Source organism: Bufo bufo, chromosome 1 (assembly GCF_905171765.1).
Source record: "Bufo bufo chromosome 1, aBufBuf1.1, whole genome shotgun sequence".
Classification (NCBI taxonomy): Eukaryota; Metazoa; Chordata; class Amphibia; order Anura; family Bufonidae; genus Bufo; species Bufo bufo.
Genome location: NC_053389.1, coordinates 594,901,568 through 594,973,656, shown reverse-complemented (window position 1 = coordinate 594,973,656; position 72,089 = coordinate 594,901,568). Strand labels below are relative to the sequence as shown.

General features: G+C 43.8%; 1 protein-coding gene across 1 annotated transcript; it reads right to left on the bottom strand.

Moving 5' to 3' along the window:
- Nucleotides 1–16,433: 16,433 nt before the first annotated feature.
- On the bottom strand, nucleotides 16,434–24,586 carry LOC120987135 (leptin). Its single transcript, XM_040415753.1, has 3 exons — nucleotides 24,564–24,586; nucleotides 18,067–18,233; nucleotides 16,434–16,903 (listed from the first exon to the last, which is right to left on the bottom strand). Exons 2-3 carry the CDS (start codon nucleotides 18,214–18,216, stop codon nucleotides 16,544–16,546), a joined length of 510 nt encoding a protein of 169 aa, XP_040271687.1. The 5' UTR covers nucleotides 18,217–18,233; nucleotides 24,564–24,586; the 3' UTR covers nucleotides 16,434–16,543.
- Between the last annotated feature and the right edge of the window lie 47,503 nt (nucleotides 24,587–72,089).

The following is a 72,089-nucleotide window of genomic DNA, read 5'->3' as shown; positions in this document are numbered from 1 at the left end:
GGCGTATCTATTATGTAAGCTTCACATAGTGACTTCAGACTTGAACTGGTCCTTAAAAAGTTGGTTTTTGAAAATTTCTGAGAAATTTCAAGATTTACTTCTAAACTTCTAAGCCTTGTAACGTCCCCCAAAAATAAAATGTCATTCCCAAAATGATCCTAACATGAAGTAGACATATGGGAAATGTAAAGTACTAACTATTTTTGTAGGTATTAATATGTATTATAGAAGTAGAGAAATTGAAACTTGGAAATTTGCAAATTAGGTATTTTTTTATAAATAAAAATGAATTTTTTTTTACTCCATTTTACCAGTGTCATGAAGTACAACATGTGATGAAAAACAATCACAGAATGGCCTGGATAGGTCAAAGCGTTTTAAAGTTATCACATAAAGTGACACTGGTCAGATTTGCAAACAATGGCCTGGTCCTGAAGGTGAAAATGAGCCCGGTCCTTAAGGGGTTAAGTAGCACTTTTTCCTATTAAAAAGATAAAAAGAAATTGCAAAGCAGGCTGTTAACGGCTTCCAAAGTCGAAACCACTATTGTTCTGTCTTCATACACATTCACACAGTGTGCAGTCTGACATTCAGAATAAATCATTCCTGTGTTCCAAATTAGAGGACTGTTCTTTGTAGTCTAACTTGTTTATTGGTTAAAACAGGATTGTTTGATTGGTAAAACGATAAGAATACAAATAGCAAGTATAAGTATAAAGTATAGATAGCATGTACTATAACATTTGCATTAACACAGAAAGCACATGGTAAAATGGATGCCTATACATAGGATTACATGTCTAGCTAACAGTAGTAACAACTTCCCTGAGTAACAATTACAATTAGCTGAACAGCTCTGCATAACACAATACCCCTGAAACAAAGGTAGATCTTTAACCAGATAAGCTTATACAAGGATGGTGGAGTTTGATTAGGAGACATGCATAGGACAGCTCTGCTGATGTGACCTGTAGACTGGGGTCTTCTCTTTCCCAGGATGCTTTGCACTCCTACAATGCAGTAGTCTTTGCAACACAAAAAACAAAGTGTAATACAACTAAACACAGCTAGATGGTGCTATAACCACACTAACCACTTGAGAAATACCAAGACTCTGGCAGAATGAACTGGAATCTAAAGAAACTATCAATAGATAATGAGAAGGATTGTATAGGTGTCTACATGCACCCGTTTTGAGGCAGTCTGGCGAACGAAAAGAGGCACATTACATGTTTTATCGTCTGACCAGCCCTGAAGGAACATGTGATGTATTTGTTATTCATTCTAAAGCCTGCCTTATTTGTTTATATGCATCATTTTAAGCAATTTATGATTTTTGATGGGTTTTTCTCTATTTATTTTATTTTTTTTTATAAATATTTTTATTTTGAAAAAGACATACAATTAGTACAAAGACCGATTCAGAACAGATCATTGTAAATAATATAATAGTCATAAACATAAATATCCTTTTATCCCTCCCCCCCCACCCCCATTGGCTGTCGTTTCCCTCAATTCATTCAAATACTACAGATAATACAAACATTAAAGATATCTACGTGGCTCTGCGTGCTACTCTCCGCTTCCTTTCAATGTCCTCATAGATTTTGATTTGTTCGCTACCATCAGACCTCTCATCCAAATCCGTCTAATCTGGGGGGGGACTTCCGTTTCTGAACCATAGTCACCGAAGATCACTATCAATATCCCTGGGTTATAGTTCATTAGGGATTCCTGTTGTAAAGCAAAGAAAACCTCATCCCAATATTTTCTTATTTTAGTGCAGCTCCAAAGCAGATGGACATAGTCCGCATCAACATAGCCGCATTTAGGGCAGCAACAGTCCCGGCCCCTATTTTGGGGGAATTTCCCCTGGATTTTGGGCGTATAATACAACCTATGGAGGATTTTAAATTGAATTAGTCTATGTGCACTGGAAACTGTCGCCTTTCTCACGCTCCTATAGATAGTAGACCACTGCAAAGGAGGGCAATTCAACTCTTGTTCCCATTTGCTTGGGCTTTTAAAAGGCGTTACAGTTGCCAGTGCCATTCAGAGTTTAGTATATAGTCTAGATATTTTCACCTTGTCATCCTTCTGGGCATCACAGTAATCAAAGAAAATGTTCTCTCGTGGAAAAATACGGCCCCTATTCCTAGAGGCTTCAAATACATGTTTCAAACGTGCGTACATAAATATATCAAGTAGTGAATATTGATTAAAACCGAATTCCAAAAGTGATTTAAAGCGTCCTAAATAAAAAAGGTGAGACACCATATAGATGCCCTTTCGTGACCAATAACCATAATCTGTAATTTTGAAGAACTCCTCCAGCCCCCCGTTCCCCCACAGAGGGGTGAATCCAAACGGACCGAAGACTTTAAGGATCTCCTTCAGCCTGTTCCACACCCTCTGAAGTGAGCAAGGGATCAGCAAGGACCTCCTCATTCCCATAGTCCCAGTTTCCAAACACGCAAAAATATTCTCTATTGGCCTATCAATCACTTTATTCAGATATTGTGCGAGTAAACTCTCTTTCCAATAAAAACACCGCTGAATCTGTGCACAAAAAAAGTAACCTTAAAAAAAAGGTAGCGACAGCCCACCATCTGCCTCCGACAACCATAGATATCTCTGCTTTATACGCACTCTCTTTCTGCCCCAGATTAGATCGTTAATCAAGGTCTCCAGTCTATGAAAAAAGATATCGTCAATCCAGATAGGAGAGGCACACATCGGGAACAGAACTATAGGCAAAATAATCATCCTGATCAGTGCAATTCGATCTGTCTGTGCCAATGTTAATTTCCGCCAAGCGCCAACTTTGGCCCCAACTTTATTCAAAGCTGGGGCCAAATTCAAGTCATAATACCTACTTATTGGAACCCCGATTTCGACCCCCAGGTAGTTCAAAGAATCGTTCGGGGCCAAGACACGGACTCGGCTCCCCACATCTACAGCAGGTTTTTCTCTAGTTAATACCGGCCCCTTGAGGAACCCAACCGGGGGAAACGCATTGGGGTGTTATAATTATCATATAAAACAATCTAGGGCTTCTTAGGATTTTATAGGACAGGTACGAGGACAGGGAAATCCCACCATCTGGGTTTGTCCCTGTGCTGAGGTCTAAGTAGGGCCTCACTAGGGTAAGTGTTCCCCGCCCTCCACATCAGCCATCCCAGCCCTGCCCTTTCTGTTAATTTCCCATTTATTGTGATTATCTGTGTGCATATGGGATACTACATGCATTATGCTAGTTTGGCTATTTTTTTGCCCATGTACATTGTTTACCCTCTGTTGTGATTACAGGGCAATTTTATTGCATTTTTAGTAAAAGTTATGTTTTAAAGGGTCCATTTTTTCCAATTTATTTCCTATAATTTGAGGACACCTATACTATCCCTCTCATTAGGTATTGATAGTTTCTTTAGAAAATGATTCCAGTTCATTCTGTCAGAGTCTTGGTATTTCTCAAGTGGTTAGTGTGGTCATAGCACCATCTAGCTGTGTTAAGTTGTATTACACTTTATTTTTCCTGTTGCAAAGACTACTTTGTAGGAGTGCAAAGCATCCTGGGAAAGAGAAGACCCGAGTCTACAGGACACATCAGCAGAGTTGTCCTATGCATGTCTCCTTCTCAAACTCCACCATCCTTGTATAAGCATATCTGGTGAGAGATCTACCTTTGTTTCAGGGATATTGTGTTATGCAGAGCTATTCAGCTAGTTGTAATTATTACTCAGGGAAGTTGCTACTACTGTTTGCTAGACATGTAATCCTATGTATAGGCATCCATTTTACCATGTGCTTTCTGTGTTAATGCAAATGTTATAGTACATGCTATCTATACTTTATACTTATACTTGCTATTTGTATTCTTATAGTTTTACCAATCAAACAATCCTGTTTTTACCAATAAACAAGTTAGACTACAAAGAACAGTCCTCTAATTTGGAAGACAGGAATGATTTATGCTGAATGTCAGACTGCACACTGTGTGAATGTGTATGAAGACAGAACAATAGTGTTTTCGGCTTTGGAAGCCGTTAACAGCCTGCTTTGCAATTTCTTTTTACTTTTTTAATAGCAAAAAGTGCTACTTAAATACAGTACTTTTTGATACAGGGGATATTTAGGGTTATAGTTGTCAATCAGAGATTCTAGAGAGAGAGAGAGAGAGAGAGAGAGAGAGACTTAAGCAAGATAGCATATCAAGAGTGTCAATATTTGCCACTTTGCCAGCACCATACCTCGCAATCTGGAAAAAGGATTTGCCCTCTGTACAGATTATTGTTGGATGTACTACAACTCCTATTTTGCACTCAAGTAAAAACATGTTTAATCTTATACCTCTGGCCTGGTTTCCTGACTCCTACCACACAATTTACTGGCCATTGCATAATTACACCTCCTGCCAAGCACCCATACAACCAACTTCAAGGGCACCACAAAGTGCCATCAGACAGGAGCCTTAACTACAGGGAGTGCCCCAAGGAAGAAAGAGTGCACCCTCTACTCACTGCACCTGAGCTAGAAAGCAACAGTCTGAGGGAAACCACTGTGATACATCCTATAGTCAGGGCCGCTACCAACCCCATCCTGAAGGGCTCACTGCAAAAGGCAGAAATGGTCCATCTTTGCCTTCCCAATGGGGAGCCAGCTGTCACTGACTATGGACTCCTGGCTCTAGCAGCTGCCATTTCTCCAAGAACATTCAGAAATGTCCCTGCAGATATAAACACACAGACCACCTGGACATGTATAGATATGAGTGGTCTGGAAGAGTTTAAAACTTTAACCACTTAAATCAGAGGCAAGCACTGACAACCAATGGCTCCTGTGCACAAATGTTTCGGGGCTTCCTCCCTTTAAAGGGAACCAAGCTACATCACTCATATCATATACAATCAGCTACACACCAGCAACTTACTGCACACAGAGCTGACATTAGACACCTGCTACACATACTTATTGTGCAACTCTAACAGCTGCTATACACACATTATTCACATGAGACACATGCTACTGAAATGTTTTTTGCACATCAGACACATGCACACACATGTCAGCCATACGTTAAAGGGGTTGTCCGGATTCAGAGCTGAACCTGGACGCAACCCCATCTGCACTTATTCACCATGAAGGACTGGAGCATATGAGCTTTTCACGCTCCAATACTCCCCCTTGCCCTGTGCTGAATCACTCAGGGCAAGGGCATTTTCTTGAGATCCAGTGATGTACCAGTCTCTCCATGGGCATCCTAGATGGAGGCTTCCACCTAACAGTGAGCCCGGTGATGTCACCATCACTAATGGGCTGGATTTAGCTCTGCCCTAGTCTGTTTTTACTTTCAGTGACATCAGTACACATCTGGAGTCTGGACCAATGATAACTGTTACTAAACTGTCCCTAAATCGGATTTAGTATCAGTGGGAAAATGTTCCCATCAAAAATCTCTCCGTAGGGACAACATGGATGTTAGTAATCCCATGGGTCTCCCTCCTGAAGGTCCAGGGTCCTTCGTGGGATCACATTATATAAACACAACACAGTTCTTGATGGAAAATACATAGTCACGGTCCTTTATTCTGGGGGTCGTTTAGCAGAATCCACTAATTGCCAGACCCACAGAGGGAAGCATACATAACTTCTTCATGCCGCTGGGTACCTGCTTTTTCACTCTCCCTCCTCCCCTGCAGAATTCAGGTCCTATGATGTCAGCATCTACTTTGACCTGCCCCCCTTACATCACTTGATCACGAGGTGGGGTCTGCCGAAAGACCCTCAGAAAATAAACAACTTTAAAGGTATTTTAAAACAACATAATCTTTAAACTATGACTTCATTAAAACCAATTCTGGCTTAGCCATAAACTCAAGCTCAAAAACATTTAACAAATGTCCACTCATTTACTGAGTGACTAAACCCACCAAGTTACAAATTCCTAAGCAAATTTCAGCCCAACCCTACCTAAAGCAAACTCTATTATAACCCCTGGGAGTTTGAAATTAAAAATATTCAATCCAACACTTGACAGATGCACAACCAGTACAGCCCAGGCACTCCACTTACAAGATCAGTGTGACAAGAAAAACTACCTAAAGATGGCATGAACCTAAAAAGATATCTATTAACCCTTTTAGTGATTTCCTCACAAAAAATTGTCCATCACTCTCAGCCACCAATGTCTGGGAATAGCTTCTGAAGAGATTAGTTTTTCATCCAGGACAACGTGACAGATGCGTAACAGGACCTTTTTCATTTAAAACACTGAATCGATGGTACTCATCTTGCCTATGTCTTAGCCTCCAAAATGGATGATGATAACTTTAGGATCCTGTAAACGATCACTCATCCAGAGAATTCTAACCTTCTCATTTTTGGCCGTGCACGTCCATCCACAGAACTTGCACTTTGTCAATTGCCACTCTCCGTTCAGCCCAGTAGACAAATGAATGTCCCATAATTTATTTAGTGAAACCTGTGAAAAGTCTAAAAGAAATGTGACCAAAACATATTTTCTCACATAAGGCTTGAAGCATTTAGAATCTCACCTGCCCAAAGACTTTTTCACTGAAGCCTAGCCTAGCAGTCTCAGCTCCTTTCCTAAAATAATAAGTAGAAAAATATTTAGCCTCCACCATACACTGCGTGCAGAATTATTAGACAAATGAGTATTTTGACCACATCATCCTCTTTATGCATGTTGTCTTACTCCAAGCTGTATAGGCTCGAAAGCCTACTACCAATTAAGCATATTAGGTGATGTGCATCTCTGTAATGAGAAGGGGTGTGGTCTAATGACATCAACACCCTATATTAGGTGTGCATAATTATTAGGCAACTTCCTTTCCTTTGGCAAAATGGGTCAAAAAAAGGACTTGACAGGCTCAGAAAAGTCAAAAATAGTGAGATATCTTGCAGAGGGATGCAGCACTCTTAAAATTGCAAAGCTTCTGAAGCGTGATCATCGAACAATCAAGCGTTTCATTTAAAATAGTCAACAGGGTCGCAAGAAGCGTGTGGAAAAACCAAGGCGCAAAATAACTGCCCATGAACTGAGAAAAGTCAAGCGTGCAGCTGCCAAGATGCCACTTGCCACCAGTTTGGCCATATTTCAGAGCTGCAACATCACTGGAGTGCCCAAAAGCACAAGGTGTGCAATACTCAGAGACATGGCCAAAGTAAGAAAGGCTGAAAGACGACCACCACTGAACAAGACACACAAGCTGAAATGTCAAGACTGGGCCAAGAAATATCTCAAGACTGATTTTTCTAAGGTTTTATGGACTGATGAAATGAGAGTGAGTCTTGATGGGCCAGATGGATGGGCCCGTGGCTGGATTGGTAAAGGGCAGAGAGCTCCAGTCCGACTCAGACGCCAGCAAGGTGGAGGTGGAGTACTGGTTTGGGCTGGTATCATCAAAGATGAGCTTGTGGGGCCTTTTCGGGTTGAGGATGGAGTCAAGCTCAACTCCCAGTCCTACTGCCAGTTTCTGGAAGACACCTTCTTCAAGCAGTGGTACAGGAAGAAGTCTGCATCCTTCAAGAAAAACATGATTTTCATGCAGGACAATGCTCCATCACACGCGTCCAAGTACTCCACAGCGTGGCTGGCAAGAAAGGGTATAAAAGAAGAAAATCTAATGACATGGCCTCCTTGTTCACCTGATCTGAACCCCATTGAGAACCTGTGGTCCATCATCAAATGTGAGATTTACAAGGAGGGAAAACAGTACACCTCTCTGAACAGTGTCTTGGAGGCTGTGGTTGCTGCTGCACGCAATGTTGATGGTGAACAGATCAAAACACTGACAGAATCCATGGATGGCAGGCTTTTGAGTGTCCTTGCAAAGAAAGGTGGCTATATTGGTCACTGATTTGTTTTTGTTTTGTTTTTGAATGTCAGAAATGTATATTTGTGAATGTTGAGATGTTATATTGGTTTCACTGGTAAACATAAATAATTGAAATGGGTATATATTTGTTTTTTGTTAATAATTATGCACAGTAATAGTCACCTGCACACACAGATATCCCCCTAAAATAGCTAAAACTAAAAACAAACTAAAAACTACTTCCAAAAATATTCAGCTTTGATAATAATGAGTTTTTTGGGTTCATTGAGAACATGGTTGTTGTTCAATAATAAAATTAATCCTCAAAAATACAACTTGCCTAATAATTCTGCACTCCCTGTAAAGTAAACATTCACATAAGACTGCATGAAATTAAGGGTCCATTTACAAGTCCGTATGTGTTTTGCAGATCGGCAAAACACGGACACCGGTCATGTGCGTTCCGCATTTTGCGGACTGCACATCGCAGGCACTCTCATAGAAAATGCCTTTTCTTGTCCGCAATTGTAGACAAAAATAAGACATGTTCTATTTTTTTGCGGAACGGAAGTGCAGATCCCGAACTGCGGATCCGCAAATTCGGACAGCACATTCCGGGCCCCATTGAAAATGAATGGGTCCGCACCTGTTCCGCAAAATTGTGGAACGGAGGGGGACCCATTTTGTGGACGTGTGAATGGACCCTAAAATTGAGTAAAGGGGCCATATGACAGATTTTAAAATGGGTGAACATTATTGGTTCCTCACATCTTAATGTAACCTGGTAGTCCTATCTTTTATCTTTAAGAATAGAGAACCTAGGTGACCATTGCATTCATTCTTTCCATTATCTGCAAGTATCATTTGAAAAAATCTTCCTTGTGTGATGATGTTCCTATTTGCCTCTGGTGGTATTGGTCTGGGGCCATTATTGTCCTAATTATTATTTTTACATATGGTACCGGTTGGCAAATGGAATGTAGGTCGCGATGTATTAGCACTCTATCTCCTCTACATCGCACCTTCCGCCCGGCGGCCATTGATCTCGTCGCTGCGTGTCAGGATGCGCTCCACCTTCAACTTCTGGTGTCAGCATCGAGCCCTATGCGGCTCACGATGCGTGCCACGGCACCGGAAGTGACATGAGCAGGAAGTCCTATGCGTTCCAGAGTGCGGTCCGGAGGCCGGAATTGCTTCACCGGCGTCCGGATGTAGCAAGCGCAGACTTTAAATAACCGGTACCTTTACCGCCATAGCTAGCTGGGCCCGCACCAGGCTTTTTGTGGGAAATCTGCCATACTCGAAATTTGTAAGTACGCTCTGAAAATTCTAAGCAGTGCCCAAGTGTGTATTGGTATAAGTGCGTAGCTCATGTAGCATGCAGGCACCTTACTGATATGTTTCCCATTCATGTATTCTTTAGGTATTATTGATGGGCTCTGTATCTCTCCATTTTGGTAACCCAAAAACCTGCGTCTTCTTACATCTGGCCTGTATAGCTAAGTATCCTTTTTCTTGTATCATGTTTTTTTTTACTATATATGTTCGGATTTATCCTAACAATATATCCACCTCCTGATGAGCCTGACGAGTCTCAGGTGAAACGCGTCGAGGTTCGTGTATTAGTCTAGAGAGGGCTGGTGGTGTCCATTTATTCTGGACCACCATCCACTCTCGATGTATCTTTCGTAAAAAAAAATTTAATATCTTTTCCCTGATTAGGGTTTGTGTAGAGACTGAATAGCAATAGGTTCGGGGACAGGGAGCCTCCACCATCAGGGGGTCACCCTGGGCTAAGCAGATATAGGGCAATTAGGGTAAGCTTCTGTCTGCCCTGCCCTCTACTAGACGCTGATCCTTTCTCGAACCTATAGGCTTATATATCCCTTCATCCTTGAATGTTTTTTTCTTTTTTGGGGTTTGCTACTCCCCTTTCAAAGAATTTTTTGTTTATTTGTAGTACACAATGTTGGTATATACATACCTATACCCGCTTTATCATGATTAAAGGTAATTTTAAAAGTCACTAATTCTATTTCAATTTACTCTAAAAACCATTGTGACAAGACATCTGGAATAATCTAAATACTTGGTAATAATTACCATATGACAGATTAATTAAGAAATGGGCCAAACTTGATGGTCTTAACACAAAATACGCTTACAAATAGGTGAGCCAGGTAACCTATTCAAACACACCCAATAACCCATACCTTACATAACTGGTCAGCTTTGGAAATAAACAAAATTAAGAGTCAACATTTACAGTACCAAAAACAAACCATCACAAAATCCCTTATTTCGTGATAACTCCCCAACCCTTAGAGCCCCAGAAAACATGTTCAGAAAAGCAACAAACAGCAGCAGCAGTACACAGTTGGCCCAAAATAGCAGGTGAAATGGGACACTTGCCATCACGGATACAATTATATTTTCTGTAATCTTCTAAAAGTTGCATAATACTATATAAAATAGCTATTGACAGGTGATTCACCAAGTAAGCAAAGCCCTCTCTCTATTAAATAGAAATAAGCAAAACCTCAAAGCGGCTTGCTCACGACTCTGGAACACATTCAAGGCATTAACTGCAGCAAATACCAACTATTGCTGCCAAACAGATACCAAGCCTGCCCAGGTTTCTACAGCCACTGACTGCTTTAATTGATCTATAATCTTGACCATATTATACCCAATAAATACTCCGGGAATCCTTTTCCAACTGGCCTGAAACCTGATAACCTGAATCCAAGAGCAGGAGTCAGCCATAAAATTACAGAATCAATTCCCAGAACATGCACAGCTTTTCATCAAATGTTGAGCTTCAAGCCTAATAAACCTAAGTCTTAAAAGCTTTATTACTAGTCAACAATTAACCACGTACAGAACCCCCTTCTAATCACTGTTTAATGGTATCCTAACCAGCTCCAGCCCCCTTTTATAGACAATCTCTATTTCTAATATTCAAGGGTGCTATAATGGCAGGTTCTGTTCAACAGGACTAGTAGAAGCCAAACTTGGCATCAATATTTAAGTAGGAGTCAAAAAGAGAGCCTGAAACTATAGGCTGATAAATTTGAGGATTTGTGGGTGGATTATATTAATGATAGCACCTTATATAACACAGCATCAATGTGGGTTTATGAGGGATCAGTCCTGCCAAACGAATCTGGTCAGCTTCTATGAGAAGGTAAAAGGGGGTGTATGATGTACTGGCACTGATGAAACGGAAACATTGAGTTATTGTCCTTGGTATGGTGATGACATAACTCTGTTTATTTTCCAAAGGTTGGTATCTGATTGGTTTCCATGGTCAACTTCTCTACATTTCCTTTGCACCAGTTCTGAGAGATCGCTCTTTTTCAATGAGATCAAGGAACTGTCTGCCAGAGGATGTGATATTGTTAAATGGGTCCTGGGTGTCTATCTTGAATGTTATATTTTACTAATTTTATGTATCAGATTACTGAAAGGGTTATTTATGTAGGGATTTATTCTATTCTTATTTGAGGCCAAATTTGAACAAATTCACAACCAATATCATAGACAATCATGCTTATACCAGAAGAAGATATATGTAAACCAATGTAACTTTTAATAGATCAAATAACTACTTGTTACTGCCTATGCGTTAGAGGGAGTTTCCAGTCCAATTTTCCTATAATTAGCCATTCCTTAGGATATGCCATCGATATCTGATTCGTGGGGGTCATGAGGACTCTTGGTCTAGATTTTTCATAGTGTCAAAATAGTTCTCTATGTCCTCCCCCAACCTTTTTTAGGAAAGTGTTATTTGGACATAATTAGAGAAGTTCAACCGTTAAGATAAACACACCTGACACATAATTAAGATCCCTTGGTGATTTGTCCATGGTGCACCTTTTCTCATATATATACACCTGGTGTCCTCATGCTAAATACATGCCATGGTTAAGATCTTTCTGATTGAAACACGTCGGCCTCAAATGTACACTGGATTTGTGGAGATGGAATTTTAGTCATTTTTCCAATAAAGCATCAAGATTTTATTTTCCTGTGCTGGACATTTACCTTTGTTTCTTGAAATAAACCACACTAGCTGGAGTGAGTCCGTGCACGAAGAGCAATACAGATGGTGCTGGCGTAAGTATTGTTCTTTACTTCCTTGTATTATGTTACCTTGGCTTGGTTCCATCCATGTTCTCTAGATGAATTGTTTCCTGAGAATTAACTTCCTGACATTAAAGTCCTGGAGCTAGCAGAGTTCCAAGATATAAATGAAAGTCATGGGGAAGAGGGTATCAGGAGTAGTGTGAACATGAACCTTTATTCTGCCAGACACTACTACTGCAAGTGCCCAGGAAGTGGTGCTACACTGTGAAGTTCTCTCTGATCTCTGCACTGAGCTGTTTCACAGACCCTCCCTTCTGCTCTGAGTGACACTTGTAATACCCAATCACTATTCCGGACAGGGGTGTGCAGAGGTAGCAGTTGCTTCCAAGGCCAGGATCTCATCTGTCACATTATAAAACACCAGTATTATAGAAAGCACATGGTATATGGGGGATCTGTTACAGATCTTGCACTAGGGACCAGGAACTTCAAGTTACGCCTCTGATCCTTCAAAAGGTATGTTTGTTGTGCTCTCTTTGGCAGCTAACTAGCACATTCAGCAGTTTAGTGAAAACTGCTGACAGACTCCCTTTAAGCGTGGGCAGTTGTAAATGACCTGGTTCAGAGAGGAGGGGCTGTTAAGCACCACAATGCAGAGAGCACATGACAGTGAAGCACTGCTTCCAGTGCATTTGTCGGAGCAGAACCTGGCAGAATAAAACTTCATATTCATATTACTTCTGATAATAAAAGCCCTGCAAAAAGTGTGTTTTTCCCGCACTCCCCAACACGTGTCGAGTGTCTGTCAGGAGTTTTGCATGGTTAAAAATGCTGACAGATTGCCTTTAAAGAGCAACTGTCAGCAAGATCATCCCTATTAAACCAGGCATATTAAAGGGGTTGTCCCATGATTAATGAAAAAAATGAAGATCAGACATCATATAGTACATGGCAATCTCTTTCTAACAAATCTTGAACCAACTTTGTACCTCACATGGATCATTATTCATTGCCCAATTGTCTTTCTTTTGTAGCTCTCTCCTTATCACAGCTCAGGAGGCAATTGAAGGATGAAACTGAGCGTGTGCGTCCTTCTCAGTGAGCTGGACAGAGAAATAACAAAAAAAAAACAAGCAGCAGGTGGCGCTATACAGATAGATTTTATTGAATAACTCAGTAGCTATGCAAAATTTTTAATAACATACAAATACAAAAGTATTCAGATCCAGGTACTGGTTTGAAAACTGGAGAATATTTTCAATGGGACAGAGACATTAATAAAAAAGGTTATATTTCTCAGAAACAGGGCATTGGGTAAACAAATCATTTTACTCAGCAGGATCCACCCTACCAGGCATTAAGCCCAGTTTAAGAAGGCTGATCCTGCAGGCAAATGCTCTTTAAGGTGGGTTTTATAATATATGTATTAACCACTTAGTGACCAGCAATACGCCTTTTTATGGTCACTAAGGAGTCTTAGGCTGGGCCGCCGCCTTGTTACGTCAGCCCAGTCTAAGCCTGCACAGGTCTCCTGTGAAATCCAGCTCCTGCTCTAACGTCATGAACCACCAGAATCACAGAGCGGGGCTATTTAACCCCTACATGCCACAGGCAATAGCGCTCACGACATGTATGCAGTTACAGAGGGAGCGGATTCTCTCTGTCTCCCATTGGCACCCTGGAAATGAGATTGTGGGGAGTCAATGTCAGTACAGGCAGGCCGGGGCCTAGTGACTCCGGCCTCTACATAACTTAGGCGCTCCCTTACTGGCAGAGATTTAGACCATTTTCTATGCCTAAAACAAGAAATAAATGATAAATTAGACAGACTGGCCCATCCCCTTCCCTGCCCACACCATGCCCCCTTTTTTAGACCTGGTGTGAGCGGGGAAAAGTCGCAGATTAAGGCACAAATAACCTTTATGCTGCAATCTGCGACAGATATACACCAAAAAGTGCCTTATATCTGTTTGTAAATTACCCCCTATATCTATTTGGTATCGCTGTAATCATACTGACCCAGAAAATAAAGTTATCATGTTATTTATGCTGAAAAATCAGTGCTGTAAAATTTATAACATAAAAACACACGGCTACATAGCCTAAAACATTTAAAATGTTATAGTTTTTGGAAGGCGACAATGAAAATAAAAAAATAAAAAAATCGCTTGGTCAGTGAGACCCAAAACAGGCTGGTCATTAAGGAGTTAAACTAGATTACTGAGGAAAATTAGCATAATGTTTTTGGATGAATAATTATAAGGGCAGCAAAATTTTGCAAATATCCGTGCGGTATTGTGTGTTATGTTGTGTGCAATATATAAAGCATGTGACCCGGTGTAGTAGGCCCTTGGATTGATTAATTAATCATATGATAGAATGGATGGGTATAATCCAGTTTCAGAGCTGAAAATCAGTATTCCGTTACTTAACTTTACAGCTGTATCTAATCCCATTTTGGGTGATGCAACACGATGAATGAACCAGGAGACATCTTAGTTTATGTATAAAATTATTTTAATTTAGGAAAAAGTGTTTTGACATAAATAAATAAATATACAGCATTGCAGATTGCATGGCAAATATATAAAATTGTAAACTTTGAGTTTTAAATAACAAACAATATAAAATATATTAAAGGAAATCTATCTTAATATCTAATGTAAGGCAGTTAATAAATACACGATTTATAAATTAATACGTTAACACTATAAAACATGTAAGAAATGTAGTAGTAGACTCAGCTACGTGATATTTACTGGAGAATTCTCTCACTACTATGAAATACATCAATAAAGCCTTATTGTAGGTGCACAAGGGGCCAGCCCCAATGGTAAAAGAAAGGAGTATTATTTTGGAAATGTGTTGCAGAATTACTAAATTACTTACCCAAGCCATTATTGACTTTGTGACTAATACAAATGACGTCACTTTAGGTATAAATCAAATAAATGTGCCTTATTGCTACACATTTGCTCTATTGGACTGGTGAAGAAGTCGTTTTGATCAGTAGGTGGATATGGGCACACATTCAGATGCCGTTTTGGAAGCCAAACTCAGGAGAGGATCATAGAAGGAGTGAAAGTATTAAAAACAGATGCTACCTCTTTTTGTAATCCCCTCCTGGTTTTGGTTTCCAAAACTGCAGCAGAAAACCTGAACATGTGTCCGTACCCTCAGGCTCCTTGCACGCGGCAGAGCTTCTAAGGAGCCATAGGCGTTCCACATGCTACTGTATGCATGAGAGATATTTTGTTCTAGGCAATTTGGTTTTTTTCTGTCAAATTCCATATGACTCATACAAGAAAATAACCCTCTGTTTCCCTCGGTATAAAAATTGGAAGCATACAAAGGTACAGCATGTGCCAATAGCATGCAATGCTATCAAGTTCAGAGGCTGAACATAGCCAACATATGGCTGTGTGCACGAGCACCATGTTCATAAATTTGGCAATGCAAATAAATACAGTATATAGATATTGTAAGGGATCGCTCTCTCTCAGGGGGTCGCAATTACTTCTCCCCTGACAACGGGGTTCATGTCCAAAAGGTGCATTATTGTGGCACTTCAGCACCATCACACATAAACATTGAAAATAAACACCTGCCCATCTGGGCTCTACCGAATACACGTGTTGTCTCTACCTCACCTATAGAGCTCCATTCTCACACGGGATTAGATCCAGCTTCCTCAGCCATATACGGTCCAGCAGCCTCCAGGCTATGACCACATCAGCACCCTTGGGGGGAGATGGTCCAGAGTCCTGCCGACTCTGACCGTGCGACTCTCTTTCCGTAGGCATTGCTGGGCCCCCCCAAACTTCAGGCTTTACAAAGCCTTGTGGCCCCTCAGCCCTCCTGGCTGAGACCACACAGAGCCTCTTAGGCTTCCTCAGCCTTTCTCTCTCCCAAGTCATACAGAGTGTTGTTTTATCACTCCGTGATTACAAAAGCAGGTCTCACCTGCGATCACCTCCGGCAAAAGACAATACATGTAGTGGAAGGGTGTGGACTGGCAGATCCCACTACCAAACCTATCCCCCAGTCCACATAAAATCCAGCCCAGAACAACATCTAGACACAACTGGCTCAGCAAACTACACTTTGCTGAAACCACTGCAGCTTTCTGGATTTCAGTTATCTCACTCAGCTGAGGTATCTGGGTGGGACATACACGCCTCCCAGCGCTGTACTGTACCCATCATACTGTACCCATCACCACAATATAAACGGTGCAAATAACTGTAACGCACATAAAAAAGATGACTCCACATTGAGCCATTATTAGATCCCAAATAGTAACCTAGGAAAGTTGTCAGAGGGCTAAAGTAATTAGTGCAATTCATCTGGAAGTCTAAAAGTAAGGCTGCTTGTCATGTTTCTCTGGTCCCAAATGAAAGCGGAAGTCAAGATTGATTTCAAAATGCCACGTCTCTGTTTGCCATGCCTTCATTTAAGTTGGTAAGACGTAACATGGAAATTTAAGGAAACTGAAGGATTTTGGTCTGTAGCTTAAGGACTAAAAATAATAGACATGGGTGGAAGAGTGAAGATGTTCCAGCCTTGTCAACCACACTGCTAGATAGCCTGGTGTTCATCACAGTCTGTAAACGGTCTCAACAGCTTGTGACATAGTCTAGATGTTTGACAATGCCATCTAATGTTTTCTCTAGACGATCAAGTGTCACCTTTTCCATTGTATACGAAGCGTTTTCGTGCTGCTCTTTGAAGTATTCCAATGAGTTGGTCTGCCGCGGTTCTCTGGCTGCACAACCCATCATAAAGGTCAGAATCTTTAACAGGCTGCGAAGGTTCTCGATATCACTCAGCATTTGTTCCACCTGCTCCATTGGGATACTGGAGAGGATATTCTGGAATATTTCGAGAGTTTCATCCATCTTCTCCATACTCATCAATATCTCTTCATCTGGAATAAAGTCCAAACCACTGCTTTTCAAACTGCTTGGGTAATTGAGCTAATTTGGAGAAAGGAATAAAAAATGAATGTAAGTGATGAGCGCACATGCATTCCTAAAGTTACATTAAAAAGGACCTGTTCCCTCTCCTAACGAGGGGTGTCCCTGAGCAGACTTTCACAGATCAAATTCCAATACACACAGAGCTCCACCTCTCCGTATCAACCTCCAGGACAATACGCTTATGTTTGCGGTCCTCAATACACGGGCACCGACCGTGGCCCAGTCGCATGGGGATCGCTGACCCATTCACTTGAATGGGTCCGTTATCCGTCCATTCCGCAAAAAGATAGAGCATGTTCTATCTTTTTGCAGTGCGGAGGCACGGAACGGAACCCCAGGAAGCACTCCGTAGTGCTTCCGTAGTGTTCCATTCAGTGCTTCCGTTCCGCACCATTCCGCATCTCTGGATTTGCGGACCCATTGAAGTGAATGGGTCCGCATCCGTGATGTGGAATGCACACGGAACGGTGCCCATGTATTGCAGACCTGCAAATGCGGGCCGCAAAACAACAACGGGCAGCACACGTTCGTGTGAATGAGCTCTAAGGTCTAGGTCACAAAGGGGGTAATTTATTAAGACTGGCGTTTTAGACGCTGGTCTCTACATAACTTCGGTAGATCCACCGCCAGTTCTAAATCTATGCCAGCTCCCTTGCTGGTGTAGATTTAGACCTCCGCAAAAAAAAAAATAGAACATGTCCTATTATTGTCCGCATAACTGACAAGGATAGGACTGTTCTATTCTGGCCAAGCTGTTCTGTTCCACGAAATGCAGACCGCAAAATACATACGGTCGTGTGCATTAGCCCTAACACAGAATATTGCACCAAAAAAGTCATGATAAAAAAAGGACACCCAAACTTTAGGGCAGACAATCTGTATAGGATAGTTGGAGGACCTAGTCCCAGCACCAACCCCAATCAGTTGACTTGCCACAGAGCTCAGTACAGCATGGCACATTTGGTAGCAGCTCTCTGCAATACCAGGCACAGCAATTACCAAATGTACAAAGGGCGGGACAGGTGCTCATTGGTTAGACCATCAATATCTCAATCACAGAAAAACACCTTAAATGAATGCTTCTTGTTCATTTTACAGAGCATCTGTCAGCAGGATCAACCCCATTAACAATATTGTTCACATGTCACCAACTCCTTCACCTGAATTGGATGTTCCTGGATCCTTGTTATTAAAATTTTTGAGAGCAGTTTGGCATCCGCCTTTAGTCGAACTGTTTTTAATGCCCTCCCATGGCACAGAGGTAGTCTCATCCAGAGGAGCCAACATAAAGCGAGTAGGATGTATTGCATTTTTCTTGTATATCGCCCTACAATGATGAGAAAAAGCGTGTGAGTTAAAGCTTCAAGGGTATTTCGACCTTCAGTGAGATTTGTCATATGCCATCCGAAAGTCTGTCAGCTTCTGACTACAAACTGTCACTCATAGCACGTAATAGCCTGTGGAGGGAAAGCGGCCATTTTGTAGTCAGATTGTAAATGGTCACTAACTTTTCACACAACTTTGCATAAATCAATAGTACAGGCGATCACAAGAAGCTTAGTAATATGTTTTGTGGGTGAGAAATGTCTAGTTCTCCTGTTCTCAGCTGTTTAATGGCTTCTCACTTTATAAAAACCCATGCAGCACAGGATCATTTCTGCAGGAGAATCATATTACACATGTCAATGCAAGTCTATGGAGATAGACCATCTCGCCAGCGCTATCTTTTGGGAGAGTCAAGATCTGACTTTCTAACAAGCCTTGGGATTTGAAAAGGGAATATATCCAGGCCGGGTTTCTGGATGCTTGCCCGTGAACAGTAGGTAGTAGGATTCTGCCTAAGCCAAGATCGCAGCAGCGAACAGGAAGAGAGAAGGAAGACGGCACATGCGCACTGTGTGCGCTGTCTCCTCATACAGCAGATCGGTGGGGGTTCGAGGTGTTGGACCCCCGCTGATCTGATATTGATGACCTATCCTAAAAGCTTGGACAACACCTTTAAAGAAAATGTCTGCTTTGTACACTCATGGGGTGTAAAGTAGAACTGGCTTAGTTGCCCATAGCAACCAATCAGATTCCACCTTTCATTTTTGACAGCTCCTTTGGAAAATGAAAAGAGGAATCTTATTGGTAGCTAAGGACAACTAAGCCAGTTGTACTTTACACCAGTTTGATAAATGACCCCATCGATTTTTGTTACACAGGACTTTGAAGGATAGCTGATCACAGAGACTTCCTGTCACTTTGACCCCCATCCCCCCAGCAATCAGCTGTAATATATGGGTGGACATGATGAAAGCCCTGGCAGTGGTGGCACAGCGGTAATAATGAGAATGCACTAATATGCCAGGACAGTGCAATGAGGGGATTACATAAAATGTACAATGGACTGCCAGACATGAAAGTAGTCTCCAGCCTGTATGTGCAGAAGGTTCAGTGTGATGGAGAAACATAGGCTGAGTCATTCTCCACGGATTAGGTCTTTATGGAACATAATGGAATCCATGATGATTTCAGCAGTGTGCTATTAAGTGTGCTCAGGGGGTAGGGCAGGCTGTAAATTCTTCTCACTATGGATAGTGACCAAGAAACTGTCACTAAACTCACTATCAGTGTAAGGTGACAGCATTGCCATGTCATTGAGCTGATCACTCATGGTCCCTAAGCAGAAGACCTGCAGCGGATCACAATATGTTTGCATCTTTCCGCATTTCAAATACATTTCTAATTAAGGGTGGGTTGTCATCACGTTTTTCCCATCCGATTAAAGTATACGTTAATGGATACCACAGTCACCATAAAGTTCCATTTAAAAAAAAAAAATTATATGTTAACGAATGTCACAGACAGATGCCATACAGTGGAATCTGTCACCATAGAGTTCTATTGTAAAAAAAAAAGTGTATGTTTTTTTTACCAGACTCTGCAAAATAGAAAGCGTGGTGTGCTATGCTTTTGTACCTCTTTTTTTTCCCAACATATACACTAAACAGATGGCAAAAATGTGATGTGAACCCAGACTAAGGCCTCTTTCACACTGGCGTGTGTGGCCTGTTGCCGTATTGCGGCAGGCAAAATGCGGGCCGCAATACACGGGCATCGTTCCGTGGGCATTCTGCATTACGGATGCGGACCCATTCACTTGAATGGGTCCGCAAATCCGGAGATGCGGAATGGTGTGGAACGGAACCACGGAACGGAACCCTACGGAAGCACTACGGAGTGCTTCCGTGGGGTTTCGTCCCGTACTTCCGTTCCGTTGCGCAACGGCCAGATCGCGGACCCATTCAAGTGAATGGGTCCGCGATCCGCTGCGACTACCCCACGGACTGTGCCCGTGCAATGCGGCCCGCATTTTGCAGGCCGCAGCACGACCACGGGCCGCACACGCCAGTGTGAAAGAGGCTTAAATCTGCTACAAAATCATGCCCCCAATCATGCCCCCCAGGAGTCTTGTCTTGTGGGAGGGAATAAAGTTATGCTTATAATGAAATCGTATGTGACATTCTATCAAACTATGAACCGCATTTATGACTGATTCTGAATTTTGCCATAATTCTAAACATTTTCACACAGAATTATTTTGCTAAGTCAAGCCTCATTTACACGTCAGTGTTTTGGTCAGTGATTTCCATCAGTGATTGTGAGCCAAAACCAGGAGCGGAGCCTCCACAGACATAAGGTATAAGGGAAAGAGCTGCCCCTGTTCTGGAGCATCTTTTCTTACGACTCTAAGTTGTGCCTCTATTATTTCTCCTCGAAGTTAATGAATGAATTGGTAACTGGGTATTATCAGTTTGGAGGGGGGGTGTCCCTGCATATACTGACTCTATCCAATCAGATCTGCCAGTGGCAGACTCAGCAGGGACACACCCTCAACTGGTAACGTCTAGTTGGTAATTCATTCATACATTTTTAGTAGGAATAATAGAGAAATGGCCAACATACAGTTATATGAAAAGATGCTCCAGATTTTTTATGGCATGGGGAATGCCATGTCAGTAGAGGAGACAGGTTCTGTTTATGGCACATTCACAAGACCGTAGTGTTTCGCGGATCTGCAAATTGCGGATCCGCCAAACACGGATACCGACCCTTGTGCGTTCTGCAATTTACAGACCGCACATGGCCACAACTCTAATAGAAAATGCCTATTCTTCTCTGCGATTGTGGACAAGAATATGACATGCTCTATCATGTTTTGCAGGGCTGCAGAACGGAACCACGGATGCGGACAGTTCTTTAGATTGTAGGAGGTTCCATTCCACAAAATGCAGAACGCACACGGCCGGTATCTCTGTTTTGCGGATCTGCAATTTGCGGACCACAAAAGCGGCTACAGCCATGTGCATGAGCCCATACCCTGACACTCAGACTTCTGCGATGGATGCACAATGTCCATTAGCTCTATTGTGAGTCACAGGGACAAATCCTCACTTTTTCATGCGAGTTCCGTGGAAATACATTTAGATACTTCTTTAGATACATTATAAAGAATTATTAATGTGACTTAATACATGTTATTCGCAGCTGAGTACAGAACTGTAACCACTGCATTGAATTCTCTGGTGAAGAACAGTACACTGATTGCACGGCTCACAATTGTTATTCATTTCTTGCAGAAATGCCAAGGCTGCATCTTTTGGGCCAGTAATGTAGATATATAGAATTTACATCTAATGCTCCCATCATAGTACTGAATCCCATTTACTGTAGGTACATCTTTGCTGGAAGCAGGGGCGTAATTACCATAGCGGAAGACCACTGCTATGGGGCCCAGGGCAAGACGGAGCCCAGTCTTAGTTGGGATCATCTCCTCTTCTACTGGAGGTGAAAACTTGGTCAGGACTCTACCCTCTAAAGGAACAACTTTTAGCAATTGAGGCAGTGGAAAAATGGCGAAAGGCTGCCAAAATTAAAATACTACATGTCTGACATTTATTCTTCAGCACCGCCCCCATTATAGTCAATGGGGACGGAGCGGCAGTCCGGGGGCACACGGTCACTAGCGGCAGGACAGATCCTGCCAGACGTCCATGCCGCTAGTGTGAAAGTAGCCTAAACCAACACGTCTTCAGATTCAGAATTGTCGTGACTTGGTGTTCACATAAGGGGTTATGGATCGAATTAGCCATCTGAGTACTGGTTTACAAGAACATGATTGATGCAACCAAACAGACATGTGGTCTTATTTTTACAGCGGACAACTTAAAATGGGTCTACTTTTTGTAACGTTTGATTAAATACCAGCAATATTCTGGAGAATAGCCACAAGCAAATAATATGTCCTGAGCCTGCCATTCTGTCAATGTCAGGTGAGAACAGACACCATTTACAGCAGCCAGTATTCTGTCCATGGAGACAGCAGAGACCCTCTAACAATGTGCTTACAGCCTCACAACTGCCATGCTTTCCCATTTACAGCAATTGTCTTCTACTTGTAGCTTTATACTGATTACAACTCCCAGTTCCCTTCATGGAAGATCTAGTTGGACACTACAGATTTACAGAATACAGGCCACTGCAGACAACATATATTCATGAAAGCCAAATTCCAGAAAAACAGTTTGATGTCCCTCCCTGTCCCTGCTTTTACGTATCAGCCTATTTGTCAGTGCAAGTAATCAGTTTAGGTGACAGATATGTATTAGGATATGGTTCTGTTCCTCGTTGTTTGTATTGTCATTGATCCATATTTAATAGGTGGTGTACATTGCTGTCTCAGGATTGTTTTACAGTATGTTGGCTGCACATTACAGTGAGTAATAGAGCTGATATTCACTATGACCTCATGGCTACAGGGCTCTCTCTGAGCTTGAATGAGTCACACAAAACCTATGCCTTCCTATGCTGGGAAGTGCCTGCCTCTCGCCATTCATGCTTCTATGAATTGTACAGTTCACTAATATTTAGAAAGTTACTCTGAAGGCAACTATCTGCCTTGGGGAACAGACGGAGACTTCCAAACAGAAAATGTGAATTGTTAACCCAGAACCCCATCTGGCGGTTTCCGAGGCTTTGTCACCCTTTCTACTATATACACGTACAATAAAGGTATCATTTATTATGCATTATATATTATTATTATCACATGTATGTTTTTTTTGGGGGGGAAGGGGTGAGCTGCTAAATAGTTTTGTTCTCTGTATTAAGAATTCATTTCCTAGTGTGTTGACTCCTGAGTGGAGAGATCACATGGCGAGACAAAATTAGAAGAAAAAAATGTCTTGTATCCAAAAAAATGAAGACTGAGCAATATGTGATTCCAAGAAAAATCCCCTAGGGATTCATTATTTGCAAAGTGGACAGCAGCCATATATCTTCTTATCTTAGCACCGGAAAGAGTTGACAACTTTTCCTGTGTATAGAAATTCTCTGCCTCCTATGAACCAGCAGCAGCAATGCATTTGAAAAAAATCAAGATCAACCCATGTAAAATCTCTGAGCACTGGCATAAATTCTAACTAGCGTAACGATAGAGTTACAGCTGGCGTACATTTCATGCCAAATGTGCCCCCTTCTGTTTTTAAGCAAGATACATCAAAACATAACCTGCATTCAATGTGAGCACTTAAACTTAATAGAACATTTATATCATTATATATTATAATGTATTATAGGAACTTTTTAAAATAATGCTCAAAATATTAAATCAACAAATGTATTCTAACTTTCCAATTATGATTTGACTTCTGAACTCGGGAAGCACGCCTGGAATCAAGGGATTGTTGGTATGTTTTGTCCCTAAGGATGCCTTATGTACAGGATATGTATGTAGACTTGTACTGACATGTTTAATGCCTTGTATATAATCACTGTTCACTACGGTAGTCCCTACCAACATAATTCTGGGACTAAACATGCTCTGATATCTGGCGCATATTAATAAAAATATATATCCAGTGGTATGCCGCATGTTGTGCCCTCCGCATGTTGTGCCCTCCTTGAATATGGCATAGTAGTGACCTAAAAAGCACATATATTGATACAATGATGTATTAAAACATAAAAAACAGCCAATGGCTGCATTATGATTACACAACATACTATGCAGAATGGATAAAAATCTTCAGTGAATGTCAATGTATATAATAACATCATGGCAATGATAAGGGTGCATGTCCAAGACAAGACTATAACTTTATAATATTGAAAGCAGGGTTTCACTTTATTGTCATGTGTGTAAGTGCCAGTGTTTGATATGTTAGATGATAGAGTTGATCTTAGGCTTATAAATTAAAATGATCGCCATTACTAACCATCTACCAAAGTATCAGGTACTAAAGTATATAAAGATAAGGAAAAAGCATAGAAACTATATTAACATAAGGAATAAGAATGTCAAAATATATAAACATAAGGAATAAGAATACCAAACTTAATAAACATAAGGAATAAGCATACCAAACTATATTAACATAAGAAATAAGCATACCAAGTATATAAACATAAGGAATAAGCATACCAAATTATATAAACATAAGGACTCCAACCATAGGAATATAACCCACAAAGTTGTATGAATGACTTCACACAAAGTCCTCATTAAAATCAGTGAATCTGGGTCAATGTACAGTTTGCCAAAGTCTAGGATAAATTAATAATCTTGACAGAGCAAAACTTTATTCAAGAAATAAGAATGCGAAATCCTCCTTACCTTTTCAAGTTTGTCTTAGTTTGAATGAAGTGTGATGGATAGCCCATCTTTTCCTGTCTTTATATAGACAGCTCAGACATATTACTCATCAGTTGCTAATGCAACTTACGCTGTCACACTTGTCACTTCATTTTTTTATACTTACTCTACTTATTCCCTAAAGATGTTAACTCTTTTTCAGGATCACATTCATGTTTATTATTACTTTTTTATACACTGCTTTTCACAATCCCAGTATTAAGTCATCTCTCAGGAGAAGTAACACAATAAACTGCGTACTATGATATCCGTTATGCATGTTATCTAACTGTGAAGTTACAAAACTTCTGTACAGAGTATTTTTAAGTGTAATCCAGGGAAGACTGTGAGCTTTGTGGCTTTGTGATCTTTATCTGCTATGGGACACAACTCATGCTGAATTTCAGATTGCATATTAATTTGAGATGAGCAAACCAGTCGAGATTCATTTCCGGACCGGTTTGCAGAATTTTTCAAAAAGTTCGGTTCAGGCCAAACCAAAGTTGCTCCATTTGCCCTGAAAGTTGGTATATAACCCCATCTAGCCTCCTAGGACCTAAAATTTTAATCACTTGCAGCAGCCATACACAACGTGATGGTAGGCAGACAGACAGCAAGAGTGGAAAGATGGGTCACCGGCAGCAAGGAGAGGTCTATTGGTCGCATTCAGCCTGCTTGGACTGTGACATAATATCCATGTTGATGAAGTAATCATATACCTACATTAACCCCCCCCCCCCAAAAAAAAAATAAACGTGTGAAAAGTGAGTACATGGAAAGTGACAGTTGAGGCATTAGTGGCATGATGCAGGCCCCAGCATTGCCTGACTGTGAAAAAATGTCAGTATTAATACAGTAATCACATACATTTAGGCTGCACCTTAAAGAAATGTAACCCCCCCCCCCCCCCCCCAAAAAAAAAAAAAAATTATCTGTAGGCAATGACATACAGAATTATTTTTTGTCATATCCACTAAACATTTAACCCAGTCCTGAAAATGTTACTATAAAATACCCGAAAAAGTTCTTGTTTGGCAATAGTGAAACAAACACTTCAATGGTTTTTAATTAGTGTTGAGCGAACTGAATCCAAACGAATTGACTTCTATCCGAATTTCAGGAAGAAGTTGAATTTCCTCACACTTCGTTGTAACAAATCTATTTTTCCCGAAATGGTTGGAGCTGCCTCGCAGCTGCCGGAAAAAACATTGACCCAGTGGGTTGTGAAAGACATGTACTGTCCCTGCCTGTAAGAGCTACTCCAGATGTCCACCATGGCAATGAACCTTGCTGCACAATGAGAATCACAGGGAGAGGTCCACGTTGTCTACCACATGAGAGTACGAGGCAGGGATGGCCTTTTGGGAGAAATAATGCCAGCTAGGAATCTTCCAGCTAGGCTAAGTGCAAGCCATTAGCTCCCTAAAGGCAGAAGACTCGACTGAATCATTCAGTAGCAACTGCACCGCCAGCAACTTGGCCAGGTGGGAATTAAGCTTGTGCACCCACGGATTGCTGGGCACGTACAGTTGTTTCCTGGCAACACATTCTGTTAACAATGGCTGACAATAGAGTAGAGGAGGAGTCTGACCTGGAGAAGTAGAAAGGGGTGATGATTGAAAAACACCATACTGCACGTGGCTGTGCCTGGGTGCCACAAGGGGGTCCAGGAGAAGGAGGGAAATCCTGCTGCAGTAGCTGGCTGCCACTTCTGTTTGCCTAGGGGATGGGGTGATGCTGCTTCATGTGGTTTAACAGAGCTGTGGTATCTACATTTGTGTTTGTCTGCCCACTTTTTAGTTTGCTCTTGCACAGCTTGCACAAGGCAATGCTTTTGTCTTCTGGTCTGGAGGGGAAGGTATTCTCTTCCCAGCATGTGCTGGTGGACTGATTGCCAGCCAGGTGAGGTCAAGCACCGGACTGGATCTTAGGTGCCGGTCCGGGCTTTGCCGACACCTAGCTGTCTTAAAAGCCAACTGGACGGCAGCAGAGGGTGGAGGCATGTGCCTGGATAAATGCTTGCAACCTGTTTGGGGAAGACAGGTCAGCTACATCTTGGACTTAAGCTTTGGTGTGGACCTGTTGGCTAATTATGAATGCATTCCTGGTCTGGGACTCTTTAAGCAGAAACTGCAGCATAGTCTGAATGAACACCAGGACTTTCACCTAAGGTGAAGTTGGTTACTGAGTTGTTAAACCTGCTTGTGTGAATAAAACACTGCAGTTTGATCAAGAACAGTTTTTGGTGCCTACCAGAGCAAATCCCCACACAGCGTGGAGAAAAACTGCCAGACGAGAGATACTCATGCAGAGGTAGAGGCAGCCAAGATGGGCTTAGCTCTGGCAAGTTTTGGGCTTAACCTACCCACTGCATCAGCGGCATCACCAGATCTCAAAGCAGATATGGTCCTGGCTGTTCTTAGGGAGGTAGGTGGCCTTTTCTCTTTATTGCTGCCATCATCCTCCTCCTCTGATGTTACTTCCTCCTCAGCACCCAGATCCGGCTCCCAGGTCCTGTCCAGAACACAATCGTCATCGGAGTCCTCACACTTTCTTTCGCTTCTATCAGACCGTGGTATATCATGGTGGGTTCTTTGCCCCCCTGCTCTTTCCCGACTGCCACTCTCGCTGCCCCAATAGTACTGCTGCAGCATTGATTGGCTCATCCAGGCTGTCTGTCAGCCTGGGAGCCAATCAGGGCAAGCCCTGCCCCTCCCACTTCCTCTCTGGGTCATGTGAGAACCCTTCTTTTTCCTCCCTGGCTTTTTCCTGCTGATATGTGCCTTAAAATGGCGCTAAGCACCATTTTAGTGGATTTGTCCAATACAAACCCCAAAAAATTCGTGTTTGTCTGCAGTCTGAAAAATAGCAAAGTTCGGACTGAACTCAGTGCGGTCCAAACTGGTTCGCTCATCCTTAGTATTAATATATGATAGGGTTTGCTATGTATATGTAAAATACAGTAAAATTAAGGAATTATAGTGTGATGAAGTACATTGAATAACATTTTACCTGTATTTATAAAGAATTGGTTAATAATCTTATGAATAAATAGGAAACTTGATTTGCTATAAAATGAGTTCAAGTGTGTGTATGACTGCATGTGCATATGTATACTGGAGTTTAAGAGAGATCTTTTTGTAAGTACCACTGTGGACAGGAAAGCTAAATAAATTGAATTACACATATTTTCATCTTTGCTTATAACTAAGATTCTCCATCCCCTTGTTGATTTCTTCTTCTTTGTACATTACCTTTGTACTTGGCACACACCCCATGGCTGCTCTGCAAGTGGAGACAACCTAGACCTGCTCACATTATATGACATGTTGCTTGCAGCCATTGTAAATCAATCCCGGAGAACCCCTTTAAAGGGGTTCTCCAGGAATTAAGAAAATAAAATGACTGAAAATACTTAAATATCACTTTATTATAAACATATTCCCAAATACCTTTCATTAGTTATAATGGCTTGTTTTGTCTGGGGAGCAATCATTAGGAGAAATAAAATGGCCGCTGTCCTATTAGTACACACAGAACCTGTCCTAATCACACAGGAGGACAAGTTACTTCAGAGCACTGAGCTTAAAGAGCTGCCTCATCCTTCTCCTCTCTGTTCGTCAGGGATTATGAACCTGAATACAGCTGATAAGATCTTCAGCAGAATCTCTGTAGGAATGGAGATCATGATGAGACATGAAGTATAGAGAGGAGGGTGGCATGTGGATAATGAGCAGCAGCACTTGTATGCAGTCTCCATTACCACAGCCCCACATTACCACAGTCTTTTCTGTCCATCCTCTATGTACTTCATGTCTCCTCATGAACTCCATTCCTACACAGATTCAGCTCAAGATCATATTATAAACTGTATTCAGGATCATAATCCTTGACAAGCAAAGCAGAGAGGATGAGGCAGCTCTTTGTGAAGTAACTTGTCCTGCTGTGTAATTAGGACAGGTTCTGTGTGCGCTAATATGACAGCGGCCATTTTATTTCTCCTAATGATTTATCCCCAGACAAATTAAGCCATTATAACTAATGAAATGTATTTGGGAATATATTTATAATAAAGTAATATTTAAGTATTTTAATTTTCCTAATTCCCAGAGAACCCCTTTAAGGACTTTTTCCCATGTGAATCTAATAATGTAATGTATCTTATTAAGTGTCCATGTAGACCAGTATATGAGGGAGAGACTACCCAGCCTATAAGAGACTGGATTAGTCAACATAAATCTCCCATTAGATGACACAAGGATCTCCTCCACATTCCATTTCATTTCAGCTCTAGCAGCCACAGAATAATTTAGATTTCAAGTCCCTTAAAATATTCCAGTCCCAAGAAGAGGAAGCGGGAGGATGGCTCTTCTTACAAGAATAGAAGCATGCTGGATCAATACACTACTTATATTGGAACCCCTTGGCATTACCAGGGAATATGAACATGTGTGCATGATTTAAACCTATGGGATATAGGACTAGTCTCATATAAGAGTCTTATTTATTTGTACTTATACTTACTTGGTTATGTATTTTATGCTTTAACATTCGTACATTATTCTCTCTTCTTTTCCAGACACAGGAATCTCCATCAAGGCGTGCGAATTGGGTATGATTATGTAGGCCCTTTTAATATATTCCATATAAATATGTATAATATTTCCTTTGCACTGTTTGCTCTCTTCCATATCAATTCACTTAAGTACATTCTCCCTTTGCCCAACATCACTGACATGGCCAATCCATATTTATTGCATCTTTTATTGCATCCATATAGGTGTACCGCTGATTTTCCTTTATCGTATTTTGCATTGAAGAATCCTTCCAGTGGCACCTTGGTGTGACTCAAGAGCTCCACTTTTCCCATCATCTATTTTAAACGCTACCTAAGTTCTCTAAGGTAAGTAACCTTTGAATCACTGAGGAAACTTGATGTATTCAACATTCACTGGTGTCATATCCAAACCATTTAATAAATATCACATATTTCAAAGAGTAAAAAGAAGCAGTCCATGGAATAGAAGATTATTTGTCCCTTATATCTGAAAAAGTGAAATCACCAATGATTCACACAAGACATGCCAAGACCATCTCAACTGTGGACACATTCTCTTGGCCTGATGCCTACATTCTTTCATGGTTAAAACTGAGACTCTCCCAGTAAAAGGTTTCCTTTTAAGAGATATGCAATTACTGAATAGGCCTTACTCAATTTAATTGCAATAACTGTTTTTTACGAGGCTCAAGATCAAACAGAAGGTGTTATCAGAGTAGTTACACCTTCAACCATTATTGTTTCACTTAAGCCATTGTTAACGTATAAACCAGGATGTGGGGTAGCATAGAGATGCAACCTCTGTTACGGTGGTATCACACACAGCTTTTGATTTATTGCTACATAACAAGTGTGGACCCAGTGTGGTAAATGGACAGATTTGCCCTTAAGCTACTCCCAAGGGCAATATCAAAGTTCCCCCCTACAGGGATTTGAGCTTCACAGCAGGGGAACCACCAGACTCTTGAAGTAGTCTCTGTTTAAGTGACTGCTGACCCACCGGGGTCAAGAGACACTGATGCAGAGGACAGAGGTATCAGGCATAGCTGTAGTCCAGGTACAGACCGTGGTCAGGGCAGGCAGAATTTGTGCAATCCAATTAACAGTCTGAGCTCAAGGCAGGCAGCTCAGGGTCAGGACAGAAAAAAGATAAAGGTTATGTCAGTCAGCAAATTACTGTACTGTACACATGCAAATGTATAACAGCATCTTTGCAGGACACTAGAGGACTAGAGTCTATTGCTCAAGCACCTTCCCACACAGGAAGGTGCTGTCACGGCCACGGTTATGGTCGTGACTCCTTGGGAGTCGCATACAGTTGCCCGCGGTTTTGGTTGTTGTGTCAACCGCAGCTGAGGCATTATGTAGTTGGCCTCGGTGCGGTTGCCGCGGACAACAGCCTTGTGTGCGGTTCCCGGGGAGTTGTTTTGGATGCACGTTTGTATGTCTGGTGTGCACTGTGTTTTATGTTTGTGTGCGCACGGACATCATTCCTCGCACTGTGGTTACCCGTGGCAACCTTAGGTGGTATTATGTACATGTGGTGGCAGTGTCCCGGCCTTCGGGCTGACTCCCTGGACACGTGTGCCACCCATGTCGTTGCTTGCGGCAACGGCCACAGTGTGATCTGTTGGACACTTTTCCTTTTTGTGAGTTTCCCTTCTGTGGTGTGTGTAGGGTTAACTCCCTTCCCAGTGTGTGTGTGATGTCACTGGGTGTGTCCTTCCTTTGGGTGTGGCCACTTTGGGCCTATATAACCTCTCTCTGTGGCAGGGCTCAGGAGGTTGCTTCAGCATGCTTGCTGATAGCAGCCTCCTGTGTTTTTCCATCTGCCTGTGAGAGCCACCACTGTGGTCATAGATTTAAGTTAAGGTTTTATGTATGCCTATTTTATGTATGCCTATCTCTTTATGTGTGTGTTGTAGCAAGTTTGTCTGTTGGGATTTTCATATGTCTTTGTGCAGCATAACGGTTCTGGATCCCTGCTTGTTTAGGGATCCAGTCAGCAGGGCTGTGGCAGGTTGCTGAATGTCTGTTCACCTGCCATTTCCGTATTGCTGTTTCTGTTCCCCTTTTCCCAACAGCTTGGCCGTTGAGGCTCCTGCTCCTCCGTGTCAAGGAGGAGTAGGTTGCCTTACCCAGCTCCTAGCTCAGGGATCTGCGGAGGGTAAGATAGGGCTCCGAGGTTCCGGCGCATAGGCCCTCCTACCTTAAAGGTCGGCCCATGCAGGTTAGGAGTTAGGGTCAGGGTAGGGACGCTGTAGGAGGTGACCTGCTCCCTGTCCTGTGGCTTCATGGCCGAGTAGCTACATCAACACCTGGCACCTCACGGCTGAGGGTTTCCCCCATCCTCAGCCGTGACAGGTGCCTTAAGTACACCAAGGTGGCCAACCATTGGCTGGTGAAGATTTGGGTGTGTGCTGGCCCTTCAAGAGCCCGAGGGAGTATGCGGTCACCCTTTAGGCAGAGTAAGAGGGGCTTAGCCAGCAAGCAGGTCGCAGCTTGTGTTGCTGTGATGGCTACATTCATTGCATTAAGGCAACATAATCAGAAATATAAAATTTTGGCCTCTATTTGGCCTAATTTTTGCTAGAATCTGTTTAATTTGCTGGACAGAATAGCGTGGGTGACTATGCTATTCTGCCCAGCAAAAAAAAAAGAGGTAAACAGACATATACAGTTAGGTCCATATATATTTGGACACCGACACAAATTTAGTTTTTATTACCTGTTTACTAAAACATATTCAAGTTATAGTTATATAATGGATATAAAGTCCAGACTTTTAGCTTTCATTTGAGGGTATCCACATTAAAATTGGATGAAGGGTTTAGGAGTTTCAGCTCCTTTACATGTGGCACCCTGTTTTTAAAGGGACCAAAAGTATTTGACTCAAAGGCTGTTTCATGGACAGGTGTGGGCAATTCCTTCATTATTTCATTCTCAATTAAGCACATAAAAGGCCTGGAGTTGATTTGAGGTGGGGTGTTTGCATTTTGAAGTTTTGTTGAGAAGTAAACATGCGGTCAAAGGAGCGCTCTATGCAGGTGAAACAAGCCATCCTTCATCTGTGAAAACAGAGAAAAACCATCCTAGAAATTGCTACACTATTAGGAGTGGCAAAATCTACAGTTTGGTACATCCTGAGAAAGAAAGAAAGCACTGGTGACCTCAACAATGCAAAAAGACCTGGACGCCCGTGGAAGACAACAGTGGTGGATGATCGCAGAATAATTACCATTGTGAAGAGAAACCCCTTCACAACAGCCAACCAAGTGAATAACACTGTCCAGGGTATAGGCGTATCAATATCCAAATCTACCATAAAGAGATGACTGCATGAAAGTAAATTCAGAGGGTTCACTGCACGGTGCAAGCCACTCATAAGCCTCAAGAATAAGAAGGCTGGATTGAACTTTGCTATAAAAATTCTTAAAAAACCAGCACACTTCTGGAAGAACACTCTGCCAGAATGACGGTAAGAAAAAAGTATAGAGAAGGCATGATACAGCTCATGATCCAAAGCATACCACATCATCTGTAAAATACGGCGGAGGCAGTGTGATGGCTTGGGCATGCATGGCTGCCAGTGGCACTAGGTGCCTAGTGTTTATTGATGATGTGACACAGGACAGAAGCAGCTGGATGAATTCTGGGGTTTTCAGAGACATACTGTATGCTTAAATCCAGCCAAATGCAGCCAAACTGATTGGTCAGTGTTTCATAATACAGATGGACAATGACCCAAAACATAAAGCCAAAGCAACCCAGGAGTTTATTAAATCAAAGAAGTGGAATATTCTTGAATGGCCAAGTCAGTCACTTGATCTGACCAATAGAGCATGCATTTCACTTGTTAAAGACTAAACATCAGACAGAAAGGCCCACAAACAAACAGCAACTGAGAACCGCTGAAGCAAAGGCCTGGCAGAGCATTAAAAGGGTTTCAACCATGTATTATAAATTAACATTTTATTAACAATTATTTAATTTGTCCAATTACTTTTGAGCCCCTTAAATGGAGGGATTGATTTAAAAAATGCTTTAGTTCCTCACATTTTTATGCAATCATTTTGTTCAACCCACTGAATTAAAGCTGAAAGTCTGAACTTCAACTGCATCTGAATTGTTTTGTTCAAAATCCATTGTGGTAATGTACAGAACAAAAATTAGAAAAATGTTGTCTCTGTCCAAATATATATGGACCTAACTGTACCCCGAACGTGAAGGGCAGCAGAGGATTAACATCTGGTGTGAATTCACACTAAGACACATACAGAGAAAAACCTCTCTATATGCAGCATATAACTCTAGCTGACCTCCAATGTCAAGGATTCTCTTTGAGCCAAATAGATGAAACTCAAGTGTCAAATAAACCACCAGACCCTAGAGAACAATATACGTCACCCATGTCATGTCCTGAGGGAAACAAATCTCATTCTTTCTTATAAAGTAAACTATTTCCTTACAATGAGCACATTGCCAGGAAGAGATGTGTGTAAGCTAATAATCAATTGGAGACTTGCTTTGCTCACTCCACTTTTACAAGCCTGAAATTAAAAAGCAATCAATCCATGGTGACAACAAAGCCTTTGTTATAGTTGTATGTGGCAAGTACAATAGATTTCAGGCTACACATCCTTGAAATTATTAAGGCTACTTTCCCACTGGCGTTTCTGGGTCCGTTTGTGAGATCCATTTCAGGGCTCTCGCAAGCGGCCCAAAACGGATCAGTTCAGCCCCATTGCATTCTGAATGGATAAGGATCCGTTCAGAATGCATCAATTTTGCTGCGTTTGGTCTCCGTTGCGTTTCTGAGGTGGTCACTAAAACGCAGCTTGCAGCGTTTTGGTGTCCGTCTGAGGATGCGGAGCCAAACGTATCCGTCCTGACTTACAATGTAAGTCAATGGGTAGGGATCTATTTTTCACTGACACAATATTGTGCAATTGAAAACGGATCCGTCCCCCATTGACTTTCAATGTAAGTCAAGACGGATCCGTTTTGACTTAGACTTTTTTTGAATGAATAATGCAAACGGATCCAATATAAACGGATACAAGCGTTTGCATTATCGGTGCGGATCCGTCTGTGCAGATACAAGACGGATCAGCACTGAACGCCAGTGTGAAAGTAGCCTAAAACTTTCACGCCAGTGTGAAAGTAGCAAAAATTTGTTTCGATCCAAATTAATTTGCGGCAAATGAAGTTAAAAAAAAAGCTAATCCCTGCTGCAGAAAACCATTATAGTGGTGTAGAATACTGTGCAGTAACATGCATAGGGAGTCTGCTGTGGTAGTGAAAAAATACTGTGAGTCACTATGACATGCAGATGACAGGCGATGCTCTTAGAATCACTGCACACTTCATTTATTTGGGCAGTCACGGGGCCAAAACTGACCAATAACTCAAGTATGCACTCAGCCTTACAGGTCGATGTTAGCGCCAAGAAGAAGCACACTCCTTTTACACCGTCGTCAGCTGATTTCACATAGATGTCAACAGAACCTGTTCTATTAAATGCTTATACAAGTAGAGCCCCCAGACAGAGTGGAGAGGGTGTCAGCAGTAAGTTTGTGTTGACGTCACTGATTATTTTGCCCTTTCTCTGATCTGTCAGAACAATAACCTACAAAAAACGGATCCGGTCTGTTAAGCATCTGCCTTCAGCATTTGGTCAGTAATCCATCAGTATTGCTAATGCCAAAAAAAACAGGAGTGGATCCAAAACAGAGATTCCACGTGAATGGAATATTTACATGTCTTCTGTGTTTTGTACCCACTGCTTTTGGCTACCAAATCACAAGCCAATTCTGATGGGACCATATAGGGCTTACAGCTTCTACACAGACAGGATATTAGCCAGGCCAAAAGGCAAAATAGTGGCCCAGTCATGAAGTGGGGAGGGTGGGAACAGCATTAGAAGTCCACAGAGTGGCCCTATAATATAGTTGTGAGGTGGAAGCAGCATGAGGAGACCACAGAATGGCCCAATGTCAGAGTCTGGAGGTGGCAACAGCATCAGGAGGAGGCCACTGAGTGGCACAAAGACAGTGTGGAGATGTCGGCAGCATGAGGAGGCCACAGAGCGGCACAATGACAAAGTGTGGAGGTGGCGGCAGCATGAGGAGACCACCGAGTGGGAAGGTGACATAGTGTGGAGGTGGCAGCAGCATCAGAAGACCACAGAGTGGCAAGGTGAAATAGTGAGGAGATGGCAGCAGCATGCAGAGACCACATAGTGGCTAGGTGACATAATGTGGAGGTAGCAGCAGCATCAGGAGGCCACAGAGTGGCACAATGACAGAGTGTGGAGGTGGCAGCAGCAGAAGCATTAGGAGGAGGCCACCGAGCTGCACAATGACAGTGTGGAGGTGGCGGCAGCATCAGGAAGCCACAGAGTGGCAAGGTGACATAGTGTGAAGGTGGCAGCAGCATCAGGAGGCGAACAAAGTGGCAAGGTGACATAGTGAGGAGGTGGCAGGTGGAGGTGGCAGCAGCATAAGAAGACCACAGAGTGGCAAGGTGACATAGTGTGGAGGTTCCAGCAGCATGAGGAGACCACAGAGTGACCCAGTGACAGAGTGGGGAAGTGGGTGGCAATATCAGTACCAATTGAAGATGGTGGGTGAAAGAAGGAGCACTTGGCATCAGATGTGTGGCACCGATGGGTGGCAGCAGCAGAATAGCAGCTGAGGCAGGTAGCCAGAAGAAACTGGTCTCTTTTGCCAAAGTGTTGGTGTGGCACCATGGATGATCTAGTCTGATGCATCAGGCATTGGTGGATGGAAATCCTGGCTGATCCACGCCTGATTCATCTTGATAAAGGTCAGTTTCTCCACATTTTTGGTGGACAGGTGAGTTCGTCTTGGGGTAACTATGGCCCCTGCCGCACTAAACACCCGCTCGAATGCCACACTACTGGCCGGGCAGGATAGCAGGACTCGGCCAGTTGCAGCCAAAAATCCAGTTTGGCTGCCCAGTAGTCCAGCGGATCTTCAGGATGACGGCTGGCAGGGTGCAATCCAAGTATGCTACCACCTGCTGAATCAGGTTCAGCTCTATGTCAAAAAGGGCTTTAGAACATATATTTTACTTTTGTCACTAATACATAGAAAAAAGAGCTTTAGAACATATAACTGCACCGCTGAACGACAAATAGGCCCTTATTTTTTTTCCACTTAAACATGACACAAAAGGCTTTAAAACTATATAACTGCACCACTGCTATTATCGTCTATTTTAGATTATGTCCAATAAATTGTAATATGTATTCGAATTCTCCGGTTTCGATGTGACTCCTTATGTTGAGTGCTCTTCTACATACTCCAATCCTGTTACTTTAGAACATATAACTGCACCGCTGAACGGCAAATATATTTTACTTTTGCCACTAATACATGACAAAAAGGGCTTTAGAACATATAACTGCACAGCTGAATGGCAAATAGGCCCTTATTTTTTCCCACTTATACAAGCCACAAAAGGCTTTAGAACATATAACTGCACCGCTGATTGGTAAATATATTTTACTTTTGCCACTAATACACGGCAAAAAGGGCTTTAGAACATATAACTGCACCGCTGAACGGCAAATATATATTTCTTTTGCCACTATTACACAACAAAAAGGGCTTTAGAACATATAACTGCACCGCTGAATGGCAAATAGGCCCTTATTTTTTTCCACTTATACACACCACAAAAGGCTTTAGAACATATAACTGGACCGCTGAATGGCAATTATATTTTACTTTTGCCACTAATACACGGAAAAAGGGCTTTTGAACATATAACTGCACCGTTGAACGGCAAATGTATTTTTCTTTTGCTACTAATACATGCCAAAAAGGGCTTTAGAACATATAACTGCACCACTGAACAGCAAATATATTTTTATTTTGCCACTAATACACGACAAAAAGGGCTTTAGAACATATAACTGCACCGTTGAACGGCAAAAAGGCCCTTATTTTTTTTCACTTATACACACCACAAAAGGTTTTAGAACATATAACTGCATCGCTGAACAGCAAATATATTTTACTATTGCCACTAATACACGGCAAAAAGGCCTATAGAGCATATAACTGCACTGCTAAACGGCAAATATATTTTATTTTTACCACTAATACACAGCAAAAAGGTTTTTAGAACATATAACTACACAGATGAACGGCAAATATATTTTACTTTTGCCACTAATAAACGGCAAAAAGGGCTTTATAACATATAACTGTACCGCTGAATGGCAAATGTATTTTTCTTTTGCCACTAATACATGACAAAAAGGGCTTTAGAACATATAACTGCACTACTGAACAGCAAATATATTTTTATTTTGCCACTAATACACGACAAAAAAGGCTTTAGAACATATAACTTTGGAACATATATAAGGCTTTAGAACATACTCAAATAAATGAGTAAAGTCCAGTTAGTGTGGATTAAGATGATATCCCCACTATGTAAGTCAATAATTGAGCACCAAACGTGTTTTGGTGTGTTACGTTACTACTTCCTCAGTGGTGGTTTTACCACTGAGGAAGGAGTAAAGTAACACTCCGAAACGCGTTTGGTGCTCAACTTATTGACTTGCATATTGGGGATATCATCTTAATCCACACTAACTGGACTTTACTCATTTATTTGAAGAAAAAACATTAAGGAGTACGAACTCTTATCACCCGAAAGACACAGAACCTAGAGAGGAACACCCACAGGATCGAGCAAGAGGCAAGCACTAGCTTATGCTATACCCGAAAAAGATCCACTGAATGTGCTGGACTCGATTATTGCAGTGTCTGGGTTGAAAATTACTGAATCTGTGTTCGAAGATAGTGACACGTGGGACGCCGAAAGTTAAGTCCGATACACGTGGGATGCCGAACACAAAACCTTTACACCCTACAGCATACAGCCTGACTGCTGCCACAGTGATTACCAGCAAAAGGCCGCATACAAGCTCCTAAACAAAGATAAGTAAAGATTCCTATATTTATTTTCGTCAAATATTGCTGCTGTGCCGATTTTATTACCATTCGAAAATGTGGGACGCCACGAAATGGTTTTAACATAGACGGCTCCAGAATATACGATTATTCACCATGATTATTCACCTCAATATACAATAGTATCGAAAGTCCTCACACCTTCAGATTCAAGTCTGGATGTGTTACTGACCTGAATATTGTTGCAGTTGCGTTTTTATGGTACAGGAAATTTTAATCGAAACCCCCTTTTTTAATTGAATACAGTATCCTTATTGCTACATTGATTGCTAATCTGTTTTATGTTTCTATGTTTCATCGTCTATTGTTGCTTATTTTATTATTGCTGATTTTATGCTGCTATTATCGTCTATTTTAGATCATGTCCAATAAATTGTAATATGTATTCGAATTCTCCAGTTTCGATGTGACTCCTTATGTTGAGTGCCCTTCTACATACTCCAATCCTGTTACTTTAGAACATATAACTGCACCGCTGAACGGCAAATGGATTTAACTTTTGCCACTAATACACAGCAAAAAGGGCTTTGGAACATATAACTATATCGCTAGACGGCAAATATATTTTACTTTTGCCACTAATACACAGCAAATAGGGCTTTAGAACTGATAACTGCACCGCTGAATTGCAAATATATTTTTCTTTTGCCACTAATACACGACAAAAAGGGCTTTAGAACATATAAGTGCACCGCTGAATGGCAAATAGGCCCTCATTTTTGTTTTTCACTTATACACATCACAAAAGGCTTTAGAACATATAACTGCACTGCTGAACAGCAAATATATTTTACTTTTGCCACTAATACGTGGAAAAAAGAGCTTTAGAACATATAACTGCACCGCTGAATGGCAAATATATTTTTATTTTGCCACTAATACACGACAAAAAGGGCTTTAGAACTTGTAACTGCACTGCTGAACGGAAAATAGGCCCTTATTTTTTTCCACTTATACATGCCACAAAAGGCTTTAGAACATATAACTGCACTGCTAAACGGCAAATATATTTTACATTTGCCACTAATACACGACAAAAAGGGCTTTAGAGCATATAATTTCACCAATGAACAGCAAATATATTTTACTTTTGCCACTAATACACAGCAAAAAGGGCTTTAGAACATATAACTGCACTGCTGAACTGCAATTATATTTTTATTTAGCCACTAATACACGACAAAAAGGGCTTTTAGAACATATAACTGCAATGCTGGATGGCAAATAGGCCCTTATTTTTTTCCACTTATACTCGCCACAAAAGGCTTTAGAACATATAACTGCACTGCTGAACGGCAAATATATTTTACTTTTGACACTAATACACAGCAAATAGGGCTTTAGAACTGATAACTGCACCGCTAGACTGCAAATATATTTTTCTTTTGCTATAGGAGGGGAAGATAGTGCAGATAGAGACCAGGGGCAAGGTAGTGGGACTGGGGGAGGAATGGAAGGAGGGACTAGAACAGTTCAGAAGGAAAGGTGTAGGGTAAAAAATATACATAAACCCATCAAATGTATGTATACTGATGCCAAAAGCCTTACTAATAAAACTGGGGAAGTGGAATTAGTAATGTGTGAGGAGGACTATGACATAGTGGGAATAACGGAAACATGGCTAGATGATAGCTATGACTGGGCAGTTAATGTACAAGGATACAGTCTGTTTAGAAAGGATCGTCAAAACCGGAGAGGGGGGGGGGTATGCCTTTATGTAAAGTCCTGTCTAAAGCCCACACTCCGGGAATATATAAGTGAGGGACATGAACATGTGGAGTTACTGTGGGTAGAAATACATGGAGGCAAAAACAATAATAAAATACTAATAGTAGTTTACTATAAACCACCTAATATACCAGAGTCCACAGAAAATCTACTACTAAACAAGATAGACAAGGTAGCAAATCATAATGAGGTGGTTATTATGGGGGACTTCAACTACCCAGATATAGACTGGGAAACTGAAACTAAGAGAGGCCTTAGGCCTAACTAACTGGGACAAAGTCCTCAAAAATAAAAATACAGCCATAAAATGGGATATCTTTAAAAGCATCCTAAAATCTCATTGTGAAACGTACATACCGTATGGGAATAAAAGGTTAAGGAACAGAAATAAACCAATGTGGATAAATAGAACTGTAAAGAAAGCAATAAATGACAAAAAGAAAGCATATAAATCACTAAAACAGGAGGGTAGCACGGAAGGACTGAATAACTATAAGGCCGAATGCACACGGCCGTGTTCCGTGGCCGAGAGCGGTCCGTGGTATGCTGGGCTGGATTCCTGTTCAGAGCAGGAGCGCACTGCGTCATTGGTTGCTATGACGCCGTGCGCTTCATGCCGCCGCTGCTGTACAGTAATACACTAATAAAAGAGGCCAAACTAGAGACCGAGAGATTAATTGCCAAAGAGAGTAAAACTAACCCTAAAATGTTCTTCAATTATATAAATGTTAAAAAGTATAAATCTGAAGGTGTCGCCCCTTTAAAGAGTAACGAGGGGGGAGTCCCAGAGAGCAACGAGGAGAAAGCAAAGCTGTTAAATATTTTTTTCTCCAATGTATTCACCAAGGAAAATAAACTGTCAGATGAAATGCTGAATGTAAAAATAAATTCCCCATTAAAAGTGTCCTGTCTGACCCAGGAAGAAGTAAAACAGCGACTTAAAAAGATTAAAATAGACAAATCGCCAGGACCGGATGGCATACACCCCCGTATCCTAAGGGAATTAAGTAATGTCATAGCCAGACCCTTATTTCTGATATCTGCAGACTCTATACTAACAGGGAATGTCCCACAGGATTGGCGCCTAGCAAATGTGGTGCCAATATTCAAAAAGAGTCCAAAAACAGAGCCCGGAAACTATAGGCCGGTAAGTTTAACATCTGTTGTCGGTAAACTGTTTGAAGGTTTTCTGAGAGATGCTATCTTAGAGCATCTCAACGGAAATAAGCAAATAACGCCATATCAGCATGGCTTTTATGAGGGATCGGTCATGCTAAACTAATTTAATCAGTTTCTATGAGGAGGTAAGTTCTTAACTTGACAGCGGCGAATCAATGGATGTCGTATATCTGGACTTCTCCAAAGCATTTGACACTGTACCAGCATTTGCCATAAAAGGTTAGTATATAAAATGAGAATGCTCGGACTGGGAGAAAATGTGTGTATGTGGGTAAGTAACTAGCTGAGGGATACAAAACATAGGGTGGTTATTAACGGTACACACTCAGATTGGGTCACTGTCACTAGTGGGGTACCTCAGGGGTCAGTATTGGGCCCTATTCTCTTCAATATATTTATTAATGATCTTGTAGAAGGCTTGCATAGTAAAATATCAATTTTCGCAGATGACACTAAACTGTGTAAAGTAATTAACACTGAAGAGTACAGTATACTACTACAGAGGCTAGATTGGGGTTTAACACTGACAAATGTAAGGTTATGCACATGGGAAGGAATAATGCAAGTACATACTAAATGGTAAAACACTCTGTAACACTGACATGGAAAAGGATCTAGGAATTTTAATAAACAGCAAACTAAGCTGCAAAAACCAGTGTCAGGCAGCTGCTGCCAAGGCCAATAAGATAATGGGTTGCATCAGAAGGGGCATAGATGCCCGTGATAAGAACATAGTCCTACCACTTTACAAATCGCTAGTCAGACCACACATGGAGTACTGTGTACAGTTCTGAGCTCCTGTGAACAAGGCAGACATAGCAGAGCTGGAGAGGGTCCAGAGGAGGGCAACTAAAGTAATAACTGGAATGGGGCAACTACAGTACCCTGAAAGATTATCAAAATTAGGGTTATTCACTTTAGAAAAAAGATCGATCTAATTACCATGTATAAATATATCAGGGGTCAGTACAGAGATCTCTCCCATCATCTATTTATCCCCAGGACTGTGACTGTGACGAGGGGACATCCTCTGCGTCTAGAGGAAAGAAGGTTTGTACACAAACATAGAAGAGGATTCTTTACGGTAAGAGTAGTGAGACTATGGAACTCTCTGCCTGAGGAAGTGGTGATGGTGAGTCTGAGGAGGTGGTGATGGACGAACATCTGCCAGGACGGTTCGCGAACGCGATCAAATGTTCTCGAACGGCAAGTTCGCGGCGGGTCCCATTCATTTTAATGGCAGGCGAACCTGAAAAACCTTCAGCTCATATTTGCAGCCAAGAAATAATTACTAGAAGTGCACAAATAGTCCCACAACATGGACAGTGACATACCAGATGTATTATTCGAATTTGCGATCTCCATAAAAAAAAAATGTATGCGAAATATCGGCAATATAATTTTCGCATGCGCAAATGCACTATACAGTACCCAAATGCACTATAAAGAAAGTATATTGGTATATAACACCCCGCTTCAATCAGTTTTTTGGGGGGGTGACTGATATATCACACCAGTAGAAATTATTTGTTCCAATAACGCTTGTCCCTCTATATACCTGCAGTATCGCAGCAGAACCGCACACAACTGCCACAGAATACAAATGCACTATAATATACTTTCTAACATAGAGAGTATATTATAACATTGTACAAGGAAGGCAATCCATTAGAATATACATGAAGATAAAACGTAACCTTTAATAATTTTACTATGAGGGTACATTCACACGTCCGTAAGTGTTTTGCGTATCCACAAAACATGGACACCGGCAATGTACATTCCGCAATTTGTGGACCGCACATCGCCGGCACTATAATAGAAAATGCCTAATTATGTCTGCAATTGCGGACAAGAATAGGACATGTTCTATTTTTTTGCAGAAACGGAAGCACAGATGCGAAAGTGCGGATCCGCAAATGCAGATGTGGATCCGCAAATGCAGATGCGGACAGCACATTCCGGCCCAATTGAAAATTAATGGGTCTGCACCCGTTCCACAAAATTGCGGAACGGATGCGGACCCATTTTGCGGACGTGTGAAAGGAAAAGATATCCCTCAAAATGAAAATAAATTAAATGATTAAAGTTAAGCAAAAAGCATAGATGTGGTAGGCAATAACAAGTGCTCGGCGGCACTAAATCAGGTGCTCGGCGGCACCAAATCAGACACCATATGTCCTACCACAATCTGGGGGGTTCCAGTGTACATCGATGAATCCAGGAGGGAAAGCAAAAAAACATCCATCCCTGGGCTAGATGATGATGTGGTATTGAAGGACAGGTAGGGCAAAGAACTGTCCCTGATATTGCCCTACAGGGGGGTGCTATTCTGGCCCTGATAGCCTAACCACAGACCACCCGCCCTGATAAGAGCGACCCCGTCCGGAACCTTACCCTATATAGAAATGGCCCTAGTAAGCCCCTAGGCCCCTGACTTCCAGGTGATCACTATATAGATCTATGTGTTTTTGACTCATTATAAGAGTATATTATAAGTATATCGCACCCCTCTGTGTATCACACATATCGATAGCACATCTATACTAGTGCTTAAAATGACTTTTGTGGCCCTATTAGCTAGCGTTTGGTGTCCATAACAGTCTGTCCCTGCTCCACACAGCAACCTCTCCCTACACTGGCAAAACACTGAATGTAAAATGGCGGCCAGATCAGGTTTATTTATAAGGTAGGGGGTATGTCCATGTGCTGAAATGTCTCAATTGGCTGTCCTGTACCACCTGATGGATGTGTCATGGGTCAAAGTTCTTTACAATGTAAAAGAATATGGCGGGCGCGAATTTCTCCATATGTTCGCATGTTCGGCGAGGTGAACCGCAAGGCCATTTCTAATGGTGAGTACAATAAAGGAATTCAAGAGGGGACTGGATGTATTTCTGGAGTGTAATATTATTACAGGCTATAGCTACTAGAGAGCGGTCGTTGATCCAGGGAGTTATTCTAATTGCCTGATTGGAGTCGGGAAGGATTTTTTTCCCCTAAAGTGAGGAAAATTGGCTTCTACCTCACAGTTGTTTTTTTTTGCCTTCCTCTGAATCAACTTGCAGGATAACAGGCAGAACTGAATGGATGGATGTCTTTTTTCAGCCTTATAAACTATGTTACTATATTACTATGTCTCATCCTTAGGTTTTGACTAGCAGAGCAGTGCATTGAATGTAAATCTATATACTGTGATGCCTGAAAACCAAGTGTGGCTTCAGAGCCACCGATAGGGATCACTGACGTAGGTAGATAATGCAAATATTGGACAAGTTCACATACATATGAACAGAGTTTAAAGGGATTATCCACCCCTTTACTATTGATGGTCTATCCTCAAGATAGGCCATCAGTATTTGTTTGGGGGTGTCCAACACCCTGCAGATGTTTCACAGTACAACAGCTCCGACACCGGAAGCTGGCACCAGAAATACACAGCTCCATCCTTTGTCCAGTGGACAGAGCTTCGTAACTGCAGTACTACTCCCATTAACTTCAGTGGGAGCAGCACTGCACTAACCAGCTCCATGCACTACAGAATATAAGAGGCTATGTAGTTCTGATGCTGACTACAAAGAAAAAAGGGGGTTAGTCAGCACATCCCAGTGTGCAGTGCACGTCGCCATGGCTGTAAGAACAAAAGCAAAAACAAACACAATGCAACAGCACTCTGCAAACACAAATAACAAAGTAAGTACAATAGTGCCATTCTTACTATAGAAAATGTACTAGTGCTAATCCTACACTCATAATAGTAGTAACGATGCTGACGTCCAGCTCTGATGCTACCCCGAAACAAGTGAACGGTTGGGGTGTGGGGTGTCAAAGCCCTGTCGATTAGATATTGATGGCCTATCCGTTGGATACAAAACACACACGACCAAGTTCCAGTAGTCAAGGCCGAATTTGTAAGCGGTAACAATATTGACAACTCTTTTCACATGAATGATTCACCGCAATTAAAACATAACATTTATTAATATTGTTAAAAGGCCCAAAAATATTTATAAAACAAGGCAAGGACACACCAAAAAATAATCTTAAATCAATGCAACCTCTGACTGCCTTCAGAACAGTGCAAAATCCAATAGGCAAAGAACAGGAGGGAGGATAGAGTGGCGAGACAGGGATACTGGGATGCTGCCCCTATGTATCCCTAGAGACTCTCACTAGTAGTACTCCCTCTCTAGACTTCCCCTTACTTAATTAGTCAACAGTGACTGCCCAGTTTCGTCAAGAAAAAAGGAAACAGAAAGGGAAAAATATAGTAATCCAAAAAGTGACTCAATGGTCCCAGGTGCAATTATGTTATATTGTCCCGACGCGTTTCATTGGCAACTGCCAAATCATCAGGGGACCAGTTTGCAGATTAACAAAACTTCCTCTAAATGCCTAATAAAGCTCCTGAAAAAAATGTGTGGTGGTCACATCGAAAATACACTCACCTTAAGAATTATTAGGAACACTATACTAATACGGTGTTGGACACCCTTTTGCCTTCAGAACTGCCTTAATTCTACGTGGCATTGATTCAACAAGGTGCTGATAGCATTCTTTAGAAATGTTGGCACATATTGATAGGATAGCATCTTGCAGTTGATGGAGATTTGAGGGATGTACATCCAGGGCACGAAGCTCCCGTTCCACCACATCCCAAAGATGCTCTATTTGGTTGAGATCTGGTGACTGTGGGGGCCATTTTAGTACAGTGAACTCATTGTCATGTTCAAGAAACCAATTTGAAATGATTTGAGCTTTGTGACATGGTGCATTATCCTGCTGGAAGTAGCCATCAGAGGATGGATACATGTTCTCATTCTGTTTACGCCAAATTCGGACTCTACCATTTGAATGTCTCAACAGAAATCGAGACTCATCAGACCAGGCAACATTTTTCCAGTCTTCAACAGTCCAATTTTGGTGAGCTCGTGAAAATTGTAGCCTCTTTTTCCTATTTGTAGTGGAGATGAGTGGTACCCGGTGGGGTCTTCTGCTGTTGTAGCCCATCCGCCTCAAGGTTGTGCATGTTGTGGCTTCACAAATGCTTTGCTGCATACCTCGGTTGTAACGAGTGGTTATTTCAGTCAACGTTGCTCTTCTATCAGCTTGAATCAGTCGGCCCATTCTCCTCTGACCTCTAGCATCCACAAGGCATTTTCGCCCACAGGACTGCCACATACTGGATGTTTTTCCCTTTTCACACCATTCTTTGTAAACCCTAGAAATGGTTGTGCATGAAAATCCCAGTAACTGAACAGATTGTGAAATACTCAGACCGGCCGGTCTGGCACCAACAACCATGCCACGCTCAAAATTGCTTAAATCACCTTTCTTTCCCATTCTGACATTCAGTTTGGAGTTCAGGAGATTGTCTTGACCAGGACCACACCCCTAAATGCATTGAAGCAACTGCCATGTGATTGGTTGACTAGATAATTGCATTAATGAGAAATAGAACAGGTGTTCCTAATAATTCTTTAGGTGAGTGTATATCAAAAGTACACATAAAACTACTTAGCTTTCCATAGTGCATTATTGTGGTCCAGCTGTAGTCCTATCCACTGTCCTGCGTGTGGTAGCACCTATATACAACATCCTGCAGTGCCACTGTTTTCTCTGACACAATAAAGAACGGATCCGTCCCCCATTGACTTTCAATGAACCTCATCTGCAGACAGCTGTTTTGGGGTGACGCCCCTCATCAGTGCAGAACATACTAGCTTAACAGGTGAGAGGCCTAAGTCAGGATTTGGGGGGTTACTATCTCACCTTGGGGAGAGAACGCCTTAATCGGCGTGAGGAGACTTATAGGCCATACATGCTGCTCTGGAATTCTGGGAAGAAAGGGAAACAAATGAGCTCCTAACAAGCTCTGTCTCTTATGCCACCAGATGTAAGGAAGCTATCCTATAAGTCAGTGTTTTGCCCGAATCATGTCTCAAGGCCTATTTAATGGTTTTAACATTGACTTATAGGATTGCTGCCTTACATCTGGTGGCATTAGAGGTGGAGCTTGTTAAGAGCTCATTTGCATCCCTTTTTTCCCAGAATTCCAGAGGAGCATGCATGGCCTATAAGTTTCCTCATGCCGATTAAGGTGCTCTCCCCAAGGAGAAAGAGTACACCCCCAAATTCTGATCTAGGCCTCTCACCCAGTTAAGCCAGTACTCTCTGCTCTGCACTGATGAGGGACAATCACCTCAAAACAGCTGTCTACGGAGGTGCTGGCTTATTTAATATCTGTGTCATGTCTCAAGGCCAATTTAAAGGGTCAAACATTGACTTATAGCAGGGCTAGCCAATCTGCGGCTCTCCAGCTGTTGCAAAACTACAACACCCAGCATGCCCAGTCTGCCTACAGCAGGGCATGGTGGGAGTTATAGTTTTGCAGAGCTTGTTAAGAGCATATTTGCATCCCTTTCTTCCCTATTTTTTTTGTGTGGAATGGCTATGTGGACATATAGACACGGAATGCACATGGAGTCATTTCTGTTTTTATTTAGGCCACATTGAAATGAATGGATCTGCATATGGGCCACAAAAAAAAATGGAATGGACACAGAAAAAATAATACGTTTGTGTACATGAGCCCTTATAGTAACTAAAATAATAAGTTTGTGTTCATGAGCCCTTATATCTTATATTAAGGGCTCTTTCACACTTGCGTTGTTGTGTTCCGGCATAGAGTTCCGTCGTCGGGGCTCTATGCCGAAAGAATCCTGATCAGGATTATCCCCATGCATTCTGAATGGAGATAAATCCGTTCAGGATGCATCAGGATGTCTTCAGTTCCGGAACGTAACGTTTTTTGGCCGGAGAAAATACTGCAGCATGCTGCGCTTTTTGCTCCGGCCAAAAATCCTGAACACTTGCCGCAAGGCCGGATCCGGAATTAATGCCCATTGAAAGGCATTAATCCGGATCCGGCCTTAAGCTAAACGTCGTTTCGGCGCATTACCGGATCCGACGTTTAGCTTTTTCTGAATGGTTACCATGGCTGCCAGGACGCTAAAGTCCTGGTTGCCATGGTAAAGTGTAGTGGGGAGTGGGGGAGCAGTATACTTACCATCCGTGCGGCTCCCGGGGCGCTTCAGAGTGACGTCAGGGCGCCCCACGCGCATGGATGACGTGTCACATGGATCACGTCATCCATGCGCATGGGGCGCCCTGACGTCATTCTGGAGCGCCCCGGGAGCCGCACGGACTGTAAGTATACTGCTCCCCCGCTCCCCACTACTACTACGGCAACCAGGACTTTAATAGCGTCCTGGGTGCCATAGTAACACTCAACGCATTTTGAAGACGGATCCGTCTTCAAATGCTTTCAGTTCACTTGCGTTGTTACGGATCCGGCGGGCACCTCCGGCAAATGGAGTGCATGACGGATCCGGACAACGCAAGTGTGAAAGAGCACATTTCATAGTGCTTTTTTTTGTGCAGGATGCAATAGATTGGAGACAACAGAAAGCGACTCATCTGGCTTTCTTTCCAGGAGAGTCACTCTAATGTTATTACATTGTATGTCCTCTGCCCGTATTGTTCTTACCGCATGTTGTATGCAGTAATATAGTATAGAATTAAACATCCCTTTCTCTTTCAAACCAGTCTTTAGAGTGTGACTATTGTAGGAGGCCAATAAATTTGGCTTCAGGCATCAGTATATAAATGCATTGACAGTTTGAGTAGAAGGAAGACTTGTAATTTCTGGAGTGCTGAATAACCACCTAGAAGGCACATTATTAGGAGGCTTTACTGGAACCCATGCTTTTAGAAGGGATTTCCTGGAAACACTGAATACTGTCCACCTGCTTCTTAGTCCTATCCATTGCTCTGTTTCATCTGTTTAACACATTGCTGAGTCAGTGTCATTGGCGACAAAGGGATTTAAGAAATATTTGCTGCTCTATTGCCATCCATAAATTAAGCCTGCGTTCTGGACCTGAATCTGAGTTGTTTCCTGCAGGCAATAAAACACATGGACCTAAGGAATGCATCTGATGGATCTACTGTAAGAATAATAAGAAGAGTATCTTTCCATTAGGCGCTAATGCATGTAACATGTTAGGCTCGATGCACACCATGTTCAGCTATTGCTTTTGTGGGTGGCTTTTCCAATGATCTGCTTCTGACCACCAAACAGAAGACCCTTGGATTTATGTTTCAGCATTAGGTAGAAATTGTAGTGGACTACATTTTTCAATATAATTCTCCTGACGTTTGCACTCTTTTTGGTTGTGTGTAATTACCTAATAAAGTTTATGGGCACACCAGCCTACACATCAGAAATATTTTCTCAGAATGTTCTCCGAACCTGCAACCCACAATTCAGTCTAAATCATTACAGTTAATTCGCTTTTACACAACCTTATCTTTTCCCTTTTCAAACATGTCACGTTAACCTAACCCAACCGCAAATTTTGAAAACTATGCTATTAAGAAACACCAATTTGTAAGCATGTACTTGTAAATTATTCCATGCCTGGTTCCTAATTATGAAACAATGTAACAATTAGTAGCAGCTGAAGTTCTTTTCACTGCATGCAACTGATGGACAATTCACAATGAGTCAGCAATAGTGCCACATTCTTCAGGTGACACATAACTTCTGGAATTACGATAAAGTGTGAACATCCTGGATTATGTTTATTTATTGAAGCAAAATGCACATTAAATAATTATTCATCATGGTTTGTGTAGAAACCTAGGCTTTGGAACAGTGTTCCTGGAAGTACATCCAATCACTGAATTAGATTTATTGAGAACGTGAAGAGGGGCGTACAATCCAGTATTTTACATACTTTAATTACCTTCCTTTTGCCTGAGGCACATGGATGTACATGTTGACTCATCAAGGTGCATTTTAATATTATGATTAATAGATTGCGGTTATATATTTTTATAGGGTGCATTTGTTGTTAGGGAGTCTTTGTACTTATTGATATAAAACCAGAATGTATTAATCTCTCATTTCTATCATTATTTATTTGAAAGTGACATTAATTCCACAGCGCTGTACATCAGGAGAGGGTTACACATACATAATATACAAATACCATAAACATAAAGCTATTAACAAACTGGTACTATTAAAATGTAGCAAAGTGCGAAAAAATGGATAATTGATTCAAATTAAAAAAAAAACAATCTTGAGCAATGTTACACTGGAGAATGTGATGATATCTTTTATTCAAGAAATAATTGGAATACTGTTTAGTAATTTGTATGAAGAGTATTTTTAATAGACAGTTTATTAAGCCGGCATATTTACAAGGAATTCCAAATAATGAAATCTGAATAAATGAATAATTTTTGCCCAAAGAGAATTAGTAACTGATGCAAATCTTTTTCATATTTTAGACTTTTGTTTTCATTAAAATAATTATGTTAAAGTGGAGATACTGGAGAGAAAATGGCAAATGAGTAGAAAGATTACCCTGCATTTACTGATTTTCCCCATAATTTCCTGAAACCTTCTACTAATTTATTTCATCTGGGTCCAAAACATAGCAGAGGTACAGACCTTTCCATGGTATTTTTTCTCTGTGTCTTTGACAGATGAACTATTCCTTAAAGAAGACCTTTCACCAGAATAAAGTATCTAAACTGACTATACAGACGTGTAGAACGGCGCCCAGGGATCCCCCTGCACTTACTGTTATCCCCGGGCGCCGCTCCGTTCTCCGGTTATAGCCTCCGGTATGTTCATAGTTAGGCTCCACCCAGGGGAACCTGCCGCGGTCTCCTTCTCCTATGCTGTAGCGCTGGCCAATCGCAGCGCTCAGCTCATAGCCTGGCTATGAGCTGAGCGCTGCGATTGGCCAGCGCTACAGCATAGGAGAAAGAGACGCCGGCAGGTTCCCCTGGGTGGAGCCTAACTATGAACATACCGGAGGCTATAACCGGAGAATGGAGCGGCGCCCGGGGATAACAGTAAGTGCAGGGGGATCCCTGGGCGCCGCTCTACACGTCTGTATAGTCAGTTTAGATACTTTATTCTGGTGAAAGGTCCTCTTTAACTATTATACTTCTGGGGGGCGTGGTCTACCGGGATGAAGTGAGGACGTGTGGTGTGGAGCTCACTTGCCATCCTGTTCGTTATCCTGACTTACTTACATCTCCTGGCCTGCTGAGGACACGATCGGGGTGCTGGACCTGACAGGAACCTCCGGTGAAGAGCGGAGGGTGTCTGATGAGGGCACCGCTGCTCTAGAAGCTGAGAGGCGATCGGCGGGAGGCCTGTGTGTGGCCATTTTGTGACAGGACGGAGCGCGCCGGCAGGCACAGTCAATGTGACACAGAAGTCCCCGGATAGCAGCCGCGTGATGCGCTTGGTGGAGGCAGCGGAGGACCAGTGTCACGCAGAGAAGGTCTGTCTAAACGGCCATCCTGCTCTCCGGTAAGCATGGCAAGTGCGCTGGAACAGGGCTCCCGGTGGTGGGCCTAAGTGGGAGTGAAGCAGTGGCTCTGCTGTGCAGGAGAAGTGGCGGGCACCCTGTAGGGCGGCTGGATAAACAATATAGACGGGCCCTTATAATATTCTGAGGGGCTGTGCAGGCTCCAGAATTAGAACTTCATACCAGCGCCACGCATTAGGTGGCTCAGAGATCCCCACAGGGGACATAGGCCATCCACCAGAGGCCTTGGCTTAAAGGGCTCCTTACACCTATTGACCCTATCCACATGCTCATTGTGTGAGGATTCTCCCTGGACCTTCCTCCTGACTAAGGACTGTGTGCAGTTATATATAAGAACAGATTTTCTCCTATAAATACCTATAGGCCGCAAAACTGCGTCTTTAGCAGGTCTTACTCCAGTGAAGGAGTTAGTAGATAACACGAGCCAGACCGACATGGAAGCAGAGCAGGGTACGTCTGCAGGCCCTGAGGCACATGCTGATCTGTCACCCATTGCTGCGTGTCAGGCAGTCCTGTGTCAGGCAGTCCTGACCACAAAGATTGACCATTTACAGAGTGATATCAACTGTCTGCGTCATGACATGGACAAAATGAGAGATCGTACCAAAGAAGTAGAACGTCGCCTCGGCGATGTGGAGGATTCTGCAAATGTCACCTCCGCAGCCACTAGAACCGCGCATGTGGAGGACGCAGAGAATTACAATAGGAGGAATAATGTCAGGATCTTGGGCCTGCCTGAACGGGTGGAGGGGTCTAATCCGGAGGAGCATGCTGAGCAAATTCGTACTGCGTTGGCTCCCATTGAACTGTCATCCAGTTTTGTGGTTGAAAGAGCCCACAGAATTCCTACGAGGCCTCTGCCCCCCCGTGCCGCCCCGCGACCTTTCATAATGCGGATATTAAATTACAGAGACCGGGACGTTACAGAGACCAGACGCAGGAAGGATGTCCAGGTGGAAAATGCGAAGTTATCCTTTTTCTCCAGATTTTACAACGGAAGTACAGAAGCAACGTCGCCAGTTCACTATCATCAGAGCACGTCTCCGGGAGCTCGGGATTAAATATGCCATGATATATCCGGCCAAACTGAGGATCCAAGAGGGAGACAGATCCAGGTTTTTCCAAAGGCTGAGTGGATTGACAAACAGCATCCGCGATGATGTATGGCGGCGTAAAGTACAGAGAACTCTCGCAAGTAAATGACGCCCTTGGTGGGCCACTGATTTAACAGTCCTGGCTGGTTGAGGACGTTTCCTCATTCTTTTTGTAGTTGGGCCTGTTAGCGTAACTGGCAGGACTGTTTTCAACATTATGATATACATTTTCCTTATTGACAAGGGTTAAGCTCTACTTAGAGTTAGATAGTTCATTTTCGTATTGAGTACTACTGATTGACTCAAGTTCTATGCTGGGTCATGTTCTAGCTAGATAGACTGTATTCTTTTAGTCTATAAAGCACACGTTTCTGGTTAGGGTATTGAAGCTTAGACAGGTTGGGGATGTCTGGGCAGGGTGAGCACGGGTTGGGAAGTTCTACTGGGGTTGATGTGATGTGTACTACTTTAGATACAAGTTGGAATGTGTGAGTGTGTGTGAATGGGGCAGTGATGCTGAAGGATCTGGAGGAGTAGGAGATATATATCTTAAGCAACAATGGCCTTATGTAAGCTAATTTCCTGGAATGTCCGGGGACTCAATGACAAAGTTAAAAGAGCGCTAGTGTTTAATTACATTAAGAAGTTTAACCCCGATGTTCTTATTTTTCAGGAAACTCACCTCCGGGGTCAAAAAGTGTTGGCGGTTAAAAGACAATGGGTGGGATATGTTTATCATGCGACCTATGCTAATTACGCTAGAAGAGTTTTCATACTGGTCAGTAAGACTCTTCCATTTCAGCTAAAGTCTGTGCACATTGATCCGGCAGGAAAATATGTATTGTTGCAGGCTAACATTAGAGGTTGTGACGTCTTAATAGTAGGTATTTATATACCCCCACCATTTGAGAGGGAAGTGGTTGACCAAATCATGGCCAGAGTAGTTGTTTTGCCTGCAGCTCCCTTGTTCATATTGGGTGATTTTAATGCCACACTAGATAGCAATCTTGATAGACTTAGGCCTTCTCCCAGGCAGAACCCCGCTTTACTATATTGGGCGCAAGCACATTACTTGACGGAAATATGGAGGAACTTATATCCTGATACAAAGCAATACTTCTGTCACTCGACCTCTGTCAATGCATTGTCCCGTATAGATATGGCTTTCACAAATCAGGAGGGGCTTTTATGGGTGAAGGCTGCAGAGTATCTGCCGAGGGGTATCTCAGATCATGCCCCCTTGCAGATAATCCTTACATTGCCAAGCAGTAGGCCGTGTTCTATTTGGCGGTTAAATCCAAAGTGGCTAGACGTCCTTCCTGTGGGAGTGGTGTGCAGGGAAGCTATTTTATCATATTGGGAAGTTAACGAGGGCTCCTCCAATCCACTGGTGGTATGGGACGCAAGTAAGGCTGTTTTAAGAGGGGTATTAATAGCGGCGATAGCAACACACAGGACGGAACTACTTTCTTTGCGGGTGAAATTAGAGGGGAAATTAGATGTTGCAGAAAATTCACTTTGGTTATTAGCTCAAAGACAATACAACTTACACTTAACTGAATATACCCAGAAGCGCCTCATGGTTCAGAAACAGTACATTTTTTCTGAAGGGGATAAGAGTGGGAGAGCTTTGGCGTACCTGGCCAAAACAGAAGTCCCATTAACAGTAGTACCAGCTATTAGGGATGGGCAGGGTGTACTTTTTACTGCACCAGAGGAAATATGTGACCAACTTCCTCTAAAACTACTAAAACCACAGAGGAGATAGTACTTTTTCTGGATACTATCCCAGTAACGGAGCTAGCGCCTTCAGAAAGGCAGTTATTAGATGGCCCCATAGTCCCGCAGGAAATCCAACATGACATATTATCTATGGCAAAATGAAAAACTCCTGGTCCGGATGGCTTCCCTGTGGAGTGGTACAATTTCCAGATTGAGGAAGTGAGTCAGAGGCTCAGCAAATTATTTATGTATGCTCTGGAGGGTGGGGCCCTGCCAACATCGTTCCATGAAGCTACTATAGTGGTCATACACAAAGCAGGGAAGCCCCCGGATCAGTGTGGCTCATATAGGCCCATATCATTGATAAATTCGGACGCTAAGCTGTTGGCTAAGGTGTTGGCTAGTAGATTGGCGTCAGTCATTTCATCGATAGTAGGCATGGATCAATCCGACAGACATAAACCTGAAGCGCCTTTTCACAAACTTACAAATCACACATGATAATGCTGGCAGCAGGGCGATTTCTTCATTGGATAACGAGAAGGCATTTGATTCGGTGGAGTTGGGATTTATGTGGGAAGTCCTAAAGAAAATGGGGGTTCCTAAGAATTTCCTCCAGTGGTTGCACTTACTATATTTTCAACTGACAGTTTAGGGTAAGAGTCAATGGATATTTGTCCAAGTCATTTGTGCTGAAAAGGGGCACCAGACAGGGGTGTCCTTTGTCACCCCTTCTGTTTGCTTTAGTAATGGAACCGCTATCGGTGTATATAGCAGGTAGAAGTAGAATACAAGGATAGGACATTGCAGGTATATCCGAAAAAAGATCTCGCTTTATGCAGACGATATGCTGATATACTTGGGAGATTTTGGGCATTCTTTGGAAGCTTTACTATAAAAGGTGGATTTATATGGAACTTTTTCAGGGCTACGGGTCAATTGGGCCAAATCGGCGTTAAATTTAGTTGATGACCTTTCCCCTCAGAGTGTATCACCCTTGTCGTCACTTCAGGTGGTGAGTAACGTCACCTACCTGGGGATAGTCATACATAAAGATGTCACCCAGTTCATAGACTTAGACATAAACCCGGTAGTGAAATATGTTTCGCAAAAACTGAAAGCTTGGGAGGCGCTACCACGGTCATTGATAGGACGCATCAATATTTTTAAAATTATCCTTCTCCCCAAGCTACTGTACATATATAGAGCAGCCCCTCTAACTTTACAGAAATCTCATTTTCAGACTTTAGATCGCCTGCTAACGCCCTTTTTGTGGAACAACTCAGTTCCCTGCATAGCTAGGGATACTTTGAAAGCTACTACTGAGAGAGGTGGCCTGGCACTTCCAGACATGTACCTATATACCTGGAGGCGGCTCTCATGGGGTCGTATGAAGCTATGACGAACTTAGTGTATAGAGCAGGGAAGTACCCGGTAAAACATTTTACTACATTGATGGCGGGGGTGATTAATGCGTGGAATACTTTTGCGGGTGTGAGGGGGGATGGAGAGGAAAGCAATATATTGTCCCCAGTGATGACCTTGTGGGGAAATCCGAAATTGGTGGAACTAACCTCTCTGTTTGATTTAGAATTCTGGCCGCGGAAGGGGCGTCAAATACCTTTTCAACCTTGCAAACAGAATATAACCTGCCAAAAGCATCTCTTTTTAGATTTTTCCAACTGATACATGCTTGCGAATCCCAGTTTGGGGCTGGTCTTTGAGGCTGTAATATAATGCAGTAGAGAAAATTGCCAGACAGGCAAACCATACTGAAAGGGTGTCGTCCTTTTATGCTTTCCTTCTATCCTCCCGGCCTTCACCAATGACAAGGGCTTTTCTTAAGTGGAGGGCTGATATTCCCGCATTGGAAGATTGTCATGAGAAGGAGCTGTCGGCCTCTTGGAGGGGGGCGGTGATTAGTGCACGGGATCAGTTGATTCAGACAAAATGGTTACACAGAGTCTACTATACCCCAGTGAGACTGGTACGCATGCATAAACTTGCTTCAGATACGTGTACAAGGTGTGATAATGGCAGGGGGACCCTAATGCACATGGTATGGGAGTGTCCGGTTATTGCTGAATTCTGGACGCAGGTACATGACTATCTGGATGCTCGTCTTGGACTCCCGGCAGTTGTGGCACCTGAAGTTAGTCTGCTAGGTCTTGTTAACGATATTATTCCAACTAAACATACCAAAATCCTTTATAGGTTGCTGATGTTTTATGCGAGAAAGTCAATTTTGCTAAACTGGAAGCCCCCCAAAAAACCAACATTGTCTCATTGGATCCAGCTTATCAATGCCACCTTATCAGTATACAAGTTAACATACAAAGCTAGGGGTGTACCGGGAAAATTGGGGAAAATCTGGGATATTTGGCTGAGTGCAAACTCGGTCACTGTGTAATGGGGCTGGAGAGGATATTTTTTATTTTTTTTATTTTTTTGAGATGACCAGGTCACTGCCAGTATGAATGTGTGTGTGGATGGTGACAGGTCTTAATGGAACAATTCGGCTTCATGACAATGATGCTGTTCTATGACTGAGGTGAATTACATTATAATCTTTGCATTTGTAGACATGTTTGTTTATATGTAATCCTATCATTTTGCCTGTCAATTGAATGTGATGTTCAAGGTTGTACCTTGTTGAGGGGGTTGTTCCCCTATTTAAATTTTTTTTAAATTTTATGAAAATTGAAAAATAAAGCCTTTTAAAAAAAAAAAATATTATACTTCTGGTTTCAGCTTAATTTTAAATAGAGATGAGCGAATCGAAGCTGACGAAGTGGAATTCGATCCGAATTTCAAGAAAAATTCAATTTGCAAAGAATGCGAATTTCCTCACACTTTGTGATAACGAATCGCATTTTTCCTAAAATGGCTGCTGCATGTGTGAGGACATGGAGAAAGGAAGTATGGGAAGGCGGGATTACCCAGACTGACATGCATGATGCAGCCATTCAGCAGCCAGCCAGCCCTGTGATGTCACAGCCCTATAAATACGATGGCCATCTTAGATTCAGACATTTTTCAGCGTTCTGACTGCAGGGACAGACGTGAGAAGACGCTAGGGACAGCATTGTGAAAAAAAACCCTGAAAAAATTATTTATAAGTGCAGGGAAAGGATAGGGAGGAATCATTTCACAGCATCTTAGTGCAAGGAGAGATGTCAAAAGGCGCTAGGGACATTGATAGGAAAGTGATTTACAAGTGCAGGGAAAGGATAAGGAGGAATCATTTCACAGCATCTTACTGCAGGGAGAGACTTCAGAAGGCGCTAGGGACAGTGCTAGAAAAGCGATAATTTGGGGAATCAAATAACCATAATAAAGCTCTGTCACTCCAGCAATTTGTTCTTGGGGTGCAAGTGCTATGGTGAAAAGCCTTTAGTGGTGTATTTCAGTAGAAAAAGAAAAATATATACAGAGTTCACTGTTGCAGTTATTTGCAGTAAAAGCGTTTAGTGGCCTATTTCATTACAAAAAAGAAAAATATATTCCAGTTCACTACTGCAGCTATATGTGGTGAAAGCATTTAGTGGCGTATTTCATTACAAAATGAAAAATATACACGCAGTTCACTTCTGCAGTTATATGTGGTGAAAGCGTTTAGTGACGTATTTCAGTACAAAAAGAAAAATATATACATACTTCACTGTTGCAGTTATTTGCGGTAAAAGTGTTTAGTGACGTATTTCAGTACAAAAAGAAAAATATATACGCAGTTCACTTCTGCAGTTATTTGTGGTAAAAGAGTTTAGTGGCCTATTTGATTACAAAAAGAAAAATATATTCTCAGTTCACTTCTGCAGCTGTATGTGGTGAAAGCGTTTAGTGGCATATTTCATTATAAAAAGTAGAGGTGGGACGAATCCAATTTTTTTCAAATCCAAATCCGAAAAGGTTCTCGAATATATTGAATCTTTACAATCTCGAATCCTACGAATCCTATACATAAGAATTGTGTGAACAGTGAAGAAACAAAGTCAGACCGCATCAGTTTGTCTGAACCTCCGCCTCCACCCCCCAGTCACGGTCGCACCCTCTATGACCGTGATCATTACTCCCCTGCTCCTATCACTACAGAAATACAGGGTAATACAGCGCCCCATACCTCTTACATCCAGTGACGTCTCCTTTGATGCACATGGTCTCTTTCCTCATCTTCTCCTTTCAGACCTTTAGACCAGACCACCATTCTTCAGCCATTTTTCATCTCTGCAGTTTGACCAAAAAAAATCTTAGTTTACTACTTTTCCATCATCCTCTCATCTTCTGGACAAATCATCCTACCACCCCCAATACTGTGCCGCTGTGCTCCCCAATACTATACTGCAGAAACAGATAATACCCCTGATAATAAATACTAGTAGCAAAAAAGAGCCCCCCATATAAAATACCCCTTCTTTGTGGCCTCAGTAGATTCCCCCATAGTGCCACCCAATAATGTGCCAGTAAGTGTCCCCATAGATGCCCCCCTAGTCATGTGACAGTATCAAGTGCCTCTCTCCTCCCCCCATGTGCAAGTATCAAGTGCCTCTCTCCTCCCCCCCCCACATGTGCCAGTAGCAAGTGCGAAGTGCCTCTCTCCTCCCCCCCATGTGCCATTATCATAGTGCCATCTCCCCCCATAATGTGCCAGTATCATAGTGCCATCTCCCCCCCAATGTGCCAGTATCATAGTGCCATCTCCCCCCATAATGTGCCAGTATCATAGTGCCATCTCCCCCCCAATGTGCCAGTATCATAGTGCCATCTCCCCCCATAATGTGGCAGTATCATAGTGCCATCTCCCCCCCATGTGCCAGTATCATAGTGCCATCCCCCCCCCAAGGTGCCAGCATTATAGTGCCATCTCCCCCCATAATGTGCCAGTCATAGTGCCATCTCCCCCCATAATGTGCCAGTATCATAGTTCCATCTCCCCCATAATGTGGCAGTATCATAGTGCCATCTCCCCCCCAATGTGCCAGTATCATAGTGCCATCTCCCCCCAATGTGCCAGTATTATAGTGCCATCTCCCCCCATAATGTGCCAGTATCATAGTGCCATCTCCCCCCCCTCCAATGTGCCAGTATCATAGTGCCTTCTCCCCCCCCCCATGTGCCAGTATCATAGTGCCATCTCCCCCCAATGTGCCAGTATTATAGTGCCATCTCCCCCCATAATGTGCCAGTATCATAGTGCCATCTCCCCCCCCAATGTGCCAGTATCATAGTGCCTTCTCCCCCCCCAATGTGCCAGTATCATAGTGCCATCTCCCCCCCCCCAATGTGCCAGTATCATAGTCCCATCTCCCCCCCAATGTGCCAGTATTATAGTGCCATCTCCCCCCATAATGTGCCAGTATCATAGTGCCTCCCCCCCCAATGTGCCAGTAGTATCATAGTGCCTCTCACTTCCCCCCCCCATGTGCCAGTATCATAGTGCCTTCTCCCCCCCAATGTGCCAGTATCATAGTGCCTCCCCCCCCCCCAATGTGCCAGTAGTATCATAGTGCCTCTCACCTCCCCTCACAATGTGCCAGTAACAGATAAATAAAAAACACTTTTACGTACATCCGTTGCGATGCAGGCCTCTTCTGGCCTGTGTCCCACGCTGTACGGCTCAGACGGCGCGATGACATCATCGCGCCGCCTGCACCGGCCTCTGATAGGCTGCGGGCCTTGTGCCAGCAGCCTATCAGAGGAACAGGGAAAGGAGACGCCTCTCCCTCCCCTGCCGCAGCAGCGAAGTGCTCATCTTCTGCTGTGCCCTGCCGCCGCCGCCACCAGTCTGGGCCCCACCGGGATTCGTTGGATTCGTATCCGGTAAATTACGTCAGGATTCAAGTCCACGAATGCCACGAATCCAGCAAGATTCGAGGGATTCGTGGATTCAATGAATCCCCCGCCCCATCTCTAATAAAAAGAAAAATATACGCAGTTCACTTCTGCAGTTATATGTGGTGAAAGCGTTTAGTGATGTATTTCAGTACAAAAAGATAAAAAATATATGCAGTTCACTGTTGCAGTTATTTGCGGTAAAAGAGTTTAGTGACGTATTTCAGTACAAAAAGAAAAATATATACGCAGTTCACTGTTGCAGTTATTTGCGGTAAAAGCGTTTAGTGGCCTATTTTTAGTATAGAAAGAAAAATATATACGCAGTTTACTTCTGCAGTTTTATGTGGTGAAAGCGTTTAGTGATGTATTTCAGTACAAAAAGATAAAAATATATGCAGTTCATTTCTGCAGTTATATGTGGTGAAAGCGTTTAGTGATGTATTTCAGTACAAAAAGAAAAAAATATATATACACTGTCATTGTGCCACTCGGTGGCCTCCTCATACTGCTGCCAACTCCAGACTCTGTCATTGTGCTACTCGGTGGCCTTCTCCTGATGCTGCTGCTGCCGCCACTTCCAGACTCTGTCATTGTGCCACTCGGTAGCCTTCTCATACTGCTGCCAACTCCAGACTCTGTCATTGTGCTACTCGATGGCCTCCTCATACTGCTGCCAACTTCAGACTTGGTTATTGTGCACTCGGTGGCCTCCTCATACTATTGCCAACTCCAGACTCTGTCATTGTGCCACTCGGTGGCATTCTCCTGATGTTGCTGCTGCCACCACCTCCAGACTCTGTCATTGTGCCACTCGGTGGCCTCCTCATACTGCTGCCAACTCCAGACTCTGTCATTGTACCACTCGGTGGCCTCCTCATACTGCTGCCAACTCCAGACTCTGTCATTGTGCTACTCGGTGGCCTACTCATACTGCTGCCAACTCCAGACTTGGTCATTGTGCCACTCGGTGGCCTCCTCAAACTATTGCCAACTCCAGACTCTGTCATTGTGCCACTCGGTGGCCTTCTACTGATGCTGCTGCTGCCGCCACCTCCAGACTCTGTCATGTCATTGTGCCACTTGGTGGCCTCCTCATACTGCTGCCAACTCCAGACTTGGTCATTGTTCCACTCGGTGGCCTCCTCATACTGCTGCCAACTCCAGACTCTGTCATTGTGCTACTCGGTGGCCTACTCATACTGCTGCCAACTCCAGACTTGGTCATTGTGCCACTCGGTGGCCTCCTCAAACTATTGCCAACTCCAGACTCTGTCATTGTGCCACTCGGTGGCCTTCTACTGATGCTGCTGCTGCCGCCACCTCCAGACTCTGTCATGTCATTGTGCCACTTGGTGGCCTCCTCATACTGCTGCCAACTCCAGACTTGGTCATTGTTCCATTCGGTGGCCTCCTCATACTGCTGCCAACTCCAGACTTGGTCATTGTGCCACTCGGTGGCCTCCTCATACTGCTGCCAACTCCACACTCTGTCATTGTGCCACTCGGTGGCCTCCTCATGCTGCTTCCAACTCCAGACTTAGTCATTGTGCCACTCGGTGGCCTCCTCATACTATTGCCAACTCCAGACTCTGTGATTGTGCCACTCGGTGGCATTCTCCTGATGTTGCTGCTGCCACCACCTCCAGACTCTGTCATTGTGCCACTCGGTGGCCTCCTCATACTGCTGCCAACTCCAGACTCTGTCATTGTGCCACTCGGTGGCCTCCTCATACTGCTGCCAACTCCAGACTCTGTCATTGTGCTACTCGGTGGCCTACTCATACTGCTGCCAACTCCAGACTTGGTCATTGTGCCACTCGGTGGCCTCCTCAAACTATTGCCAACTCCAGACTCTGTCATTGTGCCACTCGGTGGCCTTCTACTGATGCTGCTGCTGCCGCCACCTCCAGACTCTGTCATGTCATTGTGCCACTTGGTGGCCTCCTCATACTGCTGCCAACTCCAGACTTGGTCATTGTTCCACTCGGGGGCCTCCTCATACTGCTGCCAACTCCAGACTTGGTCATTGTGCCACTCGGTGGCCTCCTCATACTGCTGCCAACTCCACACTCTGTCATTGTGCCACTCGGTGGCCTCCTCATGCTGCTTCCAACTCCAGACTTAGTCATTGTGCCACTCGGTGGCCTCCTCATACTATTGCCAACTCCAGACTCTGTGATTGTGCCACTCGGTGGCCTTCTCCTGATGCTGCTGCCGCCAACTCCAGACTCTGTCATTGTGCCACTTGGTGGCCTCCTCATACTACTGCCAACTCCAGACTCTGTCATTGTGCCACTCGGTGGCCTCCTCATACTGCTGCCAACTCCAGACTCTGTCATTGTGTCATTCGGTGGCCTCCTCATACTGCTGCCAACTTCAGACTCTGTCATTGTGCCACTCGGTGGCCTCCTCATTCTGCTGCCAATTCCAGACTTGGTCATTGTTCCACTCGGTGGCCTCCTCATAGTGTTGCCAACTCCAGACTCTGTCATTGTGCCACTCGGTGGCCTCCTCAAACTGCTGCCAACTCCAGACTCTGTCATTGTGCTACTCGATGGCCTCCTCATACTGCTGCCAACTTCAGACTTGGTTATTGTGCACTCGGTGGCCTCCTCATACTATTGCCAACTCCAGACTCTGTCATTGTGCCACTCGGTGGCATTCTCCTGATGTTGGTGCTGCCACCACCTCCAGACTCTGTCATTGTGCCACTCGGTGGCCTCCTCATACTGCTGCCAACTCCAGACTCTGTCATTGTACCACTCGGTGGCCTCCTCATACTGCTGCCAACTCCAGACTCTGTCATTGTGCTACTCGGTGGCCTACTCATACTGCTGCCAACTCCAGACTTGGTCATTGTGCCACTCGGTGGCCTCCTCAAACTATTGCCAACTCCAGACTCTGTCATTGTGCCACTCGGTGGCCTTCTACTGATGCTGCTGCTGCCGCCACCTCCAGACTCTGTCATGTCATTGTGCCACTTGGTGGCCTCCTCATACTGCTGCCAACTCCAGACTTGGTCATTGTTCCACTCGGTGGCCTCCTCATACTGCTGCCAACTCCAGACTCTGTCATTGTGCTACTCGGTGGCCTACTCATACTGCTGCCAACTCCAGACTTGGTCATTGTGCCACTCGGTGGCCTCCTCAAACTATTGCCAACTCCAGACTCTGTCATTGTGCCACTCGGTGGCCTTCTACTGATGCTGCTGCTGCCGCCACCTCCAGACTCTGTCATGTCATTGTGCCACTTGGTGGCCTCCTCATACTGCTGCCAACTCCAGACTTGGTCATTGTTCCACTCGGTGGCCTCCTCATACTGCTGCCAACTCCAGACTTGGTCATTGTGCCACTCGGTGGCCTCCTCATACTGCTGCCAACTCCACACTCTGTCATTGTGCCACTCGGTGGCCTCCTCATACTATTGCCAACTCCAGACTCTGTGATTGTGCCACTCGGTGGCATTCTCCTGATGTTGCTGCTGCCACCACCTCCAGACTCTGTCATTGTGCCACTCAGTGGCCTCCTCATACTGCTGCCAACTCCAGACTCTGTCATTGTGCCACTCGGTGGCCTCCTCATACTGCTGCCAACTCCAGACTCTGTCATTGTGCTACTCGGTGGCCTACTCATACTGCTGCCAACTCCAGACTTGGTCATTGTGCCACTCGGTGGCCTCCTCAAACTATTGCCAACTCCAGACTCTGTCATTGTGCCACTCGGTGGCCTTCTACTGATGCTGCTGCTGCCGCCACCTCCAGACTCTGTCATGTCATTGTGCCACTTGGTGGCCTCCTCATACTGCTGCCAACTCCAGACTTGGTCATTGTTCCACTCGGTGGCCTCCTCATACTGCTGCCAACTCCAGACTTGGTCATTGTGCCACTCGGTGGCCTCCTCATACTGCTGCCAACTCCACACTCTGTCATTGTGCCACTCGGTGGCCTCCTCATGCTGCTTCCAACTCCAGACTTAGTCATTGTGCCACTCGGTGGCCTCCTCATACTATTGCCAACTCCAGACTCTGTGATTGTGCCACTCGGTGGCCTTCTCCTGATGCTGCTGCCGCCACCTCCAGACTCTGTCATTGTGCCACTTGGTGGCCTCCTCATACTACTGCCAACTCCAGACTCTGTCATTGTGCCACTCGGTGGCCTCCTCATACTGCTGCCAACTCCAGACTCTGTCATTGTGTCATTCGGTGGCCTCCTCATACTGCTGCCAACTTCAGACTCTGTCATTGTGCCACTCGGTGGCCTCCTCATTCTGCTGCCAATTCCAGACTTGGTCATTGTTCCACTCGGTGGCCTCCTCATACTGTTGCCAACTCCAGACTCTGTCATTGTGCCACTCGGTGGCCTCCTCAAACTGCTGCCAACTCCAGACTCTGTCATTGTGCTACTCGATGGCCTCCTCATACTGCTGCCAACTTCAGACTTGGTTATTGTGCACTCGGTGGCCTCCTCATACTATTGCCAACTCCAGACTCTGTCATTGTGCCACTCGGTGGCATTCTCCTGATGTTGGTGCTGCCACCACCTCCAGACTCTGTCATTGTGCCACTCGGTGGCCTCCTCATACTGCTGCCAACTCCAGACTCTGTCATTGTGCCACTCGGTGGCCTTCTCATACTGCTGCCAACTCCAGACTCTGTCATTGTGTCATTCGGTGGCCTCCTCATACTGCTGCCAACTTCAGACTCTGTCATTGTGCCACTCGGTGGCCTCCTCATGCTGCTGCCAATTCCAGACTTGGTCATTGTTCCACTCAGGGGCCTTCTCATACTGTTGCCAACTCCAGACTCTGTCATTGTGCCACTCGGTGGCCTCCTCATACTGCTGCCAACTCCAGACTCTGTCATTGTGCCACTCAGTGGCCTCCTCATACTGCTGCCAACTTCAGACTCTGTCATTGTGCCACTCGGTGGCCTCCTCAAACTGCTGCCAACTCCAGACTCTGTCATTGTGCTACTCGATGGCCTCCTCATACTGCTGCCAACTTCAGACTTGGTTATTGTGCACTCGGTGGCCTCCTCATACTATTGCCAACTCCAGACTCTGTCATTGTGCCACTCGGTGGCATTCTCCTGATGTTGGTGCTGCCACCACCTCCAGACTCTGTCATTGTGCCACTCGGTGGCCTCCTCATACTGCTGCCAACTCCAGACTCTGTCATTGTGCCACTCGGTGGCCTCCTCATACTGCTGCCAACTCCAGACTTAGTCATTGTGCCACTCGGTGGCCTCCTCATACTATTGCCAACTCCAGACTCTGTGATTGTGCCACTCGGTGGCCTTCTCCTGATGCTGCTGCCGCCACCTCCAGACTCTGTCATTGTGCCACTCGGTGGCCTCCTCATACTGCTGCCAACTCCAGACTTGGTCATTGTGTCACTCGGTGGCCTCCTCATACTGCTGCCAACTTCAGACTCTGTCATTGTGCCACTCGGTGGCCTCCTCATGCTGCTGCCAATTCCAGACTTGGTCATTGTGTCACTCGGTCCTCTTACTTCCAATTTGGGGCACTGCCCGTGCGCCGTGCAATGTACTGTGCCACCCTATATGAGTGGTGTGTTAAGTAGTACTATTCTTATCAGTTTAATCCCTGTTACGTCCCCTATCAGGGGACGTGTATCGAATAGATTTTAGACAACCGCAAAGAGTTGTCAATAGTTGACACACTCATGACATAAATTTTATTCCTCTATGCGGATCTTGGTGTAGTGATGACTGTGCTCGTGCACACATTTGGGAGATTGCAGGCGATGGCGGTTTTTCAAAGCCTATGGTCGTGCTGAGGTAGTTCAGTGACAGTTAAGTGACCCAGAAAACAATGATTCTGCAGTGTGGGCCCATTGTTGGCCTAGTAGGCTTTAATGATCACCTTAGATGATCACAAAGAAAATTAATGTTTTTTCTATGCAAAATTATCCAGCCGATCGCTTTTGGTCTGTTCACAATGAAGCAACGACCTTATCATCTGGGGTGTGCCAACATTGCCATTGCCAACACACTCATAGAGGTGATCGCTTCATTGTGATACGCAAGCCCCTTCACCAAAACAAGGTAACGATCACGAAGGGGAATTGACACATGTATGTGCCTTTTTTTTGTTTTGTTTTTGCAGCCACAGTGCAGCACCAGAGGCCAGAAAAATTAGGCATGTACACATGCCTGAAAAATTTGGTATTGTTGCAGCCGGCCGGAAAAATTGATGTTTTCCAGGCAGAAAGTGCACTAAAACATTGCAGCTTGAACCTTAGTTGGTGGCGGAGAAGTCACACAAGTCATCCGGCATGCAGAGATTAAATACAGTAGCGTGTGGATCATTTTTAGCCCAAGGCATCTCATCAGGCCTTTTTTAGTCAAATGCATCCCCCACTGTCAGTCCCTTCGGGATCCATGCATCATTCATCTTAATAAAGGTGAGGTAATCTAGACTTTTTTGACCTAGGCGACTTCTCTGTGACAATACCTCCTGCTGCGCTGAAGGTCCTTTCTGACAGGACACTTGAAGCGGGGCAGGCCAGAAGTTCTATCGCAAATTGGGATAGCTCAGGCCACAGGTCAAGCCTGCACACCCAGTAATCAAGGGGTTCATCGCTCCTCAGAGTGTCGATGTCTGCAGTTAGGGCGAGGTAGTCTGCTACCTGTCGGTTGAGTCGTTCTCTGAGGGTGGACCCTGAAGGGCTGTGGCGATGCGTAGGACTTAAAAAGCTCCGCATGTCCTCCATCAACAACACGTCTGTAAAGCATCCTGTCCTTGCCGGCGTGGTCGTGGTAGGAGGAGGATTACTTTCACCTCTTCCCCTGTTAGATTCCCGTTGTGCTGTGACATCACCCTTATACGCTGTGTAAAGCATACTTTTTAACTTGTTTTGGAACTGCTGCATCCTTTCCGACTTCTGGTAATTCGGTAACATTTCAGCCACTTTCTGCTTATACCAGGGGTCTAGTAGTGTGGCCACCCAGTACAGGTCATTCTCCTTCAGCCTTTTTATACGAGGGTCCCTCAACAGGCATGACAGCATGAAAGACCCCATTTGCACAAGGTTGGATGCCGAGCTTCTCATGTCCCGTTCCTCGTCCTCACTGATCTCATTGAAGGTCTGTTCTTCCCCCCAGCCACGTACAACACCACGGGTACCAGATAGGTGATAACGAGCACCCTGGGATGCCTTCTGTGGTTGGTCTTCCTCCTCCTAAAAGCCACATTCCTCCTCTGACTCCTCTTCCTCAGACTCCTCTTCCAGCGTTGCCACAGGTCCAGCAAGCGATGCTGATAAGGCTGTTTCTGGTGGTGATGTTGACCACAACTCTTCCTCTTCCTCTCATCTACAGCCTGATCCAGCACTCTTCGCAGGGCACACTCCATTAAGAAAACAAATGGGATGATGTCGCTGATGGTGCCTTCGGTGCGACTGACTAGGTTTGTCACCTCCTCAAAAGGACGCATGAGCCTACAGGCATTGCGCATGAGCGTCCAGTAACGTGGCAAAAAAATACCCAGCTCCGCAGAGGCTGTCCTAGCACCCCGGTTATACAAATACTCATTGACGCCTTTTTTTTGTTGGAGCAGGCGGTCGAACATTAGGAGTGTTGAATTCCAACGTGTCTGGCTGTCGCAAATCAAGCGCCTCACTGGCATGTTGTTTCGCCGCTGAATTTCGGAAAAGTGCGCCATGGCCGTGTAGGAACACCTGAAATGGCCACACACCTTCCTGGCCTGCTTGAGGACGTCCTGTAAGCCTGGGTACATATGCACAAAGCGTTATACGATCAGATTCAGCACATGTGCCATGCACGGCACATGTGTCAACTTGCCCAAATTCAATGCCGCCAACAAATTGCTTCCGTTGTCACACACCACTTTGCCGATCTCCAGTTGGTGTGGGGTCAGCCACTGATACACCTGTGCGTTCAGGGCGGACAGGAGTGCAGGTCCGGTGTGACTCTCTGCTTTCAGGCAAGTCAACCCCCTGACACTGTCGTATCCGGGATGTGGAATAGCCCCTGGGGAGCTGGGGGAGTGCAGTTGATGTGGAGCAAGATGCAGCAGCAGAAGAGGACTCAGCCAAGGAGGTTAGCAAAGAGGATGGAGTAGGAGGAGTAGAGGAGGTGGCAGTAGGCCTGCCTGCAAGTCGTGGCGGTGTCACCAACTCCTCTGCAGAGCCACGCATTCCATGCTTGGCAGTCGTCAGCAGGTTTACCCAATGCGCAGTATACGTGATATACCTGCCCTGACCGTGCTTTGCAGACCAGGTATCAGTGGTCAGATGGACCCTTGCCCCAACACTGTGTGCCAGACATGCCATGACTTCCTTTTCCACAATAGAATACAGGTTGGGGATTGCCTTTTGTAAAAAAATAATTTGGGCCGGGTACCTTCCACTGCGGTGTCCCAATAGCTACAAATGTTTTGAAGTCCTCAGACTCCACCAGCTTGTATGGTAAAAGCTGGCGGGCTAAGAGTTCCGACAAGCCAGCTGTCAGACGCCGGGCAAGGGGGTGACTCTGTGACATTGGCTTCTTACGCTCAAATATTTCCTTGACAGACACCTGACTGTGGACAGATGAGCAGGAACTGCTGAAGGTGAGAGGCGGAGTGGGGGGTGGTTGAGAGGAGGCAAGGAGGACAGCAGTGGTTGACATGGCTGAAGATGCTGGACCAGGAGGAGGATGGTGGCTTTGAGTTTGTGTGCTGCTTGTACTCATCATGTGTTGATCCCATAGGCGTTTGTGGTGTAAGATCATGTGCCTTCGCAAAGCAGTTGTACCTAGGTGGGTGTTGGACTTCCCACGACTCAGTTTCTTTTGGCACAGGTTGCAAATGATATCGCTGTTATCAGAGGCAGACACACAAAATAAATGCCACACTGCTGAGCTTTGCAATGATGGCATTCTGGTGGTGGCAACAGCATGCGTTGATTGGCGTGCTGTCTGGCTGACCCCGGGTGCCGATGCATGCTGTCTGACTGTGCCACTAGCTCCTTGCGACGACCTCCCCCTGCTTCCAACTCGTCTCCTCCTCCTCTCTGTCTCCCTATCTGAACTTTCCCCCTGTTCTTCTTCTCTTCGAGCGGGCACCCACGTGACATCCACGGACACATCGTCATCATCAACCGCTTGACTTGTATCTGACAACTCAGCAAAGGAAGCAGCAGCGGGTACAACATCATCATCATCACACCGTACGTCCATGTGTGTAATGCTGCCTGACTGAGACATATCCCTGTTATCTACATCCTCTGGCAATAATGGTTGCGCATCACTCATTTCTTCCAACTGATGTGTAAATAACTCCTCTGACAGATCAAGTGAAGCGGCTGTGGTGCTAGTGTTGGTGGTGGCGGCAGGCGGGCGAGTGGTAACTTGAGAGGTGCCCGAAGCTGAGCTGGAGGAGGATGGTGCGTCAAGGTTCCGAGCGGAAGCTGTAGAAGATTGGGTGTCCTGTGTTAGCCAGTCAACTATGTCCTCAGAACTTTTCGAGTTCAGGGTACGTGGCCTCTGAACACTGGGCATTATTCTAGGGCCAAAGGAAATCACAGCACCACGACGGCCCCTGCGGGGTGGCCTGCCTCCGCCTGTCATTTTTTTTTAGATTAGTGGTGAGTGGTGGGCAGTGGGCACAGTACAGTCTGTGGGCCTGACACACACTGGCAGGCAACTGCAATTATATTACAGAGAAAAAATGGTATTACTTTTTTATCTGCGATCTACTGTGCCACCAGATATGAGTGGTGGGCACTGGCAGTGGGCACAGTACACTCTGTGGGCCTGACACACACTGGCAGGCAACTGCAATTATATTACAGAGAAAAAATGGTATTACTTTTTTTATCTGCAAGCTACTGTGCCACCAGATATGAGTGGTGGGCACTGGCAGTGGGCACAGTACACTCTGTGGGCCTGACACACACTGGCAGGCAACTGCAATTATATAACAGAGAAAAAATTGTATTACTTTTTTATCTGCACGCTACTGTGCCACCAGATATGAGTGGTGGGCACTGGCAGTGGGCACAGTACACTCTGTGGGCCTGACACACACTGGCAGGCAACTGCAATTATATTACAGAGAAAAATTTGTATTACTTTTTTATCTGCAAGCTACTGTGCCACCAGATATGAGTGGTGGGCACTGGCAGTGGGCACAGTACACTCTGTGGGCCTGACACACACTGGCAGGCAACTGCAATTATATTACAGATAAAAAATTGTATTACTTTTTTATCTGCAATCTACTGTGCCACGAGATATGAGTGGTGGGCACTGGTAGTGGGCACAGTACACTCTGTGGGCCTGACACACACTGGCAGGCAACTGCAATTATATTACAGAGAAAAAATTGTATTACTTTTTTATCTGCAAGATACTGTGCCACCAGATATGAGTGGTGGGCACTGGTAGTGGGCACAGTACACTCTGTGGGCCTGACACACACTGGCAGGCAACTGCAATTATATTACAGATAAAAAATTGTAATACTTTTTTATCTGCAAGCTACTGTGCCACCAGATATGAGTGGTGGGCACTGGCAGTGGGCACAGTACACTCTGTGGGCCTGACACACACTGGCAGGCAACTGCAATATATACACTCACCTAATGAATTATTAGGAACACCTGTTCTATTTCTCATTAATGCAATTATCTAGTCAACCAATCACATGGCAGTTGCTTCAATGCATTTAGGGAGGTGGTCCTGGTCAAGACAATCTCCTGAACTCCAAACTGAATGTCAGAATGGGAAAGAAAGGTGATTTAAGCAATTTTGAGCGTGGCATGGTTGTTGGTGCCAGACGGGCCGGTCTGAGTATTTCACAATCTGCTCAGTTACTGGGATTTTCACGCACAACCATTTCTAGGGTTTACAAAGAATGGTGTGAAAAGGGAAAAACATCCAGTATGCGGCAGTCGTGTGGGCAAAAATGCCTTGTGGATGCTAGAGGTCAGAGGAGAATGGGCCGACTGATTCAAGCTGATAGAAGAGAAACGTTGACTGAAATAACCACTCGTTACAACCAAGGTATACAGTAAAGCATTTGTGAAGCCACAACATGCACAACCTTGAGGCGGATGGGCTACAACAGCAGAAGACCCCACCGGGCACCACTCATCTCCACTACAAATAGGAAAAAGAGGCTACAATTTTCACGAGCTCACCAAAATTGGACTGTTGAAGACTGGAAAAATGTTGCCTGGTCTGATGAGTCTCGATTTCTGTTGAGACATTCAAATGGTAGAGTCCGAATTTGGCGTAAACAGAATGAGAACATGTATCCATCCTCTGATGGCTACTTCCAGCAGGATAATGCACCATGTCACAAAGCTCGAATCATTTCAAATTGGTTTCTGGAACATAACAATAAGTTCACTGTACTAAAATGGCCCCCACAGTCACCAGATCTCAACCCAATAGAGCATCTTTGGGATGTGGTGGAACGGGAGCTTCGTGCCCTGGATGTGCATCCCTCAAATCTCCATCAACTGCAAGATGCTATCCTATCAATATGGGCCAACATTTCTAAAGAATGCTATCAGCACCTTGTTGAATCAATGCCACGTAGAATTAAGGCAGTTCTGAAGGCAAAAGGGGGTCCAACACCGTATTAGTATGGTGTTCCTAATAATTCTTTAGGTTAGTGTATATATATAAAAAAAAAAAAAGCAGACTGATGTACTAGCCCTAAAAAGGGCTTTTTGGGGTGCTGTCAGGACGCTGTCCTTACATCAAATCAGATGAGTCTTTGAGGACTGGAGTTGACACAGAACACTGGCCTAGCTAACGATTTCCCTATTAATTCAGCAGCAGCAGCACTCTCCCTGCTCTCACTAACACTGCAGCTTCAGAATGAATCTAAGATGGATGCTGTCCTTGCTTTTTGATAGGAGGTGGGAGGGTCTGGGAGGGAGGGTATGCTGATTGGCTGGAATGTGTCTGCTGACTGTGAGGTACAGGGTCAAAGT

What these genes read in the sequence shown, in the direction of transcription:
- LOC120987135 (XM_040415753.1), bottom strand. Translation starts at nt 18,216, where the DNA reads ATGCAATACATCCTACTCGCTTTATGTTGGCTCCTCTGGATGAGACTA. An exon ending in TCCAGGAACATCCAATTCAG is followed by an intron (nt 16,904 to 18,066) that starts GTGAAGGAGTTG and finishes TCTCCAAATTAG; the next exon opens with CTCAATTACCCAAGCAGTTT.